General features: G+C 38.8%; 2 long non-coding RNA genes across 2 annotated transcripts; both read left to right on the plus strand.

Annotated features, from left to right (window-relative positions):
- The first annotated feature begins 14,237 nt into the window (after nucleotides 1–14,237).
- On the plus strand, nucleotides 14,238–49,674 carry LOC139827985 (uncharacterized). The gene is made up of 3 exons (XR_011739134.1): nucleotides 14,238–14,299; nucleotides 48,906–48,987; nucleotides 49,078–49,674. It is a non-coding gene; the product is annotated as an uncharacterized lncRNA (long non-coding RNA).
- A 3,366-nt stretch (nucleotides 49,675–53,040) lies between these two features.
- LOC139827986 (uncharacterized) lies at nucleotides 53,041–56,052 on the plus strand. Its single transcript, XR_011739135.1, has 3 exons — nucleotides 53,041–55,616; nucleotides 55,733–55,846; nucleotides 55,948–56,052. It is a non-coding gene; the product is annotated as an uncharacterized lncRNA (long non-coding RNA).
- The last annotated feature ends 12,892 nt before the right edge of the window (nucleotides 56,053–68,944 follow it).

Raw genomic sequence — 68,944 nt, forward strand, 5'->3', positions numbered from 1 at the left:
GGTATCATAAGGACTCCAGCTCACAGAGGTACCTGGTGGTCTTGGCAGGATAAGCTAAAGAAAAATCTCAGGGTCGTCGCAACCATTGTGAACTATAGGGAAGGAAACAAAACCTCAGCTGGATGCACACGTCAACAACACATTTTATTTCTTTTAGAAACATAGAAATAACAACATCCTGCTCAGACACGAGCATCTTTCTGATGCCCAAGAGAAGTGTTGGCAGGGTACCAGGTTTGTGCCTGCATCCCACCGCTGCGTCTCCAACCCAGAGGTATCGACATTTGGCTGCACAGGGGTTTGGTTTGGGGTCTCCAAATCCCACCGGTCGGGCTTTGGGCTGGGATCACATGCTATGTGAAAAATCCTAATTAAAATTAAAACCATTTACAGAAAAAAATCAGGGTTCTGTTCTGCTACTAACTTCTCTGCTTGTTGTCTGCTGAAGCTTTTTTCTCACAGGTAGTGGAAATAGGAGATAAATCGTGTTTGTGCCTAGGTGGCAACTTAAATCATGGGAGTTTTGCTTCAGCATTTATTGGCAATAAGTTTGTTGTCTGCTGGCAAATGTCCCAAATATCTTATTGTCTGTGGTTGTGTATCTTACTATATAAAAGGTGATTGCCTCATGGCTACCTGGTCCCCCTCCTTCCATTGTGTGCCTTTGTGTGTGCACATATATATGTAGAAAAAAATTATATATGCATATGTTTCTGAATTAGAGGGGACATAGAGGTTTGATGTGTGTTTCTTTTTTCATTCATCATGTTGGCTTTGTATCAGATTTTTCTTTTTTTGTTCTTCTATATTAAAATACTTGGTGGTGGTTCTCAGTGTAAGCTGCAGGGAGCTCAGTGTTATTTTGATTCAGTCTGAGTCATTTGTTCATTTGAAAAGTTGACTCTGAGTACACATGTTGAACAGTTTTGGAAAGCTAACCCCTGAAGTTAAGCAGGAAAAAGAAAAATATTATTATAGTAGAATGTGGTCCATGAATGGTAGTAAATTAGGCATTGAAATTAGAGACATTGGAAATTAACTTAGATCCAGAATTTATTGCTGAACCTAGATGTCCGCCGTATATGAAGGCCCATGGTAGAAAAGCTGCAGTTTTAAATTCAGAATATATTTTTCAGGGGAGATCAGTTTTCCTCCTCATGTGACACACGGAACATTTTAAACATACCTTTTGAAAAGAAAAACTTCTCCTTTATCTTTTTTTATGTAAATGAAAACAGGACTTCTCTGTTGCATCTTTGCTCTGTGGTGCCCTGGTGGACAAGCAGCTGAAAAATCCAGGCTTGAGAATAGATCAATTACTTTGCTTCTATTTTATGTTTCTCTTGAATCCGTGACACGGTAATTGAAAAATTCAGGGTAAGTTGTTTGCTGTCAGGAGTCTGATAACTTCACTGCTGAAGAATTTTGGATGTGGGGACGACAGGAATTGGTTTTCAGTCTTCTGGTTTTTGCAGCTCATCTTGCTACCTCTCCCTCTTCTACATGCTGCACCCAGTACAGAGTAGCCGTACACAGAATTTTTGGATAATCTGTTTACTACTGTTGTTTGGGTTTTTCCCTGCTTGTTTCAAAGTCTGGTTTTGGTTTGGGGATTTTTTTTTCTTTTTTTTTAATTAACATTTCTGTTTTATTTTTGGTGGTGTTTTGCCCTGCAACATCTGTGGAGCAGTGACTCTGTATTGCTTTCTATTTGGAGGAGTGAAGGGAAAAACAAAAGAGAGGCAGCTGTCTTTTTTGATTTTGTTTTTTGGGTAGGGTTTGTCTGCGGGTGAAGACTTGGAAACAGGACGTCCGATCCCATCCCTCACTCCTGCCAACTGGCTGTGTGGGTCTGGATTATTATTTCAGTCTTTCGTCTTCCTTTTCCACAGGAAAATCAAAAAGAACAGATGCTTAAGTTGAGATGTAGGGGAAGACTTGACTAATTGGCCTTTTAACAGGTAGCAAAAGGTTACTGCATCTAGTGGTACTGCACGGGGAAACAATTTCAGACAGGTCCAAATCCCACTCGCAATGCAGAAATATCTGTGTCGCTGTATCCCTATTCTTTTTCTCAGCTCCGTCATTAGATTTCAACAGGCATTTGGAGTTCCGACCTCAATACTCTTTACAAGCTGTAAATCTTTGGTTTATAACTGTAGGACAAGTTGTAGGACATGTTGTTCTCAAAATGTTATCTCATCTGGTAATTTAATTATGCTAATACAAATGAGCAGTCACAGAAGTGCTGTTCCTCTTGACTACCGCCGTGTGTTAAACATTTGTGAATTCATTTCGCAATGTGCGTAGTTGCTTATCATTTTTCTCCAGAAGGCTTAGTGACTAGGCAAAGCTCCATGACACAGAAACAGCTGATAACTGATGTCTCTGGAGGAGAAACGAGATAGGAATAATCTGGAAATGATAATACAGAAATTGGAACATAGCTGTAGTGAGGGCTTGGACTAATCCTGGTTTAAAACAAGTGGCTGAGAATGAGTTATCTTTTTCCCTTTGGAACTATGAGTGAAATTCATAAAATAGAGTTTGATCTGCTTTTCTATTGATATGATGGGGACTTGGTGTAAGAGCATGGTTCGATTCTGAAGGTAAACATCCTATGTTAGCAATTACCTGGTGGAATGAATTAGAAGTTTTAATTCCTCTGTTTTCCAGATCAAGGCAAGTAGTTACCAGTTGCGTGGAACCAAGAAGCCCATTTTAATATTCTTGATATAATGAATGAGTTACTACCTGCTCACGTACATGTATGTGATTTGTTCCTCAGTTGTGCTTAATTTACATGAATGTTAACAGCATTTAGATGTGTAGCCATTGGAACATGTATTAAAAATAGTTAAATTTTTGCAACTTGAGCTGCTGGGGTTTTTTTCCCCACTCAAACTTCTCCTGACTACTGTTGGACTTTTATTTTACTTTACCCAAAGACTTGTATTGAATCTCAGCTGCAGTTAAACCTTGGGGGAAAATATACGTATCTGTCATCCTTAATATTTATGGACTACAACACTATTTTCCCAGTAGAGGAACAAAGCATGTAAGGAATACCAGAGACTTCAGAAGGTGCTAATCTGTCTGTACATGTATGCTAGGTGAACAGGCTGTATTAATCTGTTTCGTGTTGGTATAATTTGCTGTCTTGGTATAACACATAGAGCAGTTTATGTATACAGCTGCAAGACCACACACACCTGGACTCTCAGTGCTTGGTAGCTGCTACTGTACACAAGAGGTTGCTTCTGTCTCGTTCAGGGTCCTTTTTCTTCACTGTGTTTCACTGCAAAGCTGTGATATCCTGAATAATTACACTGCAGACAGAGTGGTTGCACTAAGATGGGAGTTGGGAGGAACCAACCTGAGATCTTGGCAGGAAAACTGGAGCAGGGAGCAGAGGAGGGTTTACAGACAAAGCTTTCCATTTCTACACTGAAGATGCCTGTTACTTAAATAGCAAAATTTATACTAGGACAAAAATACTATTTTAGTTTCATAGATTAAAGTGACTCCTCTTCTTTTGGACAATGCAGTTATTTCTCTATATACAGCTGGTCATCCTGAGGTTGTGGGATTTGGGTACGTTTTGGCGGGGGGGGGAAAAAGTTGGGTTTTTTTGAATCAATACTTAGTGGTATCAGAAGAATTGGGCAGGGGAGGCTCTGTCACTTGCTCTTCAAACTGAGCATGTACAGTCCTTGATGTTTTCAAATACTGCAGGTGCTTGTCCACCTTGAAAACTGTGCAACCAGCTGCAAAAAATGTTACTGTGACAGCATTTTCCAAAAATTCAGAGTCACAGGGTGAATGTTATACATAAGGAAGTGAAGATGAAGGATTATTTCATCTGAGCGAAATACTAACTGATACGGAAGGTGACAAGAAGACTCTGAGATGGAGGAGTAAAATCGCTGTCTTAAAATAACAGGGCTTCACTCCCATTTCTGCTGTTGATGAATCTCAAAATTCATTCCCATAGTTGCCTGACACATTCAATCTCTTGCTTTATTTTCAGTAAGATTACATTCAAGGTATAACATTTTATAAGTGATGCTTTGGCAGGGACTCTGTCCCCAGATGTCTTCATTTCTTGTCCTTTCTGATTCCCATGTAAATAGAAATGCAGAAAAATGACCACAGGTGAGGAGAGGGTTGCACTTATGTTAGACCAAATGTAGCCAGCTCAGCTGCCAGGGGGACTTGGACAGACAGACAGACAGACAGACAGACCCTTCTCTCACAAAAGCCTTAAATCAAGGTCAGCCTTCACCATATAAACAGACAAGCATAATGACATGTATGGTTTTCTAATCCTCTGGTGCTGTGTTAATCAACGTCTGGCATTTTATTTCATGTTATAAGCATGATGGGTTGTTCAGTTCGTGTCCTAGAATGTCAAAATTCAACAGGTACTTTATCCTAAATGAAAGTTAATCAGCGGGTTAGTAAATTCTTCTTAGTTTAATGAATAAATAAGCAAATAAATAATTTCAGGTTTAGAACAATACTAAATGTTAAAATATAACCTCATTGCCATACATTTTACATGCAGGTATTAATATGTATTTATTTTTTATAGCATCTCAGTTTGGAAAAACTGAGAACATACCTCAAGATACCTCAAAAATGAGATATTGCTGCCCAATCTCATAAGAGCTGAATGCTTCACAGCTTTAGTTCAAACTCTGCATTGAGTTAAATCTTGTGTAAATCAGTAGGAAACATTGTGAAAACAATACAGTTGCTTTTTAAACCCACAGACTGGTGTGCACACTGTTCTACTCAATGCCACAATAAATGTCAGAGTGTTATTTGGATTCATAGACAATCGTATTTTAATTAATTGCACAGTCCTCTATATATAGAAAACTAAAATTGAGTATTTCTCTCAGTTTTTACCAAATGAATTGCCAAAAAGCCAGTGGCATTCACCACAGGAGCAAGTTCACGGTGGTTACTATGCTTTGAGGATGATTTTGCTAATGAAATACATTCACATGAATGCATGTTTTTCTCGTGCTCAACTTAAACATATCACATCTGTTATTTATTAAATCTTGGTATTTTTCATAGGTTACTGCAGTATGTTTTAATCCTTCAGTGACTGAAACTCCTGGTAATAAATCTCATAGTCATGAGGAAAATTCATGCATCAAACCATAATGAAAGACTTTGAGGCATATGAAGAATATCCTACACCCTATGGTGGTGTCTTTATTCTCTTTCTACTTCATCATCCTGTTTCTTCTACTTGTCTCCACTAATTTCTTTTTTCTTTTGTAGAAGTTGTAAATTCTCTAATGAAAAGGACTCATATTATCTTTTGCAGAGGCAGGTCTTCAGTCCTGACTATAATTGTACAGTTATATTAATTATATTAAAGTTTAAAACAAACAAACAAACCCACCCACACGTGTGCCCCCAAAACATCCCTAAAGGTCAGTTTGATGCATTGAATGGAAGTATTTAATCACTAGTGAAAATATCAGAAAACTGCCAGTTATTTGAGCCAACAACTATCTCCAGTAGAAGGACAACCACCATATTATCTCCCACAATAATCTTTAACTGCACAGAGCCAACAGATAGAAGGAAACCAACACCTGTAGAAATATAAGGAGTTCCTACAGCAGGGAGCTAAGGAAGAGCAGCGAGGATCATGAGGGAGTAAGTGTCAATGAGGTCTCAGAAGTGAGTATGATTCAGGGGGCTTAAGACTGAAAAGTAGTTTAGAAACTGCTGACAATTTCAAAACTTCTTATGAACACGACTAAAGAAGCCCTGACAGAGCCGATGTGTTGAATTAATTAGGACTCCGCTCAGTTCTGCCAACTTTGCATCCACTGTTTCTGTATTATTGTTGTTTCTTGTCTGCTTATGTTAAGAACCTGTAAACCCCATTGGAATCAGTTGGAATCTTTACCTGGACACAAGCAGGCCTGAGATCCCATCTCAGCATGCCTAAGCAAGAAATTATATCCTAAATTATGAAAAAAAATCTTCAGGTCTGACTGAATCAACACTGCTATTGTTCTACCTATACCTTTCATATCAGTAATTAGTGGGTCATTAGCCATTATCAGAACTAGGGAAGGAAACCAGACCCTCCAGTACCCCTTGCTCAGAAGATTTTGCCAAAAACAACCCTGACATTCTTCCTCAAGGAACTTAGTAGTGTCCTTGATCCTGCAAAACTATTTCCATATGGGATCCTTTGTGATGGGGAGCGTGCATATGTAATTTTTGTGAATATACATCACTTGCATGAACTGAATCCATTTGTAAGACAAAACAGAAGGTGGATCAAGGCAAGAGCAGATCCCTGAGGGGTTGTGATTAAAATCCTGTACAGGGTAGAGTACGGAGAAAAAGACCGCTTGGGTGCTTATAAAATTTACAGGGTTTTGGTCTAGGTGTTTTTTTCTTTTGGGAGGTAAATAAGTTTTAGGGCTATGTCACTATAAAAGAAACAGCTGTGACCTATACTTTATGAAACTACTTGCTTATACCTTTTGCTGGGATTGTTTTAAATCACTGCTGTCTCTTTAAAATTCTGAATATTATAGGCGGTGGTGTGAGGGTCGTCATGAATAACTGAAGCTGGAAAGTGTGCATGTGTGTGTGTAAGATACCCTGTCAGGCAAGTTCCAAATTGTTGCTTGGTGAGCACTTGGTGTTTATATTAAAAAAGGAAAGAAAAAAAAAAAAAAAGATGGAGGAGGATGGAGGGATGAAATGAAATGGAAATACTTTGTTATAAACTACTGCAGGGAATGGCTGGTATTAATGTAGTTGTAAAGCGTAATGTCTCCTGAGAAATCTTCAGTGAAATATTTTCATGTGAGGCTACAGCAAGCCTCAGGATCTGTGTTAATACACATCTCTCCAAACTGATTCCACATACAAAGCAATTGCCCAGGGAAAACAAGCTGAATGAATTGATATTGTGTCAGTCGATTTTCAAGCAAAGGGAGTGCATCCATGTGATGGGTCTATCTGTCGTTAACAACTGGCAGGGACATGGAAAATACAGAGCGTTTAATCACAGGCATGTCCCATGTTATTGCTGAAAGTTGTCAATACAACCCGTGATCTTATTGCTCTAGAAATAAATAAGATACATATAACATTTCAAGAGGAATTTTGTTGGGCAAATGTCTTCTCTGAATAATCAAACAGATCTTGGTCCATCAGGTAGATGCAGATACATAAAATGTCAAAATATACTTTCATGATTGCATCCTTTATTCTGCAGGACACAGGACATTTGTGGCTCTGGGATTCACACATTTTAATTAATGGTTGCAAGATAACTAAATTCAATAGATACGAATGCTGAAGTCTACTGTTTTTCACTGCCTTGGGCCAAGGTACCTAGAACTCATTGTTAGATGTTGATCATTTACATGTCAGAATTGGATTCCTCTCTTGCAGCCCACTCACTGAAATGATTTCATCATTTTAATTATTAATATCAACCTGGGGCTAAAAGAAGTAAAAGCTCTTTGTAGTAGTACCATTTAGATGCACATAATATAAAAAGATGTTTTCCTGTTCCAGTCTAAACAGTTAATAATTCTTGCTTTTACCAAATGCAATCCTAGCTATCACGCTTCTTGCATGTGAATTGCTTAACTTAAAGAAGTCCAAAATGAAACTTTATAGTTTGTTTTGTTTCCTTGGGGGGGTTGTTTTGCTTTGTTTTGTTTTTTCTAATTTAATGTGTGAGGTAACATACTGCAAATGTTAGCTTCAAAATTATAAGAAAGAACACATTGCTCTTCAACTTCCAAATGATCAGGCAAATCTATTGCATAGCATTTTGTATCAAGAATGATTGTCGTCTTAAGATATAATCCAACTCAAACAGGATGAATTAACCCAGAGGAACTCTGACTGGGTGGTCATAGCTGTTCATGATGGTCTTGCTATTACATATTTATCTTCTTCATTGTGATATTTAAACTGTTTCTGGTACGGCTACAGCAAAGAATTTGTGAATCTTAGCAAATGTTGCGTGGAACTATTCACAATGCTTCCAGTTTCTGCACCAGAAACTCGGAGTCTCCCAAGCACATGGAAAATCTTAGGAAGCTCAGCAACAGGCTGAAGCCTTTTGTTGACACACACAGAGAAATCATGTAACAAAGAAAACAGGAGCTTTCCCTCATGCTGTGAGGAAAATCTCAGTCCCTTGCAGCATCATGCCATAATGTACAGAAGTCATTCTTTGTGCTCCAGGTGGTCCTTGCTGCATGTGTCGTCTTCAGGTACAGCAACATAAATTCATTTTTCTCTCCTCTCTTCTAGCAGCTCCTTGGGCAGACAAAATAACCCAGCAGGAAATAAGACACCATGCTGAAAAATTGTCTGCCTTTTATAGTCCTCCATCTGGAAAATAAATCGGGTAGAAAGAAAACCAGTAAATCAGGAACAGTGGGGACTTTCAAAAATTATGTTAATGTTAATTTAGTTGGGAGAGGAGACTACAGAAATGATCTTTCCTTGTCCATTAATTTTTTCTGTGGTCTATTAAATGACTTTCTTTTCAACTCCTGTCCTTCCACTCCTCATCTGGAAAACAGAAAATCAAAAGAAATAGGAAAAAGTATTACCACAGAGCTGGGAGATCTTAGCATAGGAATTGTGTAACCTGTTTTTCCAATTACACGAAACCCTTGTGTATGCATACTGATGCAGATACACGTGTGTGCCTTAGGCTTAGAAGCAGATGACTTTTTCAATACTCTGGCCATTTGTGTTATTGTTCTCAATATCTCCAAGCCCAGAAGTTAAGAGCTGGAAATACAGTTTGTTCCTGCACACCAGGGCTTTGATTCTCTTACTGCAGTAGGCAAGTAAATCCTATTAAGTCTGATGGAGATGTATTGATGTCTTGTTGGGGGGGGAAATTTGGGTTCCCGCTTGTTACGTGGGTCTTAAAGGAGGGTTGAAGGTTGACTTCATGTGCAAGGAGGACTACAGGGATTATTCTATTTTCCTTACATACAAAAGGAAAACTTCATTATAGTAGTCCAAGTTGCTGTTTGTTTAAATGCTTGTCAAACAGCCCCTCTTGACTGCTGTCACATTAAAGGATCCTGGGTAAAGCCTTTGTTTTCTTTTAAAGGAGAACATGCACCCAAGTGCTCTACCATCTCAAGGGGGATTGGAAATGTCAGCTGAAGCTTTGTGACACAGATTTGTTTAATCTAAATTATTATTGTAGATTAGAAGCAATGCTGTCCTGGGTTAAAAGCAATATAGTGTTTATGAAGAAGGTTCATAACGTATTTACAAAACTGGTGCTGTCAAAACAGATCAGCCAGGAGATACTTTTATCCCGTAGATGCTTCTTATAGCCACTTCACTCAACTCATTTATCTTTCTGGTCCAAGTTTTACTAAATCTAAAAAAATATACTGCAATCTTTTTCTGGCCTGCCTCAAAAACCATAATAACTGAGCCTATGAAGCATAATAAGTGTTTGTGCTTTTAATGGTTTCCAAGCCCCTGATCTCATTTCAGGAGTGATTTTTGCTGGCCTTCCCCTGGGGAACACTGGGGTGCCCACAGCCATGGGCTTCTTAGAAGCTCGCTGGGGCCAGCAGAATCTCAAATCAGTAATTTTTATTGATTAAACTGGTTTGGGTTCTCCTAAGACAGTAAATTCGCAGCATTTTGAATAAGTAAATAAAGTCGAGCAGTGGTGGTTTAATTAAAACTTGAGAAATTGCGTTCAGTGAAAAAATGTCTTATGCCACTGTGCAATTATTCCTGTTTAGCAACAGCATCTGGAGAACAGGATAAGCTCAGAAAAAAAGTCAGGGAAGAGACAAATCTTGGATAATCAGCAAGTTTACAAGTATGTTCATCATGGGTTTTGAAAGGACATGGAGAAGGGAAAATTTGGAGGTAATGAAAACCAACAAACTTTTCCAGTTCATATGAGGTTTTGGGATATTTAGATGGCTATAAATGTGGTACCAATATTTCAATAATTGCTGGGGAGTGGAGGGCCAGTTTGAAACACTTCAAACCATCAATTTAACATCTGTATCTTATAAAAAGCATGGAAATAATACTTAGGGCAAATCAAAAGAGTACATGTGTTGTAGTAATACTGTAGCAGAAGACAAATGTTCCTTAGGAAAAGAAAGTTTAGTGCTGTTTTGTTTGAATTAATACACGCACTATGATAGAAAAGTGTTGTAATTAATATTGCATTTCAAAGCAAGTCCAATAAGAATTCAGTATGAGAGACTTTCTGTAGAGTGAACAGCAGATTAGGGGCAGAGTGATTCAGAACTAGACCACAGCTGTCCCTTCTTCTAGCCTGGGTGGTGACATCCCCATTCTCTTGGAAGTTCACCCTTTAGTCATCAGGAGCAAAATTGGCATGAATATTAGTTCAGATTAAAAAGCATATTGTAATGAGAATATGCTGTGATCTTTTTGTACTCTCGGTTTTAGAAATTAACAACTTCTACATGTGTACTCTACTACTCCAAGCACTTGTTTTTAAATAAAAGAGTAACTGCAGGCACGAACATTTGCTTGTAGCTACTTTAGCATTGTAAGGATTGTGGTTTGTGCTATCATAACTAATTACATTAACTAAATGGGAAACATTTCTACTTCATCATCACATGGCCTCCACCATATATCAAAAGAATGGGAGTTGCTGTGAATATTCTCATGCCACCAGCTTTATCCAAACTCTTCTCCAAACCACTTCAGCAGCAGTGTTACAAATGTCGTATGGCTTAGAAAATAATGACACCTCGAAGCTCCACAAACAGCCTCTGAATAAATCCACCATGCTTTTCTGAGACTGCCTGTGACCTATTGCTGATGATACATAGATTTCTGGTTTTCACCATCCTTCCGTGGGGCCTCAACTCAAGAGGGCCTTTATCTCTTCTGAGGTCTTACAGAGTTATTGCCAAACTCGATCTTAATAAAACACTTTTCTTGCTTCTCTTGCCTGAACAGACTTGGACGATGAAGCCTCTGTGGCACAATACTCTGAATATATGTGTAGTACTCCTAGAAGCTTGTTCGCAGCCAGTCCAGATTTTTATTCTCTGTATAGTGCCTTGGATCTTGAGCAAGGGAATACTGTCAGGGCTTGGGCAACATTTGGTCCTAATTTGAAAATAATTCAAGCTGTATTTAAATGCTTGCTTGGAATATCTCACCACTTGGAGGTTTTATACTGGCAGTCACGTGAGTTATCTAAATTGTAGAATCATGGAAAAAGTGCATTCTTCCTGAAAAATGGCTCTTTTTATGGTAAACTGGCTAAAACCCAGAATACACTGTCTATGAGATTAACTTCTTCAAAATGGAAAGATACTTCCAATTAACTTTTTATGGAGATTCACACTTAATTTTCTATACATATATATATATATTTTTTTTTTTAATTCTTAAATTGGTTCTGTCCTTCAGCGGGTGTTGTTCACTGCCTGTTTTTTGCTGACCAAAGCCACTCACAAATATGACTTTAGCTGGTGTTTCTTTATGGATCATTACCAGACTACATTTCTGTTTTGGAGCTGACTTCTGTTCAGGCTGAAATCTGTTTGTCTCAGGCCAACTTCTAGGTCCAGGGAAATATCTAAATTCACTGTGACAAAACCTGGGCTCTAAAATCTTCCGTCACCAAAACAATCTCGGCTCCTGTATGCTTCTCTCCTTCCCTGTGAACTACAGGGACTTCAGAAACGCAGTCTGGTCCTTTCTGACACTTCTACCAAAATGTTACTGGAATAACTTTTTCTTGACTAACACTATGCATTTTTGCTAAGACTAAGAGGGTGTCAGGAGCTATTTTATACCAAGTACATGTCTCTGCTTCTTCAGTCCTGTCCTGTGTCCCTGTTGTTGACAGCTACTGTTTTGCCAAAAGGATGTAAAGGTGTTGTTTTCCTACACAGGGCTATGTCCCATAGGAACTTGCAAGGCAACCTTTGGCCATGTTCACCACCCATCTCTGTTGTGACAGTAAAGAAAAAAAGTCAACCATGGGTAGGTAGATGATACGTTGTGATCATTGATTGCCTCTTATGTCCCACCTATTCCTTGCATTAACCTGTTGCCTTGTTTCTAGAAACAAGAGATGTGAGGTGGGACACACCATTGGTTACGTATTTGCTCTAAGTCTGGAACCTGTAGGACTTGTTAAAATATGGTAACAGTAATGTGCTTTGGCTGAACTGAAAGTAAGAGATTCTAACATCTGTACAAACGCATAATGAAGATGGAGGAGTTGAGTTCTCTAGCCACTTCTCATAAATAATTAGGAAGAACTACAGAAACTATATATATATTTGTATATGATAAAGAATATTCACTGAGCTATATGTCAGCATGAAATCTAAAATGGCCTTACTTTGTGTAAGAAAAAAACTAGATTAAAATGTTGGGGTTTGATACTTTGTTCAATTAAGTTAAAAAGTTGGCTTTTAAATGGAAAATTAGCAAGGACAGATATTTTTAATCTAACAGTATCTGGGTTTGCAATTGTGTCAAAACAATAAGCAAAGCCAAATACCAAATGTGTCCATCTGTATAGCTGTAGATATGCATACATGTGATATTATACTCTACACATTGAAAGTTGTATCCTGGGCACATTAACCTGTTGCCAGGAAATAGCACAAGAAATTAAGTAATTTCAGTGAGTAACTAAAAACGAATGCAGCTTGGAAGATTCCTCAAAACAGCAGCAAGCACTAGCCAGCAGCAAGGAGGAGGTACAATTTACCCCAGCTAAACGTTTATTGTGGAAATTGCAGTTTATCTTCTCCAATACAAGCTGCTAGAGCCTTTGACAGAGCTAATGGGAAAACATTTCTCTTGAATGCTGTCAGTGGGAGCTCTTTCCAGCGTGTCTGAGCACTGATTTCCCTGAGGTAAACAAAACGAACCCGATTTCGGGATCTGAAATGTTTAAGATTGATGGTGGTGTTTGGAAATGAAGTGGTGGGGGCGGTAGCTTGTCCCCTGTGCCCTTCCACTTCCCACTGCCATGACAGCTGCTTTGGCAATGAAAAATCTTGGGATCTCATTTCCAGGCAAATGAGATGTTGATGACTGAAGTAATCTGGAAGTATACAGGGAGTTTATAATACAGAATATAGTGAGGAGTATATTCACAGTGTTGAAGAAACTATCCTAAACTGCTTAATGATAGAGAATCTATTTCAGTTGGACAGTTTTCTGGCACTTTGCGAGGGTTCCACAATTAGTTTTGAGAACACTCTTGAAACATTTTTTTGAAATATGGTCATAACGAGCATAAGATAGTGAAGGACTTTGGCACAGTTTCATTCACAGAGGCACGTTGCCTTAGTAGTTTCACACTAATGATCTACATGAGAGCCAATTCAAGGATTCTTGGTGCTGGAGATGACATCTGAATTTCTTGCCATCAGGTCAAGTTAAATAAGAGTAACAGCTGTCAGTGACAGCAGCCACATGTGCTGCAAGTACCATGCCAGAGAGCTGTGTATTTGCCTGTGGCAGCAGGGATGCAGATGAGCTTTTTGAACAGCATGTGCTGTCAGATGGAGAGATGTCCACCTCTAAGCAGGACAACCCACAGTGGCTGCTACTGCCCTCGACCTCAGCCCTTCCTGCTCCCCTGGGAATGGAAAGGACAATGTATGTGTAGGAGGAAAGGAGAAGATGGGACAGGGAGAGGGGTGGTGGGTGACCATGGAGGAGAAAGCAGAAACATCACCCTTTCCTAGCACTGTCCGTGAGGCTCAGCTTCTTACTTAAGGAGTTCCCTCCATGGCCTCCTATCCAGAGATCTCAATTGCTTTCCCATCCCTGGAGTTGTTTCATTTAAATCAGAATTCAGGCCCGCTCATAGGAAAATAGGCAACATACATTTCTCATCTATTTCTCTACTTGCTGTACTGGCCTCTAGATAGATTAGGCTTCCAATCACCTGTTTTGTTAAGTCAGCATATAGATTTATGATAAACAGTCACAAGCTAGCTCTTGTTCTGTAATATGTTCCACTTTCTTGGAAAAAAAAAAAAAAAAGTAAATTTTAAAACCTCAAACCTCAACCAACCAAAAAACCCCAGCTGCTTCATAAACTTTCTAATAGCTCTCAGTCCAGGGAACGACAGCTCCAAGGTCTGGCATGTTTTGCACGTATGGTTGTCCCCTTTAGAATCAATAGGCAATGTGAATATTGAACCTGAACAGCCAAGGGTACTGGACAAATGCTCGCAGTGCCCCCTCCCTCATTATTCAGCTCACAGTAGGTATTTTAGATGATCATTTGTACTGGGTTGTGGGAGTCTTTGTTTGCTTTAATCTTATAAACTCTGTCTGATGTTCCTGGCTCAGAGCACCCTGTTCTCATCCTCCTCTTGCAGGCTAGCAGACCAGCAGCCAGCCCCACGACTTTTCATCTGTAAAATGGAATAAACAATTTGAGCTGCAAAGATATTTTTCATTTTTAGTTTCAAAGCCACAGATTTTTCCCAAGATGGTAAGAAGCTCGGAGGGTTCAGCGCATTATTAGGGTTTTGCCAAATGCTTCTTAGGGTTCAAAAATTGGTTGCAGGGCCGCGTTGGGAAGCAAAAACAAGTTATTCTGTGTTCTCTTACTCCATTTCTGCTGTACAAGCGGTTTTATAGAATATGTGCTTTTATTCAAGCTCCTGCCTATAATGCCCTAATGGCAACCAAGGAATTGATGGTTGAATTCAAGACTTATCCTTTTGGCTGTGGTCCTCTGAAGGAGGGAATAGCATTCCGCACTCTTCACTGGAGCAGAATTGTCAAATGGTCAAATTTCTTTGGTCTAACTGATTGCTCCATGCAAGTTGTAGCAACTTCTTTTCTCTTAGTTAAATATTTGTGACTTTATTTTTTTTTTTAGTTTACACTTCAATTCTAGTTTTATCAATTAATAAACTTAGAGGTCTTTGCTCAAGCAAATGTACACTGATAGCTGTGAAAGTAGTCCAAGAAAGGATCATGTAAGGAAAGAGCAAGGAAGTGTTTCTAATCCTCTTACTTAATATTACTGTTAGAATTGCCTGTTATTGTAACAGATTGACTCCTGTGGATTTCTAATTTACAAGCTAGCTTGAAAATCATAGCTCATACTATTGAAACACACTTAAACAATATATCCTGGGTTTATACCTCTGAAAGACTTGCAATTTCAACAGTCAAAAAAAATTTAATTTACTGTAATTTAGAAGCAGCTTTGAATTACTAATAACTACATCCATATGTCTTTGCATGCTAGGATGGTGAATATATGGGCTAGCAATAACAACTCAGTTGTTAAATACATCAATCTGAAAGAGTTCATCGGGAGATTTTTTTAATGAACAATGATTTCTATTGTTTCCTATTCTGTGGTTTAATTTTCTAGTATTTTAAAGATTTAAGTTGGGCTGTGAAATCATAGGTTTTCATTTTTAATAATTGTTTAAAAATGTTTCCTAAAACATATACATGCTTAAAAAAAGGTCATCTTTAAGTCGCCATCTCCACAGTGAAGAGGATAGGAAATACATAAATGGCTCCTTTTTCTAGGGTTCAAGAACACAACCTTAGTAGTATAGCACTTTTAGTAAAAATGTGTTGGTGCCAAGTTTAAAACACCTTGTTTAATTGATTACTAAATGTCTGAGAAGAATGGAGATAGGGGTAGGTCTTTTCTCTTACCTGTTCCAGTGGTGCCTCAAAGAAATCGAGGTGTTAGCTCTGTGTATCTGTGCCCTTGCCTGGTGGCAGGTTCCAACCTGGCAAGGGGGTGTCCCCTACCTGAGGGGGGACTGGTGGCACTTGGCCACAGCATTTGGCTTTCTAGAGAGTCCTAGGGCTGATATTACAAGAAGGAGTTTGGCATATTGACCTTGAAGTACAGAATGAATTATAATTTATGTGTATAAAATAATTTCTGCAAGGATTATGCTTAATTGAGAGATATCTTGTGCTCTGAACAGAGATACGATACCTCGGTGCTACCACACCTCTTTCAGGCAAGATAAATTATAATATGGAATACTATTCGCATATTAAACTGAAATTAAATCACATATGCCACAATAGATAAAAACAGAGTACAATAAGCTTGGTAAAAATCAAAACGTTTTGTTATCTCCTAAGGTATCTTCAGTGCATTGTATCTTTGTTGTAACAGAAAGGTGTTTCATTCATTTCTTATAACTTTCATGAAATGCCAATAAGCCGGTTGCTCAACCTATAGCACTAAATATTCTAATACACGAATCAAAGTTCACTCAAAGATAATCCTTACTGAACTCAACATGCCATAAAATTCTGAATTGCTTCTATACTAATTACAGGAGAAAACTTCACATGTTTTTCATGTTCAAGTGTAGGTTTCTGTCAGGCTAATTCATTTAAAACTGGCAGAAAACCATGATTGTATTTAGCATCTTAAGTCACTTTCTTATTGACTTGTGTAAAGATCTTAGAGGTTCCTGTAATTAGAACAACTGCAAGATCTCTATCAAGCTTTCCAGAAAGTATCTCTTGATTTTTAGATACCCCAAATCATTGAGTTTTCCATTTTTGGACCTTTCTAAGAGGATAACCCAGACCAGACACTGTGCTGTTTCTGATATTCCAGTCTGGCCCACCACATGACACTGTAGTCATAGGTTTGTTCGGTTAGTTTGGGTTTCTCCATGTGGTAATAATTTGTTGTACTGATTTTTCTAATTTTTCCACAGAGTTCAATAAAGACTCTGTTTTCTCCAGAAGAAGGTAAAAATTAGCAATTAATGTTCACTTCCTTGCTACTTTTCCAGTACTTGCTCAGAGCCCAGATGATTGTCCATTTGCTGTTCAATGCCAAGCCCCATTGAATCCTGCTGGGAGTTTATATAAACCCCAAAGGACAAATATGAATATTTGGCATATGTAATTACACTTTTAAAAACACATTATAAACCAAAATGGAAATAATCTTTTTTTTCCTTCAGAAGGAAGTAATATTCACTGAAAATGGAAACATGAACTTGCTGGAGTTTCCAATCTTGAAAAAATTACAGGTTCCTATTAAAACTCTTCCAGTTTGTAAAACACCTTTATTTTTCTATATATTCAGCTTCAGATAAACTTCAAATTACCGAGTATTGAAAAGGCTCCCCCAAACAAGTGATTCCTATCCACAGTACTATCTGATAACAACATCAGTGGTTAAGTTGGCCAAGTCAATGTTTACCAGATGTTCATTGCATTGACACTTGCCAAAATATGTCCTGTAATTGAGACTTTTTCCTCAGCTTACAGCTTTTCCTGCTGTTTCCAGATTGCTTCCAACAGTCAAAAGGTGGATGCTACAGAAAAACCAGCAGGACGTTATTTATGCAGGAGCCTGATAAGCCAGAAAGAATCAGAGTAGGTTTCTTAACAGGAATAGAGAGAACTTTTACTTACTTCTGGTTTGCTTATAATCAATTTATATGTGATTGCTTTCCCACGTTTGGAAGAGTTGAGAGTCTTGAAGGGTTTGAAAAGGGGTACATGCTCATCATATGAAAAAATATTGTTTTATTTCCACTGTGACCTGGATAGAAATCTGGTATGTTGTTTTTGTGGCTTATTCATTCCGACTACAATGTTTTCCTTTTGAAGAAGTGAAGACACAAGAGCACACTGTAATATACATATAATAACAGGTGAAGGCAGACTGGTGGACCAGATAAACTTACTTTTTAGACAGAATCTGAGTAAAACTGGCTTGATTGGACAAGGAGACACAACAGCATGGCAGAAGTAAGAGGGAGATGAAGAAGAAAATTGGGGAAAGCTAGGCAAGCTGTAGTACAAGCAAGCACTGCTTTTTGTTTAGAAAATAATGTAACTGACTAAGTGTGAATTTAGAAACTGAGACTGATGCGTCGATAGACCTACAAAGGGGAGCCCACTCCTGATCTGGACCTGAGGCCCAGTGTGATGTCCTCTGCAGCCAAGGGAGGAAGATATGTAACCATGGTATACATTTGGTTGCTGGGGAAATGGTAGTGCAGGGAATGTTAAAGCATCTCTGGAAAATACTTTTTTTTTCCCCTGAAATAGCATGGAGGTTTTTGTTTGTTTGGCTTTTTAAGGAACAAACACACGCAACAACAAAAAGTACCCCACATCTCTTAGTTATACAACACTTGTGTAGCTCTAAATATAAAAATATTTGTGCTAAGAAATTTCCTTTACTTGTTTTGGAAGGTCATCTGCTGCACAGTGCTTTTTTCATGAGTACAATGTGTTTTGTGCTCCATATTTCTTAAGGAGAGGAGGAAAAAATGATAGTTTTATAACTGCGCGTAACCGAGAATTTATCTTCAACCTTCTTCACAACATGGGATCAGAAATCACTCAGGCACGGATTAGCTGAAAAGGAATAAATTAAATTTAAATTGTTCCACATAGACTAATAAATGAAATAAATGGGCATCATCCCAGATGAAATACTCAGATAAGTATTTCGAAAAGCACATCTACTTGGCATTTGCTGCTGTGCTGCAGCTCCAGAGGAGATTCATTAGGTTGGAAACGATACCCAGTATCTTCTTAACTTTTTATTCTCATTGTCATAGATTAATCATTTTCAAAATTCAGAATTTCCCTTTTGCTGAGATGTGTTGGTGTTGTTCCTAGTCGGGAAGGATACTTGAACCATCATAGTTTTTTGCAAAGTGGAGTCTGAAAATCTTGGTTTTCCAAAGGTCTGAGCTTTGTAGCGTTTTCTCAGAGCTGTAATTTAGCTGTACTTTTCATGTCCGCCTCTGTACTGGTGTTGAAGACTTTCTGAGCAAACTACATTTGTCATTGATCTTGTAAGAGAAAATGCCTATAGAGAATATTTCCCTCATGAAGAATTTATTTTCGTGAATTAATTGGCAAGAGAAATTTCCTGCAGAAATTGCCATTTGAGCAAAAGCAAGTAAACAAATGGGAAAAGGAGTATTTCTCTCAGCCATCTGTGCAGACTGCTATAAATAATACAGCTACCAATGTGCTAAATGTAGCAGGCTGTGTGTCGAAACTCACAGGTGTGTTTTTCAGTTAAGTAAATAAGCCACTTTATTGTTGCTCCTGCAGTTACTTATATATGGATTTTTATCTGGAAATCCCATACTAGTCTTAGCAACTGTCTGTATCAATTGTTCCAAAACAAAAACAGAAACCTACAAGCTTTTTCCTCACCTCTGAAAGTTTAAGCCATCTGATGTGAAACATCTACCTGCAGAAGGTGAAAAGTCTCTGGGTGCTCAAGGAGGGGGTGCTGAAAAGCAAATGAGCTGAGCTAAGCCATGCTCCTCTGAAACTTGGTGGAAAGTCTTTTAAATAAGTGAGGAATAACCCACAAGCAATAGGATTAAATTTAATTCAGCACTTGCTTTCAGTAATTACCAGTGAGCTATTTACAAGGGTAATAGAGGGTGTGGTCTTACAGAATCAGGAGTTACTTTTTAAATGGTGATTACTTTGACAGAAACTGAAATAAGAATCAATATATAGTTGTCAAATATATTTTTGTAGGAAGTCTAATAATTTGCAAGAGGTAATAGTTTTAAGTGCCTAAATTTAGACTACTCCTCTTCCAGGCTATTCTTGTCTCCTGTTTGTTTAGCTGAGTAATAAGAAATGTATCTTTTTACTGTAAATTCAGTGTAGTTGACTGAATTCAATGGGGTGTGTGCATGGGACATATAAGTGCCTCTCATCCAGGGGCATATATGTCTGGTGTCAAATATTTTACAAGAAAACCCATTTTTCAGATAAACATACTACAAAGTGCTGATAAGTCTATGCGTTATCTTAAATTGATGCTGAAGAAATAGAAAATAAAATCAACAGACTCTATAAATACACTAAATTAAAACTCAAGATTAAACTAAATACCCTTTGAAAAATTTCTTTCTTCCCTAAATTCTTCCTCAAGGAGGTTAAGTAAACAACACCTAGTTAGTGAACTTTCTGTACAGTGTGTTCTCTACACAATTCTGACAGTGACTTCACGTCACCGCTATAAAACCAGTTTTCCCTTTCAAACCCATGTCCAGTTTAGCTACCGTGCAGTACATTGTCCAGACCTTGCAATGACATGTCACAGTGAAGTTCCTCTTGAAGACAACATTCTATTGCCTCATTTTTCCCTTGCTAAAATAGCTTATTGGGCCAAATCACTTATCTTGAAATCTCGTATGCTAGGGGGGCCTTTATGGTGTCACAAGAATTCAAAAATGTATTTCCTCTCTCAAGTCTTTAACTATTTCTCCTCCTTTCTCTTCTATAGTTTCAGTCTATAACTTCATCTTATTCCCTTTCAAATTATAGCAATGCTCTCCTCTGTGAAGTTAGATCATGCCTTATAAAGAAAGAAATTCCTGACCTTATTAGAAAAGAAAAAAGAAAAAAACCCAAATAAAATAAAATTAAATTAAAAAAAAAAAACACACAAATTAAAATTTTCCTCACCCTTTCCTGCTGCTTTGGAGCTGTATTTTATCCAATGGCTGAACGTTTTTATTTCTGTTAAGTAACTGCTTGATTGCATCACATTGCATCCTCAGAGAAGAGAATAAAGATCTTTGTAAATGTGTCCCTTTGAAGCTGTTCCAAGTATGTGATTCTGACTATTTTAGTTATGTAACGTCTTTCTACCATCCCTCAGGCAATGTGATGATCAAAGACAAGTCAGAATATCCAAATAATTAATTTTGACTATTTTAAATACTAAAGAATGGGAAAATTAAAAGCATGACAGAACAAAATCAGTAAACGATGATTATTTCAGATACATTCGCTTTGGGAATGCCTATGAAATGTCAGGTCTGCTTGCAATATGTTAACATATCCATCCCCCAAGTGATCTGCAGGTCCCGTTTCATACATAGAACTGTTATGAAATTGGGCAAGGGAAATTCTATTTCCTACTAATAATTAGCCTTTTGAGATAAGAATAACCTTTGGAAGAATACAAATGAGAAAAATATAAGAAATTCTCATTCATTCCCATGTGAGCAAAACAAATATTTGTCAACTAGTGAGAAAAGCTATACTGGGGGACACAAAAATGAATTCCCTGCGCACGCCTCTGGTTTCTGAATGTTAACTCCAGCTTCATCTCCTGCAATAATCTCTGTGTTTCAGTATTTCACCAGAGGAACTTCTTTATGCAGTAGAATTTCTGTTCCTTAAAACTCGCTGTTAGGAGAAGCCAAGCCTAATTTCACTGGCCTTGCTTGACCATCTCGTCTCACCGACGCCTGTTGAAGGGAGGTTGGATGTGGTCACATCTTCTCTGTTGGTTTTCTCGGCCGGGGGCAGCGGCAAACGGGATGTTCCCTGCAAAACAGTAGGAACAGGAGGACACTGGTTAATCAGGTTGGAGATTTCTGCATCTGCACAGAAGGGAAACATTTTTTCCCCTGTGACTTAGTGCTGGTTAATTATTCATTGGTGCAGTTTTGTAAGAGGATGGTCTTGGAAATAGCTCAAGGCTTGGTTAAATGTATAGTCAGCACTACTTTTTGTTGAGAAAAGAACAGTATTTTATCCTTAACGTTTTAATTTTAACATTTCTAGCATTTTATATTTTAATAACATATTTCCTGAGTTTTACTTCCTAAGTTAAAACTATGTTTAAATTAATCCATACTGACTTATATTTTATATGCCTGTATTTCCAACTATAAAGTTAGAAAAAGATTTTATACATATGTAGTTTTTTCAAAGCATCTTTTAAACCTAACAGTAATATAAAAGTCATTATAATTTCTCTTTTTAAAATACTTAGCGAACTCAGTTTTTTAACTTTGTTGATGAATGTGCTTATAAACTTCCAAAATAGAGGTTTTTAATTAATGTAAAAAAAAAAAAAACAAAACACCCCACAAAACACTCGGAAAGCTGCATAAAATAATACAGAGATGAAACATCAAATATTTTCACCTATTAATTTTGTAATTCACATAAAGCGTTAGGTTATTGCCTACAGTTTGTGTGCAATACTTGCAAACATGGATCTTCCAGAGAAAGCACTGAAGTTAGTGTGAAAATCTGATTTAAAAAAGAAGTAAGATATTTGGTACAATGTTTTCCAGTTGTTAGATCTTTTCTTCAAGTTTGAATAGTTTACAGTGCTTATAAAAGAATCTACTTCTGATAAGGCAAATTTTGGATTTGAAGTAGCCACTTTTGGTTGAAAAGGTGATATGAAAAAGATCTGAAGATATTGGTAGTCTAGTGAAACCATTTATGGTTCTGATAAACTATCTGTGCTTTTTTTGGCACTCCTACCATCTACGTGGATACATACAAACAGTAGAGATAATAAAATATTATTGCATTTTTTAGGAAGCTGGGACTCTTAACCAACCTCGATTTTTCATTTCAGAAATGCATATTCCCTCTCTGCCTAATTAGCTTCTTGTTTAAAATGATCTCTGAAGATGGGGTTTCAGTGTTGATCAAGATGGGGTTTCAGTGTTGATCAACATATTATTTTCCCACCTATGGAAGAACATGTGCTACTTGTAAATAGAAGTGGAATTAAAAAAAAAAATAAAAAAAAAAGGAACTTTATGTAAGTCAAGGTTCTAATAACCAGTTCTAGCATATATGCTTCCAAAAATCAAGTAAAAATAAAGAGCAAAGAAAACTGAAGAGAAATAAGAGTAACAAAATCCTGCATTTCAAAGATGTCACAAGCACAGTAGGGGATCGCTGACAACAGTGCTTTATTTTTTCTTTCTTTCTCTTGGATGCTTTAGACTTTTCCTGTGGTGTAAATGAAAAGGAAAATATTCTTGGAATATTTTCTATTTGTCTGGGCATCTAATTTAATAAAAGAGCAGCACTAAACATAAACATGTATAATTAAATCCTTCAAAGATCAAAAACACAAGCAGAGATCTCTTAGGGTAATAAGTTAAATGAATTTCATTATTAAACATGTTGTTGTTGTAGTTAAGAGGTTCAGGATTTCTTTGGAACAGAGACCACCCAAGCATCTTGAAACTTTCTTAAAATAACATCTCTCACATGTGAAATTACACAAAACTCTTCATTGCCCCCATCATCATGTGAATCTCTTATTTGATATTATTTTATTTCAGTTGAAAATTATGATATACAATTAATTCTAAATGTGACCACCAGTCTTGAATGATGGCCAGAGAGCTTTTAATCTTCATGTTGAAGAGGACCAGTTGGCCAAGCATCTGGACGGGTTGTCTGTGCCCAGACCCAAGGCTCAGACATTACCTACGTTTGGTAATTCTGGCTGAAAGTCAGAGGAATGTGACATTTTCTCTATATCACCATTCTATTCCTTTAGAGAGGCAAAACAGGTAGCGATTTAATGACTTTTTTTGAGCAATGTTTTGGATAAATACTGCAATGATAGTATTTTTGTACACGTGTGTAATCAACAATATTGTCTTCACATCATTCAACAGTAGGACTCTTACAAGTGGTTTTTCTAGACCCATCCTACAATTTCACATATTTGTGTACGTGCACGTATGGATGTATCCATTAAGTATAGGATGGATCTGTACTCTGTTACCACAGACCAGTGCATGTATTCTTCAGTATTTTAATACTTTTTTTTTTTTTGTCCAGTAATTATGGTTTTAAACCTGACTATTAAACCAGGTCCTAAAAACTCCAGTGAATAAGGGACTGAGATGGCTTCAGATTTTAGACTGATCTACACCCTGAACAACCAATTTATAGATAAGCCAGGGAAGGACTTCAGCTTCTGGAAAAGAAAGCTTGGAAATAAAAGTTTTATTAATTGTAAAATTGGTGCTTCTGAAATAGATGAAGTTGCTCATATCTGCATCATTCTTTTTGCATCTTCTATGTTTTATGCTCATGAAGGAACCGAAGCTTGGGAGGCAAAGCGAGAGCTGTTGTGGTTCTTGGGAGACTCCCTGGCAGAAGCAAAGAACTTTGTTTCTGAACCTCATACCACAACACATGCCGGTGTGAGCAAAGCAAAGCATCTTCTGACTTCGGGGAACTTAACTGGCTGTCCAATAATGTGAATGTTAACTTGGGGTTGGAGAAAGGTCTTCTGGTTTTGTTTTTTCATGTAGGAAAACCAGTTTTCTGCAGTGCACCGGGCATGAGAACCTCTCACCTGTGCCATGCAGCACTACACTTGTGGTTGATACTGCACTCCTTTCTGTAACATTCTGCTCTATAAATACGAATGAACTATGTTAGAATATTATGTTTGAGTTCATAAGCAAAGATAATGCTATAAAAAAGTTGTATAAAGCAAAGTCTACATAAAGACCCCTGCTTTAGATCTGGTCAGTGGAGAAAAATACTCATTTCCTATGGAATAATTCATCCCAATGCAGTATGTAAAAGAGATCAGAAATAGAAGATACAAGAGGAATACCCAAAGCAGAAAATATTACTTCAGCTGTGAAAAACTTGTTACACATATGCAGGTAAAATGCCCAGCACTCATATGACTTAATAAAGTTACTTCAGTAATGATTTATGACCAGCTCAAGCAAACTGCATAACAGATGTCTCTTTTTTTCCCCCCTTTTACTCTTTTTATTTTCCTAATTGTTGCACCTTATTTTTTTTTTTAACTACTGTATGCTACTTGCTTCAGGCTTCTGAATTCCTTTTTCCATTACTGGGACCTGATAAAGCCCTGAAAAAATGGCTCAATTTACCGTTAAGGCCATGCTCTGTAAAGACCATTTAAATGGTGTTAACAACAATGAAGAATGGTCTTAAACGTAACGAAGCTGGTGAAGTGTTTGGAGCACAATTCTGATGAGGAGAAGTTGAGGGAACTGGGACTGTTCAGCTTGGAGAACAGGAGGCTGAGGGGAGACCTCCTCACTGTCTACAACTTCCTGAAAGGAGTCTGGAGCACGGAGGTGGTTGGTCTCTTCCCCCAAGTGACAAGTGATAGGGCAAGAGGAAATGGCCTCAAGTTGTGCCAGGGGAGGTTTAGATTGGATATTAGGAAGCATTTCTTCACAGAAAGGGTTGCCAGGTGTTGGAACAGGCTGCCCAGGGCAGTGGTGGAGTCACCATCCCTGGAGGTGTTTAGAAGACATACAGATGTGGTGCTTAGGGACATGACTTAGTGGTGGACTTGTCAGTGTTACGTTAATGGTTGAACTTGATAATCTGAAATGTCTTTTCCAACCTAAATGATTCTATGAAGGAAAAGGCGTGTGCTTAGTGGAAGGGCTGCCTGAAGAGGAATCTGTCACTAATACATCCAAACGGTACTTTATTGTGTTTTCTTTGCGATTAGAAGATACAATGTGGAATTCAGAGCACTTGGAGACCTCCTCAAGTTTACACCATATCCCCCTGCTATCTTGAGTTCACATAGCATCCATCTCAGTGTGAAGGTTTAATCACTTGCCCCATAGGGATGCTACCATATGCATGTGTCTCTGTAGTGGTTCACACAGAGTTTTGAAATCTGGAAAATTCATCTTCCACACAACTGTATGCTTTAGCACTCCAGTATGACAGGGAAAATAAAGATACTCTGTGTGTGTAGGGAGATGTGAAGTCAGGTTTCAGAATACGGTTGAGTCTTAGAGATTTTGCTGGCTGAGCAGTCATCACGCTTACTTTCGTTTTGTGATAACAGAATAATTTTTGGGTCTGTCCCATCAAACAACAAATCAGTGCATGGTACAAGCAACTTACCATGTTAAAAGAGGTTTCCTAATTTCTTTAGAAGATAATATGATTATACAAAGGGCTAGGAGAGTTGTGGCAATGGAAACACAGATGAAATGCAATCCTATGTATCTGGGCATTTATTGATATTGTTTGTCTAACTACTGTCACTAAATATCATCTAAGAAAACCCTGCAGGAATGACCCTAATTATTCTGGGATATTATTTATTACAAAGATGTTTTCTTTGCTATATTACTTGGTAACACTTTGGTATATGTATAGCTCACACCGAAGGATATTTGAGAGATTTCCAAAGGCGGTGGGATAACATGGAAGAAAACTGAAAGCCAGGAAAAATTAACTCTTCTTGAAATCCTATACATCATAGTGCTATATTCCAGTGTTTAAACCTGTATTTTCACTTAGCACACTGGAGCTAACTAACCAGACAGCTGAATAGGTGGTTTGTCTTTAGCTTATGTGCAGCTTGAGCATCCAGGCTGGGCTATTAGTTAATGCCAAGGGAAACATTTTTGGCCTTTGGCTGTGCCAAATAGTATTTGCATCCACCAGCACCCTGGGACAGCGGTGCACAATTTGCCACTGTAGCAATGACCTCTGAGAGCTTGGGTTAAGTTGGATTCTGATGAAGTAAGTGATAATGAAATGTGATTTTACTGCAGTGTTACTTGTTTGTTAGTATGAGCCTAAAAATGTGCATGAAGTCAGAATGCAGAATATGTTTGCCCTATGGACTTTACTCTTACAAAAGTCTTTAGAAGGGTTTAAGCAGCTTGAAAAGAATGGTTTATATATGTGTGTGTATATATATATATGTATATATGTATATCTAGAAACTCTACACAAGATTCTGAGTAATGCAGGGAGGAAGATGAACATGTTGTTTGTGACTCCCTGTACCCCGAGACCAGCAGCAAGGGCACTACAGGCTGTCAACTTGCCCTGGCATCAGAAAACACAAATGTAACCATCACAATCGAGTGCACACCAAGTATGTGAGGACTTTCTTTTAAGGTATACAGATGTGTAAATATCTTCATAGATTTAAGTCTTGATGGCAGAATGAAAGAAATGAAACTGGGAGAGTTATGCTGAGAAACTGCTCATGTCTATGCCTTCCTTTACTTGAAAACCGAGATGTTAAGAATTCATATTTCTGATCACTTATTTGCTGTTCCATATTGGGATTTTTCCTCTCAGTGTCATTATAATGTCATTTATTCTGGAAGCTTTGACATGGTTCCATGAGCCTGCCTACAGGTTTCAGAGGTTCAAAATATTATCAAAATATGTACCAGTATATGACAATATAATTTTATAGAAGTCCATAGTACAAGTATTAGTCACGAGCGTTGCTTATCAGAGCAAAATAAGTTCTCACATATATCTTTTCACAAAGATGCCAAACCATTTTATAATACATTTGCATCAATGGACCAGAGTCATTAGTAATTTTCTTTCTCACTAGTTGAATTAGTGCTGAAAGAAGGAAAAAAAATTCTAAAAGTTTAAGAATTATTCTACTGGTTCCTAATACATTTGCCGGGGAGTCCCTTTGGGTCTCTCTCAATAATTCATTCAGTGCAATATACACCATGACTTCATTTTGTGGCTTGTCTGAGCATCCTGAACTCTCTTCCCACCTCTATTGCAAATTTTCTTTCCTGTGTATCTTATAAAGAGAGATCACTGAGCTTTTTTCCGCCCTGCCCAGCTGGTAACTACGATGTCAAGGCTTTCTACTGCCAGGCATTCTCTTTGCTCTTGCAAGGCTCTACCGTGAACATGAGGGTATTTTGGAGCTCACATTTAATAGCTATTTACTTTCTCAGAACTATGCTCCTTTCAATTTGTGGCACTTCTGTGCTATCCTTTACTGTAGGCAATCAGTTTACATGCTGCTCAAATGTTATTTTCAGCATCTGTCAGTTGTTCTCTAAAAGGAAATTAATTTCTCATCAATTTTCTGTGCTAACACTTGAATTCCCTTTCATCTAAAGCAAAGCCACACAATGCATTGAAGCTTCCTATTTGATTAGGAGTTTGAACCCTCCTACCTTTTGCACTTTTCTCCTTCAAAAATGCTCTTTACTACTTCTGTTTGTTTGGGGGGTTTTTTGTTGGTTTTTTTTTGGGGGGGGTGGAGTTTAGCTTACATCAGGTATATTACTGGAAATGATACAGAAAACATCTATAGCAGATCTACACCTATTCCTTTTTCCTAGTAATCTAAGTTTAGCACTGACTCACTTTATTACATCTCCTTCCATTGTTATTCAGAATATTTATTATGACTACAGACTTTCTTGCACAGCTCCACTAGAAGCTTATCTTACAGCTGAATCTGTCACTTGCATGCATCATACGAAAACTGCTCAGAGACTTGCATGACAGTCATTTAATTAGTTGTTACACCATTAATAATTCATTCTGCTTTTGCATTTGCATATCGATGTCTGAGTTTCATAAATACCTCAGGAATCTTAACAGCTACAAAAATAACTGGTCCATAGGGAAGCTTTGTGAATGCTTTTTCCTAACCTGTTACTTAGATATGCCAAATCAAATTGGGAATCCAAATTTCATTGCCCAAGTTTGGAAATGGTGGGTATTAAAAATGTTTACGTTGCCACTGAGGTAGAAGAGGAGATGATGGGTGCTGAGGACACGATGTCAGCAGTGGTGTGCACTGGGCAGGGGATTTACTGCTGCTGAGTTCCTCTCTGGAGTTTGCCATACTATTCATTCACTCATTGAGATAATTCTCTTGTTAAGAGCTTGAGCCGAGCACGACTAATGTGTTGGAAACAGCTGCACAGCCTCCTGAAAGATGACAGAAGATTATAGCCTTTTTTTTTTCCTCTCATTTTTATTATTTTCAAACATGCAATAACTAAATAGTTTCATGTTCTCAATGCTATCTTGATGATGAAGAACCAAATAACCTCCGCTGTTCTTGCTGTATACGAGCTGCTCTCCTCGCCGCACGTACACCCCCCTGCAGACCTCAGCGTGCTGCAGAATTCGTACTTGGGATTCCCACCGGGCAAAAAACCTTACATCTGCTGTTACTAAGGGCCTTTGGATAGTAGTCAACGTATCCTGATGGGCTGTAGTAATTAAAGTTCACATCTTGTTTCTTCAGAAGGAAAAAATGAGCACATTTTATATTAAAGATACAAGCGAAATGACATGCCAAGTGTTACCTCCTGTCATAAAGTGCAAGTGTGCACACTCAGCGGTTTTTCCGTGCCTGTATTGCAATGTCTTCACCTAAGGTAAATTGTTTCCACATACATCTATGTCAGTTTTACATTCATTCAGCCAGAGAAGTTTAGGTAATGAATTTAACAATATGTAGGTGAAAGGTAATACCTAAAATATCTGGAGCAATTTTTCTTTTTTTAAGGCACACCAATGTGAATCTGGGGTTATCTTGATTTCATAAACATCCATCTTATAGTAAATATTTTAATTGAGTGTATTTATAAGTAGCTGAAACTTACTCCAGCTTTTTCTCTTTTACTTCAAACAGCAGTCTTCATAAATATGGTTAAAATTCCATGGATTAGATTTTTCCTCCCCCCTCCTGCCCTTCCCCCAGCATGGATTTCCCTTCTTCGCTTTATGAAGAGTTTAGAAGCAGATATTTTTCCTTTCAGCTTACCAAGGGATTAATAATATGAAACTTGGCAAGGAAATTGCCGTCTGCGAACTGGAGCGAATATTACTTGATGTAATCCAGATATAACAGTTCCTTGTGCAAGCTGTACCTTTCGCAGCATAAAGAACACAGCAATGCTTTAGTGGTCCATGCAAGTAAAGAGGAAGCAACTTTAATGTGTAGGTATGAAGGATGTTGGTTTATTTTGCTCTGTGCTTTAGGAAAGGTATATTTAACACTGAGAAAACAGGATTTAAAATTAGTTAGTTTGGAAACAAATAAACAAAAAAAAAATCCACTTGAAAGAATACAAAATTTGGGGTTAGTTGTGGTTTGGTTTGGGGTTGTTTTTTTTGTTGTTTTTTTAATTGGCTGATCCCTTTGAAATGTATGTTTTCTCTGGACTGAGATGATTCAAATCTCAGTGGCTGCTGTGCCTTTCTGAACACAGATGAAGTTAACAGATTTGGACCATTCCTGCAATGGAAGCACAGCCGAAAACTAGAGGCAGACAAGATCTGTAAGGATCCATCACAACCCTTGATTACAATCACTCTGGAGAGGGGAGTGGGGGGGGAAAGCTGTCGCCATGCTTTATACCAAAATATTGTTGCTGTGAAGTGTGGGTTCAGAGCACAAGTTTGAGCTTTGGCATCTTCTGCCTGCCTGGAAGTTCAGTCCTAAAGTCTGAAAGTGTAGGCATCGCTCCCTTGCATAGATGCTTATGCTGCTCATGAGAAATGTGTGTCCTCGTAGCCCTAAACGCTTCCTCAGCTGGGGTATGCAAGAGGGTTGCCTATTGTACGGTTGTTAATCTACCATCTTTTTAACCTAAACTTTGAAATTATTTTCCCTATACATATTAAATTACCTTCCTGAGGCTTTGGGTTTTTTTGCATATACCGAGCTGTCTGTACTTTCCTGTCTATACAGCAGTGATGCGCACAATCATTTGAATTTGATCCAAGGAGCTCAAGCTCTGTTTTATATTATATATCATTCGTTTGTGCAAGCCAATATCTGCAAAATGTCTTTCTTCATCCACAAGGTGGGGGGGAAATGGATCAGATACTTAGCTCTGGCTAAAGTCCTTTTTTTTTTTCCACATTTTTCTGGTGCTCAGCATTCATTACTATGGGTGTATAAATTAATCTTATCATAGCCAACTGCTTATCTCAGAGTGCTTGAGCAGTGGATATGAACCGCTATACACTGCAGTTGTGATCTCACCTCCAAAAGTTGATGTTAAATCACTGCCTCCAAACCAAAAATGTGACTCTGTAAAAAAAGGGTTGAATCCTTTCCACGAGCACGTTGCTCTGACGCCTTTGAACAGAAGCTGCCAGCTGCATGTTTTACTAACAGAAAGCAATTCGCTGAAATGCATTGGCTTGCTCGCCCAGCTAACGACAATCTCCTTCATTCATGTGCACAATATAAATAAATTTAAAAAAATAATAAAATAAAAAAGCATGAGGCTCAAGTAATAAAATCATCCAGGAAAAAAATAATATAAAATCAATAAAAAGAGCAGGCATGCTCCAGTTCTATCACTTCATAAAGCACAGAGATCCAAAAATTAAGAAAAGGGGTGTACAAGGCTTTTTACATACTTTGGAGAGTTTTGGTGTAATTTACCAACAGATTGTGTAGATTTAATGTTCACAAATGCTCCTCTGTATTCCAAAACACGTATGTACTTTGGCAATGGGTGCATCGCATGATGCACACCTTCTGCTGAGGTTTTTGGGTGCTGTCTTTAATAACCATTAACAGCAGCCACATATAACGCTAACTGCTGCCCTTCCTATACGTTATGGTATATCGCCATATACTTTAGTTACTTTTTTCCTACAAATAAGTAAAATGTATGCCTAAAGTTGTAATAAAACAGAAACAAAAAATAATCCTTGATCACACTTTAAGATAAATAAATGGGAGCATATTATATTTAAGATCAAGCCCACAGGTAATAGAACTTTATGGAGATGTCATTCTTTGCTAAATACTGGAAGTTATTTTGAAATTTATTTAAATCTTCTTAATTATTATATGCAACACATTACTAGACCTCACAGTCCATTATTTCTTGGTGTCTCTCCCATTAAATGCTACAATAAAAAATACTTTTTAAATTGTATTCTCTCTCATTTCACTGTTAAATTGTTAATATGTTCAACAGGATAAAACATTACTTTTTTTTTACATTACTACAAAAAATTATATAGTATGTCTAGTATAAAAACTATTGCATATACAGTATTATATATATTGCATGTATAGTATGTGTGTGTGTAATGGTATATGTATAGTTATTCCAAAAACTTTGAGTTTTGAGAGACAATGGAATCTTTTCTGGAGGTGACTTTACCCATTTATAGAGAAAAGCTGTATAGTCTGGAAATCTTTTGAAGAAGGAGATATTTTTATTCCATTTTCTAGGCTTTTTTCTGGCACTTACTTGAACTATTAGGATTTTTGCTTTTCTTTTAAGGAAAAACAGTAGTGTTGATTTTTGGGCAAAACTTCCTCCAAATGCTATGTATAGTCGCAAATTCAGCAAAGTATTTCAGCACATGTCCATGACTATTTCCAATACCGTTTCAACCAGTGTTTCCCTTGGACCCCATGTATTCCTTATGCAATGAGTTCACTCCGGCATCACAGTCACACACATTCTCACATCCGTTTTGCCTGAGCTATCCCTCTCCAAAAGGGAGTGCTCAACACTTTAGGGAATATTGAACTGAATACTAATTCTTATGGCCACAGCATGAAAAAGGAGGAGAAAAAAACATTCCTAGCAGCATGGGGGCCTCACTTTCCATCTTGGTGTCAGAGGGAGTGCTCTCCTTTGTAAAATTAAACATGCATCTCTCTTTGTAATGTGTTTAAAATGCAGTTGTATTGGAAGTCTTTGCAGAGGGGTAATACCTGCAAAGTTAGACAGAAAGACTTTGTTTATCCGAATGCATTCTGCAGCCGTTACACCTCACGATTCTTCTAAGCAGCTGCTTTTCCTCTTAAAGCATTTGCCTGTGTTGGGTATCACTGATTTCTTTCCTTGGCATTTATGCTTAGTACTTGATTCATTCATTGTTGTTATTATTTGCAAAAATAACCTCTTAAATTTTATCATCATAAGCAAATAAAATCAGGTATATTTCCATAATTTTAAACCACTGCACTTAATGCTCATTTTTCATTTGTCATTTGTTTAGCTTTTAGTTGGCATTTTGCATGCCCAGGCGTTTTTTTAGTAAGTGAGATGATAAATGTCCTGTGCACTCGGGGCACTGGCTGCCTGAAAGCACTTTGGCAATAACCACGAAGTTGTGACTCTGGCTTAAAAATGCTACAAGAACTCTTTTGCACCCTTTGGTTACATTTCTTTAAATGATACAGTAGAAATGCAAGGATTTGTAGTCTCATCTGGCATGATGGCCAAGAGAAATGGGTGCAGGCCTTTGTTATTTTGAATCTGTATTTTCGTTTAGTTATTCTTGCTGTAATAAATAGGGAGAAGTTTCAGCGGTGGAGAATTACTCAGGTCCAACAGGAATGAAATCAAAGGTATTTTCCTAAACAACTCATACAGAGGTTGGGATCATGTTTTGCCAAAGCTGTGAGGGTGTTTGTGTCATTAGAAAAGTTACGATTGTGTTACTGAAATAGGATAATCGCATGTATAATTTTGCTTATATATGCGAAAATTTTTTTGTGTTCATAGTTTTAACCATTCCTCGGGTATAAAACTCCACATGCTCTTTCATACAGAAATGGCTTTGGAAGCTGAGGCTTTTGCCATACTGATGAAGGTTTGTGAATAACAGTTAAAAATATATAAAAATCTATTTTATTTTCATTTGGTAAATTATTTCCTGTTTCCTTTCCATGAGGTTATGTCACTACCTGTAGCACAGGATATTTTTAATGGAATGACAAGTGTTAGACTTCATCACATGTTAGCGTGAGTATGATAACTGTGTTCTTATTTGTATCACAGGTCTTGAGGGTGATCAGAGCTTTGCAGAAGACAAAACCTGCGTTTTTGTGCCTTATTGCCTCATTTGAAAGAAATCCTTGCCAGTATCAGAAAGAGTAGGGGATATTCATTGCTTCATATACAACAAAAGTTAGATTTTGTCTTCCTGAACTGAAAACTGGTTAAATCTCTTCTGCTTTCCCTCCTACCCAAACACATAAAGTAGTATGAGTTGAAAGGCAGGACGCTGCAGTCCAGTGAATTTAATGAACTTTGTATTAGGTCCATGGTAATCATAATGCAGAAAACAGCAGATCTTCTGTGGTGCTCACTTTTTTGGTAACAAAAATGCAGATCACTTTATAGCCAGAACAACCCACGGCAAACCAGTACCTGGTTTGGATGATTTGATACTTTTTTAGGTATTTATTTTACTTGCTCAAAAACTACACTGAAGTGCATGTGCCTACAGGGTTGATATAAAATGGGTTATGTCTAGTTAGCAAGTAATATGGTACAATAGATGAGCAGACTGGGGTGGTTGCTGCAAAGGCTCCTAGACCTTTACCATCTGCAACTTGTATGTCAAGGCTTGTGCTGCTGCTCCCAGCTAAAATGCTAATAGGGTACAACCATGACAGAATTTTAATTGGATCTCCTTTAGAAACCAATTAAAAGGTTTTTATTTCAGAAGCACTTCCGTCTTCTTATTTATTCAATAGAGCGCTCTTCACAAATGCAAGGAGCCAATGCAAATTAATTTTATATTATCTACAAAGAAACTGAGCATCTTGAGGCCGGAATCATTAATTTCTTTCTTTGGAGATGTCCAGTACTTTGTGGGTCTAATAGGAAGCAAATAACAAAAAGTATTGATTATGATAGGAGAAACGTCCCCATAGTGTGTATGCACCGTTCGACTGCCAGAGGTTATTTAGCTGGAACAGAAAAAATAAAACCAGCTGTTTTCTGTAATGATTAAAATCCTCCATTACTCATACCTTCTTTATGTGTATTCTCATAATTGCATTTCTTTTTAAAATCTCTGACACTAACACATATATGGGGACTGTAATAGATTTCCTAATTATCACTTTTTCCTCCTTTGCTTCAATCTGTTAAAAATTGCCACAAATTACATCTCCCTTCCCGTAACATGCATCATGCCCCATACCTCTGCAAATTTTTCCTTTATTAATATGTAAATTTAAACCTATCATTTTCCTGCTGGCTTAGTAAGGCCCGTTTATCATCCTGAAGGCCTTTGGCAGGTTTCTCAGCTGTACCATTACAGTAAACAAGATACAAATGCCTCTAAACCACCTTGCCTTCCCTGTCTTTGGGACTGTAGCACTTAGTTTCGGAATTAGATGTTTGCTCGGCACCCAGAAGAATTTCAGCTGCTGTTTTATAGCAAATTGGTGCCAAAGGGACTGAGCAGGATTAAGCCTTGTCACCTCATCGTACCACAGCTCGTGCAGAGTGAGACCACGTGTCTCTGGACACAGAACATACTCTAGTCTTGATATTCTTAGTTTACAATCCTCAACATGTTTCGTGGGAGAGTAAGGATTCCCCTTTGTCTTCTTTCGAAGCCTTCACTTTAAAGCATATTTTTGCCCAAGACCAGCCCCAGACAAACCAGAGGAATGTGCTCTGTGAAGCCCAGCAGTTGCCCAATGAGTTGCCACCGCAGAGCAATAACGAGACCTCAAGTTCAGAAACTCAGAGATGAGTGTTTCCAGTTGCAGAACATTGCAGTCCTGGCGCTTGGCCACCAGCCCATGCTCAGGCTGGTTTCATTTGAGCTGAATGTCAAAAAAAATACGAGGATGTTTATTCCAGTTTGTTTTTTATTTTTCCTGAGTGAGCAAGTCCTGCCTGTGGGACTACATTGAGGTTAAGTACATCTTTACTTTTTATTCTGTAATTTGTGGGGAAGGGATCTGGTAATGAAAGAGGAGAAAGAAAAGAAAGACTGAGCAGTGTAGCGTTCACATGGATTAGAGGTTTACTTTGGCAAAGTTCACGAGCATGACGTGTACTTGCATCACAGGTGTTTTCCCAAAGCATCTCAGCCGCCTAGACAAGATGTAATGACAGCAACTTATCCATGTGCTCCCTCCTGCTGGAGCAGGGCCAACGTTTTGCTTAACCACAAAATAACTCATTCAGAAAAGAAAAGAAAAAAACCCACCATGCTGCACTGTCAATTGTTTTCAATTGCAAAAGTGATTCTTGGGGGCAGGACTATTCTGATTTAGGCTGTCAGAGTTCATTCCATCATCACAGCAAACATAATCCTGAAGCTCAAGTCCAAGGCAGAGAGAGATGATCCAGGGTCTGCTCAGAGCTTTGAGTGAGTCGCTTTTATCTTTAGCGTCTCCATTGCAGAACGACAGCCAAGCTCCTGCCTCATTTGTCCTGTTTAGACCAGATCTGCTGGGAGAGTGACCTTCTGGGCCAGGGGACATTTTTGACAGAGCTTGCTGTTGGCCAGTGTTCGCATTGTTTGGGTCTGACTGACTTCAATAGCAGCCATAAATAGATTAACACACAGTGTGCAAAACTGAGGACAGTGATGGGAGCTGTTGTTGGGGCTCATCACGTTGCTGTAAATGTCTCTAGAATCTTTGAACACAAATTTCTGTGGAAACTTGTATTATGCTGGGAACACGGTCTCTGATCTGTAGAAAAAATACAAAGGTACAGAGAAAGTACCGTGTAATAAGGTTGTCATATTTTAGCTGAAACAAGCACTTTTTGATTTGCTTGTTGCTCTGGAAGCTGGAAACAAAGTCAAACACTCTCCTCTGCTGTTGAATGGGATCATTTGTAAATGCTCGACACGTTAGTGACTGTTTTCTGAATCTATTCCAGGAATTAAATCAATCAACAGTATGTGATTATGCATGAGAGTTTGATTTGATTAGTGCTGGTGAGCTGGTTTAGTGATGAAGGCACAGTTTATCTAATATTTGCAACTCATAATCTGATGTTGAAACAATCTTGCATGAGTACCAGGGTGGTTATTTTCTGTGAAATTTTCACAGCTCAATATCTTCAACTAATACATGTTTACTGCCAAGTGGGAGATGGTTTGGGGCATAATCTTTTATGAAATATCACAGGAAGTCACAAGAGCTGTTAATGACCGAGACTGACAGACAGGAGGTTTTCATAGAAAGACAATACTACTATTTTCAAGGGTTTGGATTTTTTTCTTAATTATTATTGTTATTATGCTGTGATCCTTGAAGAGGATATTAGACAACTAAAATGAATTACTATCACCATCTTTACTGTTTAGTATGCATTGATCTACAATAAACTCATGCAAATCACATGGAGAGCAAAGGCATGGTTTTCCAGACATTTACTTTGACACAAGCGTTCATGGTAGTTTATAGAGGGGGTGATAGGAAGTTGCTGACATTAGATGAAAGCCTCAATTTGCCTCATAGAAGCTCTGTTGCTGCTGGTTGGCCACAAACTCTACCAGCAGCTCTGTGCCCCATCCTGTTAAAGATAAAGGAGACGTTCATCAGGGATAGTTATGTGACACCAGCAGATCTTGACCACTCTGTGATCTATAAAATGTCACTGGGAGTTCCTGTCTTCTGTTTTTTAATGAACTTAGAAACTGCACAATTAATTAGGCCCGGAAACTGCAAATATTTGTGAAATTTTACCTTGCGAAGTTGCCCTGCTGGCTTCAGGGGGATGGTTTCATTAGGAAAGTTGACAGCAGTGCTCATGCTTACATTATTAGGACCTTTAGCTTTTAATGAATAATGCATGGCAGCCCCAGAGTGATATTAAATTTCATGTCATTACTTGTTCAATCCGTTATGGATAATGCATAATTGCAGTGTCGGGGGGAAACAGTGGTTTGATATTAGTTTCAGCCCCTTGAATTCTGAGGTTTATATGTAAGCAGGAAAATAAGTGACAGACAAAAACCTCATTCACTTACATGTTACAATAATGCTCTGTATGTTCCTGAGGAACTAGCAGTTAGGTCAGTAACTTTCCTGTGCCATATCTTACAGAACGTAAAAGATGGTGCTAGAAGTGCTGCTTGTGCAAGATGAGTTTTAAGAGGGTTATGTTCAAAAGAAAGGGATCTGTAACACTGATCAGGCAGCACAACTTTGTCTTGAAATCAAAACAACAAAAGAAAAATAAAGGATGGTGCATAAGCATTTGTTTCACTTTAAAGTGATAAAGAGAGGCAACTCTGTAGCAGAAAACTGTAAGAAGTTTTCCTGCAATGTTGTAGAGTGTCAGTCAAAAGCATCTAGGAGGACAAGGCAGCTGTGGGAGCTCTTCTCACTAGACATGAAACAACTGAAGGGCTGGCAACGTGAGTTCTATCTGCAGTCATCAGCTTAGCTGCTGCTGGGGAAATATCCTCTATGCTTTGGCGTCTGGCCCCCAAGGCTGCTGGCCAAGTGTAAGACAATTTGCCGCTGGAGTGAGGGTGTTTGCCAGATGGATAAGCCCCTCTAAACTGAGCTCAGACTTTCTGACGTCTCCCACTTTTGCCTGGGCTTAGCTAAGAGCCGCAGCTGGGACCTGGTCGAAGGATGGGAAATCAAATCTGGCGAGAGTAGCTGGCACCCAGGGAGAAGCATGCGATGCCCCAGTGTTCGCTCAACCTGACTCCTGTGCAGATTTACACCACTGTACATGCAGCATCTGCAACACCTTCCACACCCCTATGCACTTAGCCCCAACTAATTACTGTCGTATCTGCAAGGGTATTGAAGCCACAATATGTCTTCTATAATATTGGGAATGATACATTATTCTCATGGAGCATTAATACAAAATCATATATGTGCTTATATGCATATATACATGTACAGATATATGTATATAGTCACATTTGGGCTCTCTACACGTTTCACAATGACTTGTTAGAACCATTTTGCAAAACAAAGAGGAAAGGGAAAGTAAAATTAATCTGCCTTCTTTTTAAAGAAAGTGCTTTGGACTCAGACATGTAATTATACCTTTTATTTTAAAATAATCAGGCAAAACCAACTGCTTAATAGTAATTTTCTCTTTCCAGAAGGGAGAGTTGACACTCCTGGGATTTTAGCCTCTGGCAGGGCTATTATAACCCTGAGGCTTAAATCATAAAGCCATTAATATTCTTCAATCTGTTATGCAGCTTTACCATGCCAATGGATGGCTAGTAGTTTGCAACTGCAGATTAACTCAGTATGGCTTCTTTTGTTATTTCATTCACTTGTTAAAGTGGCAGGTATTGTTCTCCATATCACGAGCTAGGATTTGGATCTGGGTACATGTTTAAGTTCTAAGCACTCCTAGAAGCTTGCAAAGCGTACTTCTGTAACCCTGCTTATTTTGTAACGTACCTGAAGTGGCATCTGTCCTGCGTTACTGTGTGATGCAGGCTTGGAATACAGGCATGGCAATGGTTCTTGCATCTGTTATCCTTTCTTGAGAAAAGAGACGGGTTTGAGGAGGTGAACTGGTTCTCCCCCCTCTCTTGGAAACAGCTGGAGAGGCGACAGGCCTGTCCCAGAGTCCAGGGCTGACATTGCTTCAATGCTGGCTCACCGGCAATTTCATGTGTTCTGCTGGATGCTACTTTTCTGGCACTGATCTATATGCTGAAGGACAATGGGCTGAGACCAGAAATAAAGCCTCATTTCTTCACTTCTAGCTCATTGCTCAATGGGATCACTGGCACTCTGAGTGCAGTTTAAACAGGTGAACAAGCATTTCGATACTCAACACTCCCATTTTGCCTTGAGCTGCAAGTTTTCACAGTTCGTGTGTAATTAACTTGCTTCAGAACAAGACATCTCAGGTGAAACAGATTTTAATGGCACGTAAACGTGCAACAGCAGTTGGGATTTCTGTGGATCCAGGTTCTGAGATTGTTCCATCATCATAAGGAATAAGTTATCTCTAAAGGTTAACAGCAAATTGGAGGCTCTGCTGGCATATTTCTTCTGGTATTCAAAATAGAGGGAAGTGCAAGAGCCAGTTTTGAATTGTACTTGTCCTTGGCTCTAAAGGAAAGCAAAAACCCATCAGTCCAATATCGAAAGCTGTAGAAACATGAGGGGTTGCCAGGGCTTTATACATGAAGCACTCGATCTGTAACTGCATGAGGAAAGAAGGCATATACCTGCACTTATGTTTTTAGGATAAAAACCTAAAGTTTTGGAACCTTATCTTGACCTACCTACATGCTTTTATTTCGATTATTTATAAGGAATTGAGCAGCCAGGTCCAAGCAAAGTTTGAGCAAAGTATTACATTTGTCTGTATCCTTACCCAATTAGATATTTAAAGAAGGAAATAGACCATGTGAGGCATTCAATCGTCTCTAAATACTGTGGAGTTGTGCAACAGAAGATTGAAACCTGACAGAGCAGAACAAAACAAAATCAAAAAAGAAAAATAAAGTTTTCCATCTCATCTCCTTATAACAAATTGAAATGTCATTACTCTCACTGACAATCATGGTCCTCTTCTTCTAAAGCTCTTACAGATTGAGATAAGTTATTTTAAGTAGGAATTTAGATTTGGCAAATAATACTAAACTACAGTGGCACAGAGAAGGCCTTCAGGCATGTTGGCATTTCACACCTAATTCTGCATCTGGCTTCCTCAATTGACACTTCTCAGAAATGTCAATACAGAGAAGTTCAACTTCCCAACTGTTCTAAATTCTGTCCTTCTAAATGATGTCAGGAGAGCTTCAAGTATGGCAGAGCGAGTGAGATCTGTGAAAACAAATTTAATCTTTATTGTAGCCATCATAAAAAGCTCTTGAAGTGTGATGATGTAAATCAAGAATAAAGGATATCCCTTGGCAAATTTTACTGTAGAGCCGAAAGGTTGTGACTCCCTGCTGTTGTTGCAAAGTTTTTACCCACATGGACTTATCTAAGACCCATCATGTAAGCATCAACTAAAGTGTCTATTGTATAATTTAACACAAGATATTCAACCACACAAAAAAAAATCTGCCGGTCAGACCACACTAGGGCTCCATGGAGCCTTAGCAATAAAGCAGGTCTTGCTGCAAGACCAGAGTTTACAGAGACGACCTTTTCCTCAGAGCCTTTGAAGCAACACAGCTGCTGTCACAAATGACTGGGGAGAATATCAAAAGTGAGAAACCAGAGAAAATTAGGCCTTGGTGCATATGTATTATAGGTAGTTTTGTATCACGAGCAAACAGAAGAGCACATGGACTGCCAGGGTAGCGTAGCCCAAAAGGATGGGCAGTTCCTGAGCATCGCTGTTCTCCTCCTCTACAGAAATTTGGATTTACTTCTCAATTCATTACTTCCCTGGGCATTCTTTGGCATCCCTGTGCAGGTGAACTTTACTGCTCAGTATATGCAGGCAATTCTTTATGCTGTGTGTAGTTTAGGTGAGTAATTCTAAACTTAACTATCATTTATGATTGTTACAAAAGACAGAAACCTTTTAAAAATATTAACTTGCATTTTCTGTAGGAGAGCTTCTGTTTATTATACTTAGGTGACCATATCATCAAGTTAGTAAAATAAACAGAAGCTTTATTATTCCTGGAAAATGTCTTCAAGGTTGAAGGCAGGTCATGAAAGGAAGAACCTCCTGTTTCTGTGACAGTCAAAGATACCTCTAAGTCCATGTTCATATGCATATCTATTAGCTCTGTATATGTAATTTTAATCATTTCTACCAAAAAGCTGGTAACTTCAGATTGGGCCTAGATAATATCCCAGGGAGGACTTAAAATAAGAGAGGAACTGCGGAAAAGATAAATTTGCAGCTAATGTAGCCCTTGTGTTTAGCTGGAGCTCCAGCGAGAGGGGGGAAATCTCCATTTCTCACTGTGTGCAGATAGTGGGATGGCCTGTGTGCCAGAGGGGCTGGGGGGAAACTGCCATCGCTTTGTGCCAAAAGAATATGTTATCATTGAAACCAAGGAAAATAAAGGACTCTTGTTCTGACCTACCTTTGCTGCCCCAGAGGAGGAAGGTTTTATGGCCAGCCTGGAGAGATAAGCTTTTACCCTAATGAGGAAACCACCATGGATCTGTCTAGCAAGATAGAAGATGAGTGGGTGGCTGCGGTGGAGAAAGAGCTGCATGTTCCCGCATGCCACACATCAGTAACCTGGGGTTTATGATCTGAAACAATCTGTAGTATGAGCTTTTGTCTTGAGATTTTGAAAAGCATTCGCACAGATGTAATCATAGTGAACTAATGGGAGCTGCATTATCGTGGGCTGTGACTGGATCTGACCCCAGTGTGTTTTGCTTCCAAGTAGGAGAGGTGTAGGGATGATTAAGTACCCAAGAGTTCTTGTGAATTATGTTTAAAATTAAAGAGACTGCTTCTACATAATGACTTACGTGCCTTGTTTTGCAGACATATGGCTCATTCTGCATGTGTTATATCATGAAAAATGTGGCTTGTAACTGTGCTGTGAAGCAAGATGTTTGTGATTAGAGCACGGATTACTTGATTATATCAGTTCTTTCTATTTAAATGATAAAGTAAATGGGATCTATCAGAGTATCCTCGGATTACAGACAGCAACAAGACCATCTTATACATTTATGAATCTATATGTGTACATTTATATATACCTGCATATACATACGTAGCATTCTCAGAGTGCAGTATGCAGGTGGGTCTTTCTGAATCCCGAGAGCTGGATGTATATCCTGTAGGAAAGCAGATTTGAGGAGGAGGTGACTGGCACACAGACTTTTTAAGGCTGGAAAACCATGCCAGCAGTACAATCAGTTAGTTAAAAATATATATTCATAAGAAACAGGTTGTTTAAACCATAGCAACAGCTCTATAAGGTATGGTTTCATGTCACTCTGAAACCCAAAGGAACCCAGAGGGCTGTTAACTAAACTGATCCTCTTCTCCTGGAAAAGCCTGTTCCAGGAGCACTTGGTGCTGCCAATGTTGGTGTCAGGAAGATCATGAAGTAGGAAATACTTGTTTCTAAGGATAATCAAGTCCTGGGTGCTGCAGGAGGGTGGCTTTGGGGGCTGGAAAGGACATGGTTCTTTCTCAGGTTAGCAAAAATGGGCTAGTGGGATCCAGACGTCCTGAGTCTGTGAAAAGGCACCAGAAATCTCACAGGAAAGACATCTGCTGTATCTCATCATCTCGAGTTGCCAGAGGAACCCCAGAGGAACTTCAGAGATTTGGCAGAAAAGGTAGATAAGATGCAGCCAGGCACGTTAGAACAGCAATGCAGAGCTTGGCTCCGGAGATGGGGGAAGGAATCAGCAAGCAGATATATCATTTCCTCAGATATGCTTCATCCCTCTCTCTTTGCGTGATTCCTCAGCGAGTACTCACTATGCTGGAAATTGTCATTATCCTCAGGGTTAGTTGTCATTTTCCTTTTCTTGCTGGTGAAACACGCAGTCAAAAGTCAAAGGTGGGTTGCTTGGATTACTCTAGTAATATGAAGTATTACAACTCACACCTATGAACTGCAACATTAACCTTTGTTTTCCAAAAGAGTCTGAGCTATGTGAGCTACAGGAGGATCCTAATTAAATATAAGCACCAACAGTACTTATATCCTGTTTTCAAGGTTTGCAACCCAGCCAATTAAATGCAATGTGTCTATCTGAAAAAAACTGTTAAGAAACACATCAGGACCAAGCCCTGGGACCAAAGTAATTTGATGTCTTTTAAAGTCATATTTTTGATAAAATCCCTTGTGCATTTTGATCATGAAGTATTGTCCCTGGCCTCTTTAAGTGGGCCCAAGAGACCAAAGTAAGCAAAGTGAAATGAAAGCACAAAGTTGCAGATTAAATTAAATCCAAGGTAGTAGGTCTGTTGCTTTCCACAAAGTAAGTAATTTTAATATCAAATAAAACATTTTCATAATTCTGTATATTTTCCTTCAAATGACATCAAAATCTGCAGATGAGATGATATTAAAGATTAAACTTATCATCAATATTTTCTTTAAAAATAGTTTTTGCAAGTATCTTTTAAGCCTGGTTATTTTTGGCAGTACATTTAAAATTGTCTGTTCTGAAATGCCTGAACCAAAGATTCACCTTATGTTCTACATATTTAGGTGTAATTGTGTTGTCTCAACAGCCAGGAATCTCTTTACAAGAAATCTGAAGGAAGTAAATAACTACTGAGAAATGAAGCAGATTTGTTCTTTTAGTACCATAAACAGCCTGAAAATTAAATCACTTTTAACCACAAATTTAGAAAAATATTTTACAAAAACAATAAAATATCAGATGATTATGTTATGCTTTCAATGGACAAAACATTAACCAGCGAATTTGTGCTTGGTTCCTTTTGTTTTGTAGTAATAAGGGAATCAGTGTTAGAACCATGGCTTGACTGATCAAACAAGAACGACTGGAAAAGTTCTTTGGCAAAGATCAGTCTACACAGGAACTTGGCCTGTGTACAGTGAAAATACACTGCAGATGTGTAAATTATGCAGGTTGGGACAGTGCTGGTCAAAACCTTCTGTACTAGAGTCATGTGGGAAAGAAAGTCTAGACATCATAGATTAACTTCATGTAAAATCATGCAATCTAGAAATTGCCTTAAACCACATCTGCTCAATTACAAATACGGAATTTCATAACCAGTTATGTTAACTAAATGTTCAAATAGGGAACAACCAAGGGATTTTAGCTAATTTGCTCTATTGGTAAAGCTTGTGTATAATTTTAGTTATAGTTACAGCTTTTTAAGCAACCAATGAATCAAGCCAAACAGACAGAGTCTACATTTTATTACATAAAACAGCTTGCATTCAAATGTAAATTGCTACGGTCGTGTATTTTTGTAGCTGCAAATAAACCTAATCAAACAAGAATCTAAATTCCTAATTATTGGCACACAAGGCCAAATCAAAACAATGTGATTTATTTAATAATTATAGCCAATTATTTTCTGCTAGGGAGACAAAGGCAGGGTGGGGAAGGAGTAACGCAGGAGTGTTCAGTCATTCTTGGGAAAGATAGAAAGCTGTGTATGGAATCACAGTCACCTGTGGAAGGCAGGAAAAATCTGCTGACAAGATGTGTTTTATATACTATATGTTACATATAAATCCCTAATATAGTAGCTATATGTTTTTGAGAGCTTTGGTGTTAAACTTTCTTTGCTGTGCCCCTGTTGGTAGTTGTGGATAGAGAGTTTGTGAGGTCATGCCATATCCATGCCCATTGCAGACACTGGCTGTTTAGATGTCTAAACTAGAGCTACATTGTGAATTGAGGGGTTTAAGTAGCAGTCATGATGGATGTACCAAATTGTGACGAAACATTTGGAAGAAAGCTGCACTGGTGCCTGTCTTGGGTCGCGAATGAATGTAGGAGCAAAAAAGTAGAAGAGGGAAGGAGATATTTATATACAAGGGATGGCACAGTCTTTCAGAAGACAGCAGAGAAACAGATTCCTCCAGTATTTATTTTCATATATATAAAAACAAACAAAAAACCACACACACAACAGAATTTTCCTGTAAAAAAAAGTGAGTTATCTCATTATACTGACCATAAAAGTAAGAATAACAGACCATTACTGCCATTAGTTGAATTAGACATTATATGCGTGTGGTATAGATGTTTCAGCTGTGATAACGTATGCTGAGCGTCAGTACTGTTTCCTGCAAAGTGAGCCTAGGACAAAATACGCTTAAGGATACAGAGACCGTCTTTCAGGGATAATACTGTAAATGTTGTGAAGCTTTAGTGTTTTGGTTGTTAATACATCCTAAAATGAAATATTTGTTCAACTGAAAATGAGACATTTGTGAGAGGGTTTTTCTGTTTACAGTTTGATTTTAATTCAGTTGAAGTATGAGAACCCAGCCTACAGAATATATTGAAGTGTCCAGGGTGAGAAAACTTAGATCTGATTTTTCAGGCACCTGTGTTTTGAAGATGAAGTCCAGGTTTTCAAGTTAAGTAGTTGAAAAATGAAAAAAGCACAAGTGACAAACGTCATTTTCCAGCCAGTTTTCTGACTAGTGGTAACTCGTCTCCTCTTGCAGGCTTCTCCTATCCCCCATGTGGGTGACAAGTCAGTATGGCACTATTCCTGTCAGCAGCATTAGGGCATCTAACAGTGTTAACCATTGTCATCCATCCCCTGGGACATTCTGATTTTTCCACATGCCCTGGTGGCATTTGCTCCTCGACACCATGAGCCATCCAGAGTAATGGTGCTGCGTTGATTGGTTTCTGGGATTCTCCTTCACGCATCAAAATGAGCTGGATGAGCTCAGCAATAACCTGGACCACAGTCTCCATCATTTCTCTGGCTCGTGGAAACCAGCTCCGTATTACAAGGGATAACCATGGTATATAATTCTTTTCACGAGCTGCTCAACCTTCATTTCTGAATTATTTCAGTCCTTGGCCCGTGGCGTTTTGCTGGGAGCATGTTCAAGAACTTCTCTTCTTTGATGGCTCATTTCCATCCACTTTGGGCCTATTTGCTATATGTATGTGTGTATATATAGAAGTTTAGCTTAAATGGTTCTCATATGTTTCTAAAGTTTAGCTCATAGTGTATTTATGGAAAGCAGCTATATTGCTTCTCAGGCTTCATTTTAGTAGGCTTCATGCAGCTAGTGTTTTCCAGCCTCTGTCACAAGACAAATTTTTTTCTGTTCTTAAGCTTTTCTTTTCAAATTTGAAATAATCTTGCTTTAACAGGAAATTTCTGTTAACTCACTTCAAGATACAATCCAGCTAATAATTTAACAATCACACTACTTATTTGTTTCTGTTCAAAATATCTTGGTTGAAATATACTGGGCTCCACTCAAATTCTTCCACAGCTGAGTTAGAGTGGTTTAGTTATCCTGTGATCAACTAATATCCAAACATTTTTCTCCTCTTCTGCCATTTAATTTGCTGAGTTCCAAGTTCAAGGCAGGAATTCTTGCTCTGGGTTCCAGAGTACGTGTTTTTGCCAAATTTAATCCTGTTTCTATTTCAATATGCAAGTCAGAAATTCTTGTTTATCCTCCTTGTATTCATTATGACTCCCAGTTTTAGGGAACCATCATATCTTGTTAATATCCTCTAGGTCTTTGTGCCAAAATCACTAACGAAAATATTAAATTATATTAGTCCTGTGAACAGTTCTTGAAGAACTCGACAAGTTGTCTCGTTTAAGTTCTATATTCTTATTTTATTACAATACAAGCACTCATGGACCTGTTACTACCTCTTAGCAACACTTAAGTATTTTTAGACAGAGACTTATCTTGAGTTACGTAAGGTTTGCTGATGACTTTAGGGGTAAGATTTTACCTCTAAAATCATAAATAAACATTTCCTTACAATAACAAATGATGCAATCCTAACGATACAATGAGGTTTTTTTGAGATGGTTGAGACAGGGTGACTATGCTGGAGACAAACAAGTCAACAACATCAGTCATCAACAAAAATGTTATTTGTAGTTGAAATCCGCTCTCCTCGTAAGTTTGTTTAGATCTTGCAATACTTACTCTTTCCACTGGGAATCTCAAAACTTTTCCAGTTCTCCAACTCTGCTTAGTGCATGCAAGAGGCTTGTCAGGGATCATGAAAAATTACAACCTTTTGATGATTTAATTGGGTTTGAACTTCAGTATCCAGGTTAATTGAAACTTCTAAATTACCTTAAAAATTTAAGGAGTATGTATTAACCAGAATTTCAGCTGCTTGCCTGACAATGAAAGTGTGTTCTTTCTGCTTCCCCTAATCTCCATTAAAGTATTAAACATGTATATCAGTTTACCTAAATGGGTCAATATTTTATAAAGGCCTAGGTCAAATCTGAAATGGTATGTCTACCTTTAAAGAACGCAGAAGTATGTGAGCTACATATTCCGTCTGTTTCTAAAGAATAAGCTCTCCTTTGCAACTCTCTTCATTCCAATTTATGATTTAAATCTTGGTTATTATTTTGTTTTCTGGCAAATTAATATTAGGTAAAAATTTGTATAACTGTGTCATGTAGCTTCAAAGATGTACATGAGAGCAAATGCATTCTGATAACATACATCACTCTGATGGCAACTGGCAACCATCACTGTAACAGATTTGGGATTGTGGAATAGTCATTACTGGCATCAAAAGATGTATTTGTAAACCAGAAGACCTTTGTATTATAGCTTCTCTAACTCATTTTTTTAAATATTCTAGATGGGTGTTGGAACAGTTGTAATCAAATAACGAAATTTAGTGTAGCAGTCTTATCGTGGAGAGGTAAAAATACTTGACAGTTAAGTAGATTTATCTGGCTGCTGTATTCATCAGTTTGAGGTGACACTCTGAGCTTAATTTTCACTCATTTGTAAGATAACTTTTTTCCTAAACAATTATTTTTTAACCTGCACTGTATGTAGAGAACTAACAAACAAAATGGCCCAGTCAAAAATTGGAACCATCAGAATTTCATAAGCACAAGTTTCCAGGTACTTTATAACAAAAGCCCTAAACAAGGCCTAGCGTACCTCAGGGTAGAAATATTGGAAAAGGAATACCAATGCAACTGAGATGCACGTAGGTTTATTTCAGCTCTAATCCTAACACTATGTTAACTAATGATATCATTGTCTCTAATCCAGAGGCTTTCATCATTATGTGTGGGTATCATCTGATATCCAAGAAACAATTTTTTGTATGAGTATTGGATTCTTAGGAGAAATTTTTCTTACAGAGACCAGCACGAGCGTTAGGCAAGGCTTAAGTGCCGTTTTGGCCTTTGAAATGGAAATTTAATTGGTGCCCTCTCCTCGGGCACCAGCCAGTATGTGGACGTGCTTTCACCAGCAACTCTGGGAACTGACCAAAAACCAGGTTGCCTTTGAAGGGTGGTCTTTTAATAGATCTATATGATTTCTTACTATGAATGATTATTTAATAAGATATGATCTCCTGTAAAATTTTTCATAAGGCATTTTGGGGTGTCAGTCTTTGATAGATGTATCATGCAAAAGAAGACGTGCAGTCAAGTCGTGGAAAGGTTTACAGGCCTTGGTCCTTCCAGCAGCCAAGGGCCAACCTCGGGAATCCAAAATTCCTTTTCAGAGCTCCCTGAGAAGCTCAGTTTCCAGCCTGCAGGAAATTATGTTTTCATCAAGTTTAGCTTGACTTAAACCAAAACAAATCCGAACCTTTTTTTAGCAAAGTCACTCACTGGAGTAGTCATTTTTATACTGTTTTGTTGCTAACGAGTAATGGTTTTTGCAATGTCTGCATCTCAACTGAGAATTAGTTGCCATAGCATTGGGGAACTGCTAATCTGGGGAGCCACAAACCCCTGTCTTGGTTTCAGTGAAAACATGCTGAAATTCAGATGCTCCAACAAAGCATTTCAGACCCTTTTATTAGATGTTTTTGTCTTATTCTGTTCCTACGTTCACACTTGTATTTGACCTCCCATCTGAATTACCCTATGGCTCGTATAGCACAATGTTGTTGTAACTATTATTCTTTATTTGGATTACAGTTACATTCAGAAGAATCAACAATGTCCATGAGCTAAGAGGGCACTAGAGATGGTCTGTGTCCCAGAAACGGGACCCCATAAGGTGAGAACCCTGTCATATCTGATCAAGATATATTTCATCCCGTATGGTTTCATCAGACCTTGATACTTATAATCCATATTTTTACATTAGGACCTGAGTTCCAGAAGCATGAGATAAGCTGTGTTCCTGCAAAGACTTGGCCTATAAGGTGCTAAGAAGCGCCCGTGAGCTTTCAAAATACAAACAGTACACAAAATTCAGTGGCTTGTACACAGGTATAGAGCAAATCAATGGCATTTTCCTGAAAATGTCAAGTTAGGGAAAAGTGAGGGATTCTCAACTCATGTTGTCTTCACCACTTGCCCTGAGTTGGCAGAGCAGGCTCTCAAAATTTTTCCACCTGCAGACCCCTGTGAGATCAAGTAAGGGAGACAACCAAGCAGTAAATTATGAGTTAATATAAGTATCAAAGAACATAAATAACTGATCATCCTATGCAGTACACTTTGGTAGTCTGGGAAGAAGAACAGTCTTTCAACACCAAAACCGGTACGTGTTGGTGACAGCACACAGACACACAGCTAGGGAAACGCAAGATTTTCTCCCTTGAAATAAGGAAGACAAACATCTGTTTCAAAGTAGAGGGGAAAACTGATGCACATGGCTCTGATCTGGGGAAATACTTCACTGTAATCTAATATAGGACTAATTTTAAAACAACACCATCAAAAAAAGAAGGAAAAAAGAAAAACTATGGCTGTTATACTAGCAACATCTTTTTTCTTTCTTCTTTCTTCTTTTTTCCCTTTTTCCATTTCTCTTTTTCTTTTTCCTTTTTCGTTTTTTACCTTTTATTTTTTCTTTTATTCTTTTTCCTCCTTTTTTTTTTTCCTGTTTTCTTTTATTCTTTTTCCTTTTATTTTAATGCAATCTGGCAGATGTGTGCAAGTCTTTTGCTGTTGCATGTGACACAGTGAGATATGTCTGTGACTGCTCAGGGTCATAACAGACGTGTTGGTGCCCAGGTCACCCTTGTCCCCTGGGTGTTGCAGAACTGTTGCCCCTCATCCCAGTGTTGCTGGCATGGGCTCCCAGCAGCAGCGGGGGCACAGCCCTGTGCCACAATACAAAGGAGCACAGCAACCAGTGTCCCCTCTTCCCTGGGCTCTCAGCCAAGGCAGTCGGTCTAAAGACAGTGGAGATGATAAATAATCACGTTTTTGTTTCAGGAGGAGGAGGCGGCTCAGTAGCACAGCCTTTATGCATGGGATGCTCAGCAAACCTGGCAGGAAAGGAGGTAGAAGAGATAACACTATGATTTTCCAATTCTTTTTAACTTTTTTCTAGTAACTTGCATGATCACAAGTGTCTTCCTGAGCAACGGGTATCTGGGCAGATCTACATTCAAGCTAAGCACACACACGAAGGTCAGGAACTAGGCTGCATCCTTTGCTCAGCCTCAAGATGTCTTGATTTCATCACACCACCTCTGCTTTATTTCCCCTCCACAATTAGTTCACTGCAACAGTAGATGCAAAGATAAAAATGCCACTGCAACTTCAGTTATTAATAGTATATAGTAATTAGTATAATAAATTGATAACATCCCATCAGCTGTTATTGGGCCTTTTGGTGATGTGGAAACTGTTCTGGATCAGATCTGCCCAAGGCTTGTGTGATGCCACAGTGATTTTGCAACCAAAGAGCTGCCACAAAATCACTCATCTACATTAAAAGCCATTGCCATCCTTGAGATAACGGTGAGTTTTTTCCTTTTTTTGTCTTTTTTATCGGGCAGAATACAATGAATGAATTTAGTTTAGACCCTGTGATTTAATCTTAATTCGCTTCAGAAGAAGCTACTTATGCTGGTTAATTGCTCCAGTCTGAAAAGGGAATCAATACCTTCCAGCTGAGGTGTATAATAGCAAATCTCATGTGCTGTCTGAGAAAGAACAGAAAAAAAGCTTGCACACTCCATCACACCTCAGATGTGATTGCACAAGCATGTATTACTCTCACGTGGTAATTTTTAATATAATTTTGTAGAACATTATCATCTTATTTTGCAAAAGAAACTGCTATACGTGTGTGCAGTACAGAAAATGCAGAGTTTGTGCTTAACTTAGAGCACTTTCTTGAAGTTAAACTCTCAGGTAACCAACTTGCTGCAGGATGGGCCAGATCCATAAAGAAAGAGATCATTTACAGGCTCCTGAAATTCTATTCCATCAGCAACACATGGTAAACACAAATACCGAAAAAAAAAATATTTTTGCAAGTACATTTGATACTGCCTCTTTAACTTTTTACAGAGCTGCTTCACATGTCAGACTTTCCAAAGGAAAGAGCTCAGCTACATCAGCAAGTTTGCTACACAGGCATTCTGTAACTATATATGGATTTAAAAAAAGATGCTTAAGCCAAGGGAGGCTTGAGTAGTAATGTTATGCAGCTACGAATTAGCAAGAACTAATTGAGCTTCTTTCGATGAATTAGCATGACCAGATATTTGAAGCAGAATTGTTTTATTCATAAGGAAACTGAAATGGAGCCGGGTGCCCCAGGACCTGCCCCTGCCCTGCTCGCTGCATTTCACCATTCCCAGCCCCACCAACAAAAATATATCTGCTTAGGAACAACAGTTGTTTTGCTGATCAACTCTGCCGAGCACCGAAAATACATTTTAAAAGTAACAGCTCTGAAAGAGATCGGTTGCTTTCTGCAAACGCCATGAACTGTTTAGACATATAATTAATGTAGCTTTGCACTTATGGAAACTTGGCATTTCTCCTTGGGATGGTTTTGGCTAAGGGTGTATTCTTGCTCCTTTTTTTTTTTAAGAAAGGAATGGCTTGGTATTTACTGCTGAGCAAAACAGCAAGCGCTATTAATATTGTAGTGCTGACAGAGAAAGCATTTTCCCAGTTTGCTGCTCTTTTTTCTCTTGCCCTTGAAATGCTTGTTCTCTTTCCATAAACAGATGCAAACAGACGAAACGTTTCCTGCAAAATAAGGCAGTGAGTACAAAGTAGCAACAGCAGGGTTATCTTATTGATGAAAAGACGTATGTGTGCACACCTCAAAGAGAAAAAATTCCTGGAGATGAGAAGTTTTGAGCTAACAGTGTTTGCCTGGAGCCAATTTTATGTTGTGCTGTGTAAAGATGACAGGTATTTAGGAATGGATGAAGTAGGAAGTTTTTTGACTCCCATCTCCCCAGCTATACCATACAATGCTATTTTTCTTTGCTACAAAGCCCTATTGTGAGCACCAGATGTTGTGGTGCTGCCCTGCCCTGCCCAGGGGATGCTCTTTGGGTGCCTGAACAAGACCACTGAGCCTGCACACACCAAAATTGCTATAATTTGTTAAGCTTAAGGAAAAATAATAATAATAATAGTTTGGGGTTATATATCTTTGAAGACCCTTTTAGCCAAATGTCTGATATTGGGCAGACTCGCCCTACCCCCAGCATACCGAACAATGCATACCAAATTTCAGGGCAAAATGAGTTCAAGGCCCTGAAAGAGCTGACCTTTAAAGTGAAAATGCTTTGCAACCCCTGACTAGTTGAAGCTGCCACAACTCGGAGAGACACGCTGGGAAAACCGAACATGAGCGTTTCTCATTGCTATGAGAAGAATGATATGATCTCAACCTGATATTTTTCATTCTTTTTTTTTCGTTTTATTTTTTGTGCTGGATGTTTGCTGGAGCTCTGGCCTTCATTGCTGATGCTTTAAACACAAGATTATGTTGCCTAGAGCTTTCCCCCCCCCGGCCCCAATATGAAGAATATGGCAAATAGTCTTGTCTTTATTCCTTCGGCTTATTCCTGTTTCCTATCCCAGGAGCACTGGAACTGTCAAACTGCTGACAGCTACCTAGAATTGGACAAATATAGGTGAAACAGTAACTGCAAGAAAGGAGACAAGGCTGTTTCAGGCAAATGCTACCATTAGAGTAAACTTGCGAGCGTATAGTGAATTACATTATGCAACCAGAGCCCTACAGCTTTATTTCCTGGTTACGTGAGCTTGAAGCCACAGTAAGGTAATTCAAAATATTGGCCAGAGAAAAGAAGTGTAAGAAAGAATCGTTTGAGGAAATATAATATTCTAGACAAAGCAATTAAACAAGATGAAGAACGTAGTTTCCTTTAAAAAAAGAAAATAAATCAGACTAGGAGAAAAAAAAGGCAGAAAGCTTCTTACTCATTGAGAAACAAACAAAAGAAATCTTCATTTTCTTTAGGCTTGAGAAAAAGTAGTAAAGATGTCTGAAGTCTGTTTGAAATGAAAAAAAATAAAAGAGCTATTTTATATCTTATCATTTATGTGATCTTCTGCATAGAGATTGACATTTTTTTGTTGGTTGTCCAGAATTTATTGCTGCAGGGTATTATTCATAAGCAGAGCTTTTTGGTGAAAAGTGAATAAGAAATAGCATCAGAAGACAGTAAGAATTGCAAACAACAGCCCAATGGCACCTCGATCTGTTTTTCTCTCGTACCACATTCCCAGCAATTAGTATGTACACAGGACTTAAACTTGTTTGGACTTCATGCTCTTTTTTGGGCTGGGTGACAGTAAAACTGTGGTTATGCCTATATGAAAAGACAGGCAGCACAGGTAAATTAAAAATGACTAGCTCCTAATAGAAATAAATCCTACTGACTTATAATTACGAGTTTCCCAGACACCATTCTTTCCAAATCCAGCAAATCCAGTGTGAATGAGTCACTTTATTCCAATACAAAGGATTGCACTAACCCAACGACCTCTTAAACTATTGTCTTCATAATATGTAATGATTCTCTTCTCATTTTGCCTCCATGCATACAAGTTAAAAGTACCAGAGAAATAATCCTGTTCAGCATTCCCTGCGGTGTATCGGAAAAAGCACATTTACTCATTTTTAGAAGTCTTCTCTGCCATTATGAAGCAGAGAGAGATGTTTTTTCGGTTGCTACCTACTAGAGTTGTTTTGAACAAGTGCCTTATTCCTCTCATTTTTTTGCTGATTTTCATTGTTGGCGGTGTTTTTTGTTTAAGTTTTAAAGAGCTTAAAAAGCCAAAAGCACTGGGGTTTTGACTGAAAGGAGTTTTGAGGAGGTTTCAGGTTTTCAGTAGCCTGACTCTGGCTCAGTGAGTTATGGGGGGATTTAATTTTCCTCTGGGTTCCTTGGAAACCCTCTATAAATGGTTTAAACTTACCAGCCTGCTTCCTTTAGTCTGCCTGGTTCCTCAGTGTGTGCTCTCCACAAAGGCTGCCTTGGGTTTTTATCACCTCATCATTGCTCCTGTTTCACTGATAACAGCTGGTGATAAAGGAAATATCCATGTCGACTAAAGTTCCCCTGCTCCCTCAGTGCTGCATGATGCAAACTGATGATTTTTTTTCCTTCCATAGTGACTGTTGTTAAGTAAAAAAGAAAAATGAACAGATGGAAGACAAAATGCTTAACTTTGCCCTTGTTATCATCTCCACGGGGTATTTCCAGGGAGGATGTTTTCACTAATTCCAGACTAGCTTTATACTTTCTTGCGCCATATTGGGGCAGAATTTGCTTTAAGTGTGAAAAGTCATTCCTAGACGTATTAATATAACCATAGCTGTGGCAGCTAGTGCATAACTATTTGCTAATAGTGTAACCTTTGCAGTCCAGAACTCGCTGCAATCTACAGTGTCATGAGTGAAGTGGGGTAAATGCCTGAATATTTATCTTGAGCTGAGATCTGGCCACAAATAGCTGCTGTCAGTACTCTCAAGATAACACAAGTCTAGAAACTGTGCCTGTCTGAGGCAACTCTGTACATCTTGACTGCTGGCAAAAGTGGTGGTAATCCCAAGGATTTTCCCAGTATGGAACCCAAATCTCTGATTTATCAGCTAATGGCTTTCAGTCTCCAAGGTTATCATCCTGAAAACTCTCCTGAGGACTAGGATTTATACCTTCAGCAATCAATTAGGAAGAAGGGCACATCCAGCTGAATTCCCAATGGCAATGTTTTTTCTCTCTTTAAACTGTTGTGTTTCTTCTCTGATGCTTTCCAGTTCTCAGAAGTCACTGGATTCATACAACAACATCCACCGTTTCAAAATTCATTTATATGTTTCATTTCAAGCAGCACTTAGAATCATGGAGAAAATTGCCACATTTACGGAATATAGAAGTAATTACAAGACAGCTTCCCACAGCTATCTAGGAAGAGCAAGTGTCCAAGAAAAACACAGTAAGAATAGTACAGCTTGATCTTTACTGGCTTGTATCTTACAAGAGTCATATGGTTCATGTGCAGCATGCAGCTGCACCTGAAAAACATTGAGATCCACCAAATTGAGGTCCTTTCTTTTTATAGAGTCATATGCTAACTGTCCTGGAACAGATATTGTTATTAAGGGGAATTACAAAATAAGCATTTAAGGGAGATAAGCAAGTGGATTTCCACTCTAGAGCAACATCTGTGCATCACGTGCTCATGGCAGGGCAGGGAGAAAAGGACCTAGCAATTCAGAGGAGAAATTATAAGGTTGTAAAAACAGTGAATCTCATCCCATGCTTGATTGGAAGGGAACAGGGTTTTTTTTCTCGAACAAATGCAAAGGGGAAAGAAGAACATTTCAGCCTATTTCTTCCATCCTGAGAAGGATCAGAGCCCTGGCCCCCAACTATTGTGGATCAGGTATGAAGGAATGGGCTTCCTGGGCTGCGTTTTGATCCTAATGCTCAGTTCTGACTATAAAATTTCGGCACCCCTAAAAAAAAAAACACCTTAACACATTGGGATCTCTTGCACAGGTGACACTGGCATGGGGAAACAGATCTCTTGAACAGGATGGCTGGTCCCTCTCTGGATGGTGGTGGGAGGCCCCACTTCAAGGGTCCTTGCAACGGTGTCTTCAGCCGAATCGGGTGAGACTCTCCAGTCTGCCATTTGCTACTCTTTTGTATCCCCTGCGCTGTGGTTCTGCGAGACCACTCTGGCAAACACACTGGTTGTTTCTACAACCCAGATCAGCCCAGTCAATGCCTGGAGATCTGGGGAGGTCCTGGACCACAGCAGGACCTGATGGCTGGAGTGCACTGGACATACACACAGGCACTGCCCTGGTACGCAGGTATGTTGCAGCTATGGGACAAACATGAATTTCATGTTATAGTATATAATTTTAATTTAAATTCCATAGATTTTGCCACAAGCTTTTCACAGAGTCTTGCTGTGACAATATTCATACTACTGCTGAGGTTTAGTTTTGTCTGCAGTTTTTCTAAAAGTGGGCTCCTCTCTCAACAGCTCTGGAACAGACTGGCTAAGATTAAACGTATGGACCTTAATTTATTCAGCAAAGTGGTGAATTAAACATTATAATTTGCATCAATAGGAACAAAATTGCTCATCTTGGTGCTATGTACTTTTAACGGCCCTCTGAGCTCCCACCTTGTTGAAACACATCTCCCATTGAGTAACTCAGAATGGTTTGCAACCATTCTCCATACTTCTTGTCCTGTTTAAGAGCAGGATGTGGCTGCTAAGGATTTGGCTGGTCTGTGAAGAAATTTGAGGCCTAGGTCCAACCAGCTGCCTTGACCACTGGCAGATCTGGTCCATTGCCCTTCTCCTGGAAGAGACAAGGAGCAGCTGCTTGAGCAGCAAATGCAAACAGGGATGCTGAAGGTTTCCTCCTGCACCGACCTGGCCATCACGCAGTGGAGGTGATGGCTTTGTGCTGGTGTGGGACCATTAGAGTAGCACCACCAGCCAAAGAGCACATAGGTGGCAGCAGCTGAACTGGTGGAGAAAAAAAAGTCACGGTTAAAACATGAAACTTTGATGAAATGGAGCCCTGAGGCACCGACCTATTGAGCCACAAGGCCCTCCAGCTGTCAACTGCTAAACTGGCACACTGTATCTATATTTACACAGAAGAGATTCTCTATAGAGTGTTTTTAGCTGTGTGCATGGCCAAGAATAAGTGCAAGGAACTGATTAGTATAATAGCAAACACTGTCTGAATGTTTGCTTGTCCTCCGATATTTTAGCAAACTAAAAGGGATTGCATTGAAACAGCGGGGGGAAAGTTGACTTTAAAATGAAGAGATGTGTATGGTTTAAATATTCCGTGGTGATGTCATGGCAGGAAGTCCTATTTCTTTTTCTGGTTTAAACTTAATGGAAAGCGTAGGAAAATATTTCAGCTGCACAAGTACTGCTATGGCTCTAAGCGGTGTGCTGCATGGAGCAGTTACATCTCCGCACGTGCTGTGATGCACAGCACACATCTGCACGTACCCTTGGTGCAGAAGTCACAGTTCCCCTGTGGTCACAGGGAATTACACTGCCATGATCCCATTGCCAAATACAGTCCACACAAGTAAAAATGTACACATAAAAAACCCCACAAAACCAACAAACCCAAACAAACACTAACTAATCCTTGCAAAATCCAGTAAGGTAAAACATATGTACTGTTATCTGTGTTCTACAAAGGAATGAGCCAAAAAAGAGAGACCCTGTCAATGACTACTTATAAAATAATCTTAAGGCCTCCAAATTATTAATTGCTATTTCCAGTGCTTTCCTGGATATTATGGTATTTTCTCAAGGAGGTAACTATACTCATACATCTTAAGAACAAACCAGATTTCTGTGTTAAATCACCCAGACTGCATACCAGAGCAGGTTAGGTATTGATGGCAAAATTGAAAGATGATTCTGGAGTACAATGTGTTGCAGGAATCGCATTCAATCTGATCAAATAAACTGTTTTAAAACTGGGTTTAAATCCAGAGAAAGTGCTGGAATGCTCTCTGGGGAGACAGGCTGCCCCTCTCCCCAGCCCCTCCATGTCCCAAAAGAGGCTGTGATCTGACACAGCAACAATGGCCAGAAGTGCAGAGGGAGAGAAAAGAGTTATTATTATTCTTACTTACACCTACTTTTGACTCTGCATGTTTGTACAGACCTTAAAGCTTTGTATATTTGGTCCGAGAACAGCGATAACAAATGAAGCAAGGAGCTGGACAAAGCCTTGGTATTTCTGACCTAGGCCAGCATGGGAGCGTCCAAGCTTGCATCCAAGTGTGGCTTGGGATCCAGCAAAGCTTTCAGAAGAGATTTGACACTTCATTTTTCATGTCTGAGTGGTGCAAGTAGCAGTAACCTTGGGTATTGGCTTGTTTAGTAGATTACATTACTGAGAGGCAATGTTTTGTTTGTATTAAATAGCATAGCTGTCAGACTCAGAAGCTGTTCAATAGTTTGAACTTTTGATCTTTTACATAGATTTTTTTCTTGAAAGAAAATATTTAGTGAACACTCACCATTAAATCAATGAAAAAAGTACGCTTCCCTGATATATAGTCTCTTTGATCTTTACTAATTTGCAAGCATCTCTGTCCACGCTTGTCTTTCTCATCTTCATAGTCATTGTGAGAAAATGCTATTTTCACTTTTTTTTCTGGCTTATACTTATTTATATTTTGTTCTGATATGGTCAGCATCTAGTATTACATGTGGTTTAAATGGAAAAGACATGGTGGTAAAACAAAATTTCTATGATTATTTTGTGGGTTATCCTTAAATTGACCAGTACAGCTTCAGAAGCATAAAGCAATTTGTGGGAAAGGAAGAAAGGGCTGAGATGCCTGGAATGGACATATTGTCAACCCATTTTCCAGACTTTTTCTCAGGAGATCACCCATGGTGTTTGAAACTTGCTGGGTGACCTGCTGGTGGAGATGACCATACAGAAAACATCTGTTCTCTCATACCCTTGGCTTGTGAGGACTCACCGTGTGCTTCGGTTTCTGAATATAAAACCCCTGCTGAGTTTGGTAGGACTGTGTACGTGAACATAGGTAAGTACGGACAGGAATATGGCCTTCAGCCTTAATTTGTCCAAAAGCACAGATGGAAAAGCAGGTCCATTTTTCTTCTCCTTATGAATCTACAGGAATTATCATGTCATGGTGCACTCCGTTGCCTCATGGTATGTGGGGATCAGCACAGGTCTAACCAGGTACACAAAATATATAAGCAACAAATGGAATGCAGTGAAGGCAGCTGTAGAATCCCTTGGGGCTGTGTCCAGAGTCCTATCCCTGTCAGTTTGGGAGATGCTGAGACATAACTGAAAGTCTTCTTCCTTGGCAATCTGCTATATTGGCCTTTCCAAAGTCAGTTCATACTTTCTCTTTGGTGTCAACATGGTGAAGATTTAAATTTAAATAGTTCTAGTATTTTGGATAAACACTGCCCATTATTTGGAAAGAAAAAATCAGAATTCCCATAGATTCCTCCAGAAAGACTATTATTGTGGTTGTCACCATGCCCTACATGCTCCTTGCAGAATGACATGCTGCCCAAAGCATTGCTTCCTAAGCAGAGAGATGCGTTTGCCTGGCTGGACAAGGCACAGTTCCACCTTCGTGTTGCCTGTTGGATTTCTCTCTTTCACCTTCTTTTTTTCAGAGACCCAGCTGTCTTTTGCTGGTTTTTACTGCCATGGCTCATTTATAGGTGATGAGCAGTGAGAAACTTGTGTTTTGGGTTTGTTACAGCGGTATGGAAACCTGTGCTGGCTGCTCTTGAAAGATCTAGTTGCTACGGCCGTGTGCTTTCAAACCCCTATGAACCCTGACATGGACCAGCTCTCTCCAAAGAGTCACCTTCAAGATCCAGAGCCTTGGACATGGCAGCAGAGCCTCCTCTCAACAGCTGGTCCAACAGAGATGAGGAGGTAGGACTGGAAAGGTCTGTTTCTTACGCATGTGCGTCTCTCACAGATCATACAGCTGCTGATGCTGATGGGAGTGCCCAGAAGTGTCAATTTGGGGAAACCACCGAGGACTGGTAAAATGTTGATGCTTCTAGATGTATTGAGGTCTTAAAGTCCTGTCTGTTTATATCTGAACTGGTATCAACATTCAACACGTTATCATAGTCTTCATATTAACTGTTATATATTAGCTTCAGCAAGTGTGATATGGTTTTGTTCATGCAGTCTTACTTCACCTACAAACCCTTCTGCTTCTAACAGACACAGGGAATACGATGAAAGAGAAAATTCTGTGCCATTCCAGAGAAGATTAGGCACGTTTTTATTTGCTAATGCATTCCACTTCCAACATATCTACCCCTGTAACATCTGGAAAAAAGAAAAAAGAAGAAAAAAAATGTTTGTTAACCAATTGATAAAGTTACGATGTCTGGAGGGGATTACTCTTGCGTTACTATGTGTTAATCCCACACAGCGTGACTATATGTCCAGTTAGAGTCCTGAGTTTATGTATTTGATGAATAGATCAAAATAGATTATTTAGTAGGAAAAGAAAAGGCTTTGGAGGAGATAATTTATTCTCTAAATCAGATTTTATTTATTTATCACATGAGGCAGTGTTTTGTTTGCATTAGTTAAGAAAAATGTTTTAATCGCTCAGCTGTTCCTAATCAAATCATACAGCTAATTGCTTGAAAATGTTTGATAACCAAAACCGTTTGTAAACGCCAACACTTCTGTACACCACAGCAGAAATGAACCTCTGCTGAAAATTTGTACCAGAAGTATTTTTTGCCATGACGATTTTTCTCATGCAACAACTTTGTCCCAAGGCCAGCCATCATGTATCAATAATTAGGACCAAATAACTGGTGGGCAAAGAGAACCGCTAAAAAGCCTTATGTAAGCTGTAATTTGATTAACAATAGCAAATTCTTTTTTGTAAATCATCTGGAATTAACACAATGAACAATCTAGGAATTATTACTCATATCTGGAAATGCCTAACATTTCTGGAAACTTGTGTTTCCAGAAACAACTAATGGTTTCTGTATTATTCATTGTGCTGATTCCCAGATGATTCGCAGCCCAAAAAAAAGAAGAAAAAAGGCTACTGTCTGCAAGTGATTTGCAAGTAAGCCAAGCGCAAGCAAGCCAGTTACAATATAGAGCAAAATATTTCCAACATTTGCCTTCAACTCTGCCCCACCAAAGGCGGGGTAAAGTTCCCATCACTTTCAGCAGGAGTTAGAGAAAACTTGCTTAGAAAATGCAGTACTCAATGTCTCTTTCTAAGTGTCTTAGTTACTAAGGTAATTATTTTCTCCATTCATGCTGAAGCAGTTTTGGATTCCTGACCCTGTCACTGCAGCAGGAGCAACAGCAGCAAATGTCCTGATAGGATTCTTGGCAGTGATTTAAAACAAAACTGATCTCTTTTAGAAAGAAAAGAAAAAAAAAAAAAATTGGTAAATGGAATAAGACAAACAGAATACGTTATAACCTGCAATAACCTGCAAATAAGACAATTTCAATGAATGCCATGAAATTAGTGGTCCTAATTACAATTTATAACTTGCAAGTCTTCTGAAAAGCTGTAATATAATTTTCACTGCTCACTTTAACACTTTTGAATATCCTCTGCATACATTTTCAGGAATGCAAGAAATCACCACAAAATAAGCCTGAATTTGTAGCCTATAGTTACACCCGATCCCAGCTGGACAACTTCCAAAGAAAGGTAGGCTAGTTTTAATGTATTTCCGAGTATGTTTTGGTTAGTGCATCCATCTCATCAATGAGAGTTCCTTGTTGGTTCAAATTCTGCAGTTTTACAAGTAATCAAAATATCGCAGACTACTGTCTATGATTTTTCAGAAAGTAATGTTAGAGAGCTTGGCCTGATGCTTTGTAGGTTGGAACGGTTCAAATGTAGAACATTTTTTTTTTTTAATCAGCAATAGGGGAAAATGAACAAAATATAAAGGTCAAGCACATCTCAAAATCATACCCTGCACAAGGTGCTTTGGGAGGCAAGCGTGAAGATACATGAAAATGGAAGAACCTGTATGGTTTTATTGCCTCAAGAAAACTTTGCTGCTATTCCAATGGTTTTATTTGTGGTAAACAACTCCATCAAATTCACATGCAAATGACCCAGTGCAACAAGTGCTACTCCTTTCTCTTCAGTTATTGTTGCTGCCACCTGCACATTTAATGCTGGAAATTTAGTTATCACACAATCACAGAGTGGTTGGGGTTGGAAGGGACCTCTGGAGATCACCCAGTCCAACCCACCTGCTAAAGCAGGTTCACCAGAGCAGATCACACAGGAAGGTGTCCAGGTGGGTTTGAATGTCTCCAGAGAAGGAGACTCCACAACCTCTCTGGGCAGCCTGGTCCAGGGCTCTGGCACCCTCAGAGTAGAGAAGTTTCTCCTCATGTTCAGATGGAACCTCCTGTGCTTCAGTCTGTGCCTGTTGCCCCTCATCCTGTTGTTGGGCACCACTGAAAGGAGTCTGATCCATCCTTTTGACACCCACCCTTGAGATATTCATGAGCATTGATAAGAGCCCCTCTCAGCTTCTCTTCTCCAGCTGAAGAGATCCAGTTCTCTCAGCCTTTTCTTATTAGATGCTCCAGACCCCTCATCATCTTTGTACCTATGCAGGGGTCTTCCTTGGGAAAAAAGCAAGAGGGGAAGAAGCAGCAACCCCATAGTTGTAGGCACGCTCTGAAGGCACTGGATAAACCATGCATGATGCAGCCATTGAACCCACAGAGCTGTGGTTTACTCTTGTAGACAGGATAGATTGTCCAGCCCTGCCTTCCAGACACTTCTCAGTTTTGAATGTACTCTCTTAATTTTAATTTCAAACAGTTGTTACAGCGTTGCTTTAGTTTGGTTGAACTTTCTCATGGCTGCAAACAGGAATGTGTTTTAAATGCCTCTGAAGCTGCCTACTGTGAAACAGAAGCATTTGTTCTGTTAGCACAGGGAACCTGCTCTTCTTTGTGCTTCTGTGGATTTGGGCACTGAGATCCTTCACCAAATTTAGGCTCAGGCATCACCTACATAAACCCGGAGGAAACCCTTTCAGGTCTGCTATGGCACTACAGGGCTGCTGTCTTGGGCTTTCCAGCATCCCAGCAGGACAGTCCTTAGGGAAAAGCTGTTTTTTTTCAGCTGGCACGGGTTCTGGGAGCATAAAACCCAGTGGAATTAAAGCACTAGAACGGACTGATTTGTGAGACCAAACATGGTGTTCAGAGGCTCTGAACGCCAGCAGCAAGGCCAGGCCTTTCTCATCCCAAGCAACCAAGCTGGAAGAGCTGTAATATTTCCTAAGCCTGAATAAACCCACGAACTTTATTCAATCCAGCTTCTTTCCATCAAAACCAATCGTATGTCTTTCCTGTGTTTATAATCAAGCAGCAATGGGCAGGGAGTGCTCCTGCAGCTCTGCAGAGCACCCCATGCACCCTGGTTCAAGGGCAGTGGTAGCAAACAGCTGTGCTGGAGCTCCAGGCTGAGCCGTGGACACAAGTCTTACCAGCGTCCATTGCATCCTCTGCAGAAGGGCCCACAGAATCACCAGCAAGTCATCTCAAATGCCATTTCCTAAGCCACCCGATTCCAAATGAAAGTCATAAATTGCAGCAGGAGGTATAAAATCCCTATCGATATTCTGCACCAGCCTCAGGTATGGGAGAATAACGCAGTGTTAGGGCTGCTGAATGAGTGCTCTGTGTGCACCCAGTCATTAAAAACCTGTGGAACAGTCAACTGTGACTGCACAAAAATAAATATAGAGCTGACTGTAAATAGTATCCCTTCACCTGCTTCTTCAAGTAGAATTTTATAAGAATGTTTGTTAAAGGGAATGATATATATATTTTTTTTAACAGGAAGATTTTGGTATATTTCAATTGAAACCATATGCTTGGTCTTATGCTGCTCAAATACAAAGTCAGTTTAGTTTTAAATTCAATATACTGTTAAAAACACCTAAATAAAAATCTGAGTGAATGTGTTAGGATACAAAAAGGACATTTTCCAACTCCTAAAAAGCACATCTGGGAATACAAGTGAAGTTTACCATAGAAGTGGTAAACTACATTGGGAAAGGTATGGGTGAAAGGAGACTAAACCAATGAAGTCCTAGGTTTCTTTTTTTTATTTTCATTTTCTATCTTCTTTCACCTCCATCTGCACAAAGGATACTGTTATAAATATTTCAGTTTTATCTGGGGCAGAGAATACAAAGGCTAAACCACTGCAGAGACACGTTTATTAAAGCTATGTGCAGTTGGTCAGTCTGAACTTGCAGGCGCCCACCCTAAATCCACAAGAAGGGACTTTAAAGGATTGGTGAGAAAAGGAAATCTGATGTATTAAAGCTGTTTGTATAAAATGTGTCAGGATCTAGCTTTGGTTCAGGAATTCATCCCTGATCTTAATACATAAGATTATATGTGCAAATGAGAAAAATGCCATCCTTATAAAGGTGGCAAAACTGGAAATTATATAGTGTAAAACCTACTTAAATTGTTCGGGAATTGAGCTAGGGAATAGTCCTGGTGAAACTCAGCTTTCAGAAAATTCAGATGTTTTCAAGACTCTGCTTCAAATGAATACATTAAATCACAGGACTGCAAATCCTGAGCAACTGTATCAATGGATTAATCCCATTGGAAATTACATCAGCATTTCCCCACCAGACTCTCTTAGATTTCTTCCTAGGCTTTATTCAAATTATTTTCCAATCCTGCCTAAGCAGAACACATCAGGTTTTAAGCTTTTTCTACTTTTTTTTTTTCTTTGAAAGTGAGAGAAAAGGAAAGAGAAGTTATGTGGTTTTTTTTAATGTCCTAAAATAAATCTTATTTTACTCCTAACAGGTTAGAGGCAAGGAGAATGTGTTATCATGAATAATTAGTGAACTATGTTTCTGTAACATCTGCAAAGTGTATGTTTTCACATACAGCCTTTTCACGTTCACATAGAGCATTAAATATAACACAGAAAGGACTGAAAATCAAATCAACGTTTTAAAAGCACGATACACTGTCTCTGTAACAAACCACATTGACAGTAATGGGAAAACTTCTCCATGTGCTGGCCAATGATGATGCTTTTTAAAGTGTTTTCATTTCCACCAAGGAAGTGTTATTATTTCCACTTCAGGAACCTTGCTGAAGAAATACTAGCAATATCCCTTTTGGGGTTTGAGGTTTTTCATCAAGACGACAGAAACTGCACTAGTATAATACCAGTAAATATTCATCCCTCTTCATCTCTCTTTTAACCTCTTCCCTTCTTAAGAAGGATCCAGATGCATCACTTCTCTTTTAAAAAATAACCTGAGCACATCCTCAATTTTCTGCTTTAAGCAAATTACATTGTTATAAAGTAAACTAGCACCCACTACAAAGAGGGGCTGTGGTAAAATCTCTCTGTGTATTTTTCTGCCAAGATTGAGCTCATTTTGGTGTTGGCTAAAGTTGAAGTAGATTCAGTACGAATTGCATACTCTTCTGAGACAACCAGCCTGACAGACTCTTTCTATTGTTGTATTCACGCCCAGCTTCATACCCGATACTTCCTATAGCTACTTGTGTTTTTTAAATTCAGTTTTCTGTGTTGCTTATCCAAGAAATGCCAGTGCTAAAGGACTCTCGGAACTTTACGCCCAGACACAGCTGTGGATTCAGCCTGAAATCTGCAAAGAAGAAAAGGTTTATGAGAATCTGTCAGCTTTAAACATAAGCTAACAACAAAGTTGTTTTCTCTACAAAGCTCTATGTGAGAAATCTCTTGTTCAGCTGTTCCGGTTCTGAATTCAATGCACCTTTCTGAGAAATTCAAAATTTCAGTGTAACCACAGATAAGCATGTTTGTCCTGGAACATTCAGTACTGTTCATACTTCAGCATATTCATTCCTAATCTCTGTTGTATTCCAAAGTTATACTGAATGAGTATTAAGTGTTTTGTAAAAGTTTCATTTGACAAATCTTTTTTTTATTCTGCAGAATTTCTGGCATATTTTATGGCAATTTTCCTACAAAAAACTGTCAGTACTCTTTTATAGGCTATTTCATGCCCACCGAACTTGATGCCATCTGAGCGTTTAGTACTACACCCTACAATTAGAAATTACACACACATACTTGTTAGTCTCATGTTTAAACAAGGTATCTTTATGTAAAGCTATAGAACAGTTCACAGCAGGAAAACAGACGCCAGCAGTCAGAAAACAACATTTGTACCCTAAAGCCTGTGGGGCCTTTAGGACCACATAACATATATCTGTTCTCCAAATTATTAATGACTATTTACATCTGAAATATTCTGATGCTGCAACGTTTACCATCATCTGTGACAGAAATAGCGAGCACGTGCAAGCCAAGAACTGAAGATGAAGCATTGCTTGCAGAGAAAGATTATGCAAACACGGCCTGAAACCCCGCGCCAAGTTGCATATTTGCCATCAGTTTATAGGCAATTTCTGGACAAAACTGGAGGCTGATTTTGGTGCTGTTGCATAAGAGGTTATGCAGAGTTCTTTATAGTACTATAATCCTGATGCCGTTCAGTGGGGAAAACAATGACTTTACCAAGGCGGAGTATATCGTGCCAAGTATTTGTAAAAAAAGACAGTATCGGTATGCTGCTTTATTTTTGTTTCCAGTACTTTTTCCTCATTTTATGCAAAAGGAATTTTTAAATGCTTGAGCAGGCACGCAGGGTGAAATACTGTCATGGTGAAATCAATGGGCCTTTTGACAATGCTGGGATATCAATGGGGGCCTTCATGGGAGCATGCCGCAAGGAGCAGCTGGTTCTTGGATGCATCCCAAAAGCTCCCCAGATATCTGATCTCATGCAACTACCCCTATGGGTTCCCAGCAGAAAATGCAATGTTCAGCAGAAAATGGCTCGCTCTCCTCCCTGGTTCTCTCCACCCTGTGTTTCTGGTATTTCTGAGGAATTCCCTTCTGCCCTCCTTTGGTTTTATTTCCCTCTGTGCCTCCCACACATTGGCAGAAATTACTTTTGAAAACTCAATGTTGACACTTATTTTTATGTTGTTGTTTCAGTCATCGCTGTGATGTTCCTGCTGCCGTTAACTGTGTGATGAAAATGTCTGACCCTTCAACCTAGGTCTTCATGCATGAAGGTAATTGTCACTTTCCATGTTTGTCTTTAAAAAAAAAATAATAATCTGATTTTTATGTGTATGCGTATGGTTTTGTGGACACATTATATTATCTCGATGCAGTCTTCAGCTTTTTGTCTTTGAAATGTGACCTTTAGAATGAATAATGGCTGTTCATGCAGCATACTGTTAGCGTGAGCCTACATCTTTTCCATTGTTTCAGGCTTTTCAGTTAAAACTTAGGATTCTGTTGCATTGTAATCCTGAACCATGGAGGTGTTGCCTTGATCAGGCTGCTGTGCAGCCTTCAGCAAGTGCTGAAAGCTTTTACCAAAGCTTTGCCCACTGAGTCACCAAGGCTGCAGATCCCGTATTACAGACTTCCTTCAAAAGCAGACATTCCAAATGGGTCACTTGGGGAGAGACTATTTTGATGCAAAATTTAAATAAAACTTGGATAACGCACGTTGGATTGAAAACAGCAGCGGCTGGGAGTCCGCAGCTGCAGCAGGGAGCAATAGACACCTCTAAAACTCCTAAAGTATGAAAAGACAGAGAAAAAATATATCTTAAGACTGAGTTTTTTACCCACTGTGGCACTGGTGAAAGCATAACCATGCTGACAAAGCTATAGCCGAGTGATTTACACTGCGGTACCTCCATGAAGAGACCTCAAAAGTGGAGTCCACCACAACCCAAGTATCAGCCAAACCAGTCAACTGGCAGTAACACCAGCTGGGCTGGAAAATTATGTAGATAAAGTACTATGGCTGGCAAAGAATTGGGAACCAAATGAAATATTAGGTGAAACAAGAGCATCCTGGGAATAAAATTGTTTGAAAGAGCCCCTGTTGGCAAACACAGACCAAGGACAAATGCCAAGCAGACTCAGTTGAATAAGCTTTAAACCTTTTATAGAAAGCTGAGGCACAAAAGCTCAGCCTAATCCAGACTATTTATATGAGTGTTTTCTGAACTTAATTACAAATTTAAAATGTTTCCAAATGTGTGGAGTGTTTCTGTTTGGATAGCTTGTCTGGCCTGGGTTCTCGGCAGTGCAAAAGAGGTTGCCTGGACTCTGCAAACATTGCTCACCTTGAGGTGTATGTGTGCATGCTGACTCTAGGGCTTGGGAAGCCCACTTAAAGCAATTCAGAAAATGGAGGGTTTAGATACTACCCTTGCTGTCTCTGGGTTAGGATTGTGTTGGTTGGCTGGCCAGTTGGTTTATTTTTTGCTCTTGTTTCTTGGCATTTGTTAGCCTTACGACCTTCAGTAGCCTCTAAAGTCAATAGTCAGGAGCGCTGATAGCACAGGTTATCAGTAAGTATTAAAGGCCACGCTGCCAGAGAGAACCTGCTTCAAGCGTGCCCCAAAACAGGATAGCTTGTGATTATAGCGTGAAGTTGGTGTGAGGGAAGGGGCTCAAGACTCTGTGTTTGAAATGTAGGTGTCTAAGTCATCACGGTGTAAGAAACGGTAAAGGCAAAGTCCCCTGAGCCCCGTAAGACTCTAATCTAGAATGCCCAGCAGAATAGTGAAAAAAGCAGAGACATGACATAAGCGGCTGGCCTGTTTCCCAATCAAGTTAACTGTAAGCATCATAGTTATTTACAACATGCAGAAAGTATCAGGATGATAGTTAAAATATTTACATTAAAGAGGCGACATAAATATTTTTGCACACAAAGCGTTCACAAACAGCAGTGGGAGTTTTAACTCTGGATGACTGCAGGATTTGGTATAATCTCCGCTAGCTGGAGATTTTTTTCCATGAAAAAGGAAAGATGACATGAAAGGAACCAGTAAACTTTACAGACCGTTTCTTTTTGTGATCTCACCTTGGTTTAACAATTCAAAAACAGTAAAGAGAGATTTATACTAGTTACGGGCAAGATTTGACCCCGCTGTAATCCAGCTGCTGGGTTCATGCAGAATATTGTTTAATGGAAGAGAAATGCTTAGTAGTCAGCCCCATAAGATGAACTTGTATTTGGATTTTCCTCAAATGCATCTGACGCTTTATTTAAGAACAGGTTTTGCATTCTATTTCCCCATCTTTACCCTCTCA

This window comes from Patagioenas fasciata, chromosome 5 (assembly GCF_037038585.1).
Source record: "Patagioenas fasciata isolate bPatFas1 chromosome 5, bPatFas1.hap1, whole genome shotgun sequence".
Lineage (NCBI taxonomy): Eukaryota > Metazoa > Chordata > Aves > Columbiformes > Columbidae > Patagioenas > Patagioenas fasciata.